Genomic DNA, 71,127 nt, shown 5'->3' on the forward strand with positions numbered 1-71,127 from the left:
TAGATCCACCAAACAGAGACCAACTGAACTTGACAGGGTCATGTCTCCACGCCGCGTGATGCTAACTTAGCCTCGCGCTAACTCACACAGCAAGCTAACTTCCATGGACCGGCAAAAGTCTAAACATATAAAAACATCACCTCTGCCACCAATGTAACCGAGCTTGCTGGGTTCATTCAACTTAACACTTTAAAATAAAAACATTAATGGAGACTGGATACAGAGTTTAACTTTCAGAACCTGCCGCCCCCGTTTTATTACTTCTACTCCCTCTCTGTACTTACTGCCTACAATACGACAACTCTAGCCAATGTGAGAGGACTCTTCACCAAAAAGCCAAGACAACGTTTCTGACAGTTGAATCGTACTGGAGTCTGCTGAAGTCCAACAATGGTAACTGGGATCAAGCACCAAAAATACAAGAGCGAGAGACGTTCATTGGAGCTCCAAACGTGTCTGATGGACGACTGTTTGGTGTCTAAGGTCCCAAAGATGCTTAAATTAGAAACTGAAGGCCAAACTACACACTGTTAGGTTTAAGCTTTAACATTCGTATCAGCCAATAAACCAGTCGGGTTGTGTGTTTTTATAAAAACTGTCATTTAAACTGTGATCTGTCACATTCAGAGCCTGGGTAGCTCAGTCGGTAGAGCATCAGACTTTTAATCTGAGGGTCCAGGGTTCCAGTCCCTGTTCAGGCGATACTGCCTTTGAATATGTCATGGTTACTATCATTGCATTATCTTATACTTCTATGAATGCAGAGAACAACTCTACACTGGTCACTTTAAAGCCAATAGGTGCATTTGGACAGAGAGTTCTAAGAACTGTACACCTCCAATTTAACTATAAGAACTGCCCTTCCCCAGTGGAACTGTTTCATTTTCGATTCGCACATGAGTCGGGAACCTTGATCGGGACTGATGTGACGCAGCCGTCAGCGACAGACGTGTTACTTTAGCGCCACACTCAACAACAAAACAAAACCCGCGAGGAGGCCACTGTGTTTATGGTCTGCATGACGGTGATATTAATCATAGACGATCACATCAGGCGTCTAAGATGGAGGCTGGAAGAGCGCACAGCGAGAGTCAGGAGATGAAGAATCCAGCAGCGGGCGATACTTCTTCATTTCATGAAGGAGAGAAGAGCGCCGCAGGCAAAGGAGACAACGTCTGAGTTTAATTTATTAAACAGGCGCCGGTTGTGTCCGTGTTGTATGAGTAAATATTTCAGACAAGGGGCGGAGCTACCAGCCACCAAACACCTACGTCATATGTGTTCCTGTTGAACCCAGAAAAGACCTCGGAGAAGGAGCTAAAATGGTTCTAGGAACTGAAGGCCGTGGTCCATAGTTCCTCTATGTCCGAATGCACGAAAAAACGGCCCTATTCCTGAACAGGTTCCAAGAACTGCAAAAGGTTCCTACAGTGGGAATGCTTCTTTGCTCCACTTCTGCTACTCTTAAAACATACGTTAAAGACAGCAAGGGTTATGATCTTCTTCGTTGTGTATGACGAGGTTTCTCAAAGACAATGAAAACACTTCCTCGTAGACATATTCACCGTTCTGAACAGCCAATGTGAGAGGACTCTTCACCAAAAAGCCAAGACAACGTTTCTGACAGTTGAATCGTACTGGAGTCCGCTGGAGTCCAACAATGGTAACTGGGATCAAGCACCAAAAATACAAGAGCGAGAGACGTTCATTGGAGCTCCAAACGTGTCTGATGGACGACTGTTTGGTGTCTAAGGTCCCAAAGATGCTTAAATTAGAAACTGAAGGCCAAACTACACACTGTTAGGTTTAAGCTTTAACATTCGTATCAGCCAATAAACCAGTCGGGTTGTGTGTTTTTATAAAAACTGTCATTTAAACTGTGATCTGTCACATTCAGAGCCTGGGTAGCTCAGTCGGTAGAGCATCAGACTTTTAATCTGAGGGTCCAGGGTTCCAGTCCCTGTTCAGGCGATGCTACCTCTGAATATGTCATAGTTACTATCATTGCATTATCCTACACTTCGGGATTGATGTGACACAACAGACATGTAACTTTAGCGCCACTCAACAACAAAGCCCTTGAAAAGTAAGGAGAGAAGAAAACAAAACAACACCACCAAGAAGCTAACATGGAGAGCGAGGAGGCCACCGTGTTTACGGTCTGCATGACGGTGATATTAATCATGGACGATCACATCAGGCGTCTAAGATGGAGGCTGGAAGAGCGCACAGCGAGAGTCAGGAGATGAAGAATCGAGCAGCAGGCGATACTTCTTCATTTCATGAAGACAAGAAGGAGAGCAGAGCGCTGCGGACAAAGGAGACGACGTTAATAAGTTTAACTTATTAAACAGGCGCCGGTTGTGTCCGTGTTGCATGAGTAAACATTTCAGACAAGGGGCGGAGCTACCAGCCATCAAACACCTACATCATGTTCCTGTGGAACCCAGAAAAGACCTCGGAGAAGGAGCTAAAATGGTTCTAGGAACTGAGTGCTGTGGTCCCTGGTTCCTGTATGTCCGAATGCACGAAAAAACGGCCCTATTTCTGAAAAGGTTATAGGAACTGCAAAAGGTTCCTACAGTGGGAATGCTTCTTTGCTCCACTTCTGCTACTCTTAAAACATACGTTAAAGACAGCAAGGGTTATGATCTTCTTCGTTGTGTATGACGAGGTTTCTCAAAGACAATGAAAACACTTCCTCGTAGACATATTCGCTGTTCTGAACAGCCAATCAGAGCGGACTCACCAATAGACAAGACAACGTTTCTGACAGATACTACCTCTGAATATGTCATGGTTACTATCATCTTACACTTCTATGAATGCACCGTCAGGTAGACTGATCACTATTAGTTTAGTACAAGTGCGTTTACTTCATTCATTTTTGTTTCCCCACGCTTCTCCTGAGCAACGACTGTTGCAGTGGGTGATTTGTGGATGCACCACACCCACCATCTGTATCTAACAAACATCCTAGAAAAGTCTTGATGTTCTGCTGCACAGTTTGTGAAGCAAGAACGTCCAGATTTTTTAAAATGAAAGAGGACGCGTTTTCTTTTTCACATGAATGCAATTCAATTACAGGAAGAACCAGAGGAAACCAAAGCAACTGGGTGTAGCAGAGCATGATGTCTTCAGAGAATGCTTAGTATGATTATTCCCCCGGCTTTAACACAGAGATTGTTTATCACCTGTCGTGGCTGTAGCTCAGGTGGAATCAGCAATCAGGAGGTCAGTGGTTCAACTCCAGCTTCCAGACACTGAATCCCCAATGTATCCATCAGTGTATGAATGGACTAACCCAGTGTTGGAATGCATGTAGTTATGTGTAGACTTAAGATGTGCTGTATGAGCGTGAGTGCATGTAGTGTTAGAAGCACTTTGAGTGGTCAGTTAGACAAGAAAAGCACTATACAAGTCCATTTACCCACATGAGCTGAAGCAACTCATGAAGTTAAGAAGGCATTTCACTTCAAAGACAGATCACAACATGAACTGGTGTACAGCGCAGAGCCATTATTTATCTTGCATCTTCTAAAAAGTCAGGCAAATCTCTTCCTCTGCAGATGTAACTCGACATTTAAACGTCTGAAGGCTGGTGCAAAAAAATATAAAATAAAATGTCAATCAAGTTTATCAAATCAATTCACAATTTTAATCATACAATTCAAAGCGCTCTGCTAATCAATACAAACAGTTTATCAATGCCTTTACAAGTTTGCAAGCGTTTTCATGACGATTATCTTCCAATCGAGGATATTTCCCTGAAAAAAATGGCAAATACATCACAACTATTTTCATTAACTGACTTAAAAACATCACGCCTCAGTTACAGTTTACATCAGTTCCATTTTTACACCCACCCCCCATATGTGAATGAATTACCATACAATCTATAATCAGAAGAAGTCGAAGTAAGTTCCTCATTATTGTCCCATTATTCAGAACAATATTATTCAGTCTTTAAAAAGACACATTAAAGTGATAAAATTCATTCTTACAAATTAGGACACAAACTGTCTAAAGAGCATTAGCAGATACATCAACATATGTTTGGATTTTCTTATTCAAAAGTGATGAAGCAAGTCTGCAGCTATGCATGCGACACAAAGAGGACAAAGTCGGACACAGTGTTCACTAATTTGACCTGATCAAAGCTTCCATCTCACAGATGAATTTGAGTTGAAATTTATGATCAGATGTGTCCCAGCTCTGTGTTGCGTTCCTTTTAGGGATAACCAGTGCATATGGACCTGATTGACCTATCTCCTGCTCCACCCAGTACCTTAAAATGTAAACATGAGCAATATTAATAGCATTCATAGTACAGCTAATGCACTTAATTAAATCAAACAAGTTCAGTGTTGCAAGAAACAAACAGCTGACATCAAATCCTGGTGAAACAATAGTTTATACTTTGAATTTGCATTAAAACTAAATCCTTTCTTTTTCTGTCTCAGCACCGGGCCGTAGTCATGGTCAATATTTATTTTTACTTACCCAAGAGTGTCGTTGCGTCCATCAATCCAGAACCAGGTGTTGTCAGTTTCTTTTAACCCAATCCAGTATCCATGGTTAGGGCTCTGGTAATACCGGATGTTTTTACTGACAAATTCCTGGAAGTCATGACATGGCGGATCATCGGAATCATTCACACTTTAGTAAAGGCATCAGTTATAATAATTTAAAAGAAAATGGAAATTTGGAAAATGCCATTTATGCTCTTTATAGCTCACCTGTTCTTGCAGATTATCAATAACAACCAGATCTGCAGCTTTGTCTTTGCAATAAGTTCGACTTTGTGGCCATGTCTTCCAACTTGGGGGTTCATCATAAAACAGGTAGCACTTTTCCTGGTAAAGAATCCAGCCGTCCCGACAGGGCTGACACTCACGAAATGGGCGGAGAAATTGATTAATTATTAAATCTAACATGTCAAAATCAAATGACAGCCTTTTTAAACTGACTGAAATTATACGGATTAGACCAACTTGGATTTTAATGAATGTGATTTAATTGGAATCTTATTACAATGAATTGGATTACAATTAGTTTAAAATAGACTGTAGTTGAAATGCCTCGAGATAACATTTGTTGCGATTTGATGGTATGTAAATAAAACTGAATGATAACAAATTATAAAACCTTGAAAGACTTATGACTGTTATCCTACATGAGGAACTATAAATCTATCTACTTCTAATATTTCCATTCTGGAGCATCTTTCTTGGAAGGACGTTTTCTTCCAGAATAAATCCAGCAGGTATAAACTCAAGATATTAAATGTTTTTTTTCAACTTTATTAGTTGCATTTCAGGTCTGAAAAATGTTTTTAAAAAGTTGTGATGTGGGTTAGTAATAAAGAAAATTAGACATCAGATGATAGTTATTATGATTTGGCACAAAAGATGTTCAGAGGAGCTAAAGTTTGTCCTCAAATGTGATTAAAAACAATGTTCCTCAGAGAAAGACTGGAAGGGATCTGCATATTTCTGCCTCTACAGAGCAGAATATCATTAAAGCATTCAAGGAATCTGGAGGAGTTTCAGTGTAAAGGACAAGGGAGCAAACCTAAGCTGGACACCCGTGACCTCTGACCCCTCAGACGGCGTTGCATCAAGAACCGTCATTCATCAACAGCTGATAGAAGCACATGGACAAGGGATTACTGTGGAAACTTTTGTCAAGCACTACAATACAGAGTTCCATTCACAAGCTTTACTGTGCAGAAAAGAAGCCTCAGAAAAGAGGCGGCGTCCACTTCTCTGGGCTCGGAGGCGTCTGGGATGGACCATCACACGGTGGAAACGTGTACTGTGGTCAGACCCATCAGTATTCCAGATCTTTGTTGGAAGAAATGGAGCAAAGAGCAAAAGCAGCATCCAGCCTGCTGTCAGCAACCAGTCCCTGCAGCCAGGCTCTGTGATGGTATGGGGTTGGATCAGGGCCCTCGGCAAAGCTCATTTCCACTTCTGTGATGGCAGCATTAATGCAGAAAAGCTCACTGAGATTTTACAGCAACATATGCTGCCTTCAAGGCCACATCTTTACCAGGGACGTCCAAGCATTGTTCAAGCAGACCATGGAAAACCACATTCTGACACATTCCAAAGGCCTGGCTGAGGAAGAAGAGGGTACGGGTGCTGGACTGGCTGCCGGAACTTTGAAATGACAAATATGGTTATGTGCCTGAACTGCTGCACAGTTTAAGATGATTTTACTGGAAGAAAAGCTCTTCATCACTTGATATTCTCAATGCCTGAATGTCTTTTCAGTGTCATGAGAAGGAAGATTACAAAGCTTTACAGGCATGCATTTTACAGGCCTGAAATGCATAAAGAGATATACACGACCAAGATGACGAAACAATGACGTCAAGGCTACTTTTTTTTGTTTTGGGACTCTCTAAAACAAGGCTTCTGAAAGCAGAGGGTTTTCTGATCAACATGAAACTGATGTTTTAATTCTCACTTTCTGAAGAAATCAGAAACATGACATCAAAATTGAAAATGTTGATGCAGGTCAGACGTTGCATCAGGGTTGAAAGGTAAGAATGTGTTCAAAACGGTTTAAATCTCTTTAAAGAAGGCAGAGAAGATTTTACTTTTGTAAAAACTAAAGTAACGCTTGTAGAATAAATAACTTATAGAAAACTGCATGCTTTTTATTCTAAATAAACTTTAAAAAGGGTATAAAGTACTGAATTTACCATCCTGCTAATAACATTTGGGTGTTTTTTTATGAAGTATAATGTTGTTAAATTACTTTATTATGTACTTACTTTTGTCAGGGCAGAATTAATTCACTGGAAATTTGTTGAATTTCAGGATGACTTCCAGCGTCCAGTTGAAGTCGTCTTTCTGTCTGTTCAGGTGCTTGGTCTGATTTTCTAAGATTTCAATCTCCACCATCATCAGATCGGTCCGATTCTTCAGGACTCTGTTGTCGGCAGTCAGCTGCTCGGTCCGATTTTTTAAGACTTTCATCAGCTGCTCATTTTCTGCTTCGAGGTTTGCTTCCTGTTTGTTCATTACAATGGTAACTGAACGAAAAGAGAGAGCACGTCAGTCAGTCAATATATATCATATTTGCAGTTGATATGTCCATAATGCTACTGTTATAATTGGCTTTGATCTTAGACATTATAAATTCATATTCTGTATTTTCCTAAATAACGTTCCTCGCTGGTACTTTTCCACTTTGCTCATACTGCACAACAGATGACCTTAAATGGTCCAAGACCTTAGAATGACATAAACAACTGGGTCAGACAAAACATCTCTATTAGGGCAGATAGGTCTGGTACATTAGATCCACGCCTAAAACAGCACACACACACACATTGTTTATCACATCCAAAGAACACAACAAGGACAGCAGCTGGCCTGAGCATGTCACCCAAAACTGGCCAATTATACTCTGACAAGTGTGAAAACAACTTCTGTGAGATAAAGCTGAATATAAATATGAAATGTTTCCGGATAACGGGGCTCGGCCTGACGGATTTCCTGCGGGAGCTCTGGCACTCCGAGTCCAGCGCTGCAATATACTTTATTTGTGACCACTAATAAATACTTTTTTAATAAACGATTTCTCCAGCTTGTTCTTGAGCTTCCAATGAAAAAACCGGGCTAACAAAGTACATCTGTGAACACGTTCACCAAAGATTCAGCTGCTCTTTTCTCCACTGTGGAAACCTCTCGACCAAACTCAGTAGTTATTGTGTTGAGAGATTTCAACTCGTGTAACCTCTCCCAGGAACTGACGAGCTCCAAACAGCTGGTGACATGCGCCACGCAGGACAGCAACACACTGGACCACTTCTACTCCATCATAAAACCCTCATACCGCTCCATCCCCCACGCTGCCCTTGGACACTCCGACCACTGCATCATACAGATGGTCCCCACATACAGGCAGCAACTGAGAAGGGCCAAACCATCCAGGACTACAGTAAGGAGGTGGACTCCAGAGGCAAGGGACATGCTTCAGGACTGCATGGAGTCTACTGACTGGGAGTCACTGAGGGGCCCTGAGGATGACAACGGCAGCTTTTCTGACACTGTATGTTGCTGCATCAGCTTCCGTGAGCAGGTCTGCCTCCCAACCAAAACCATCACAAGGCACAATAACCAAAAGCCCTGGTTCTCCAAGCAGCTCAGAGAGCTCAGGCGCTGGAAAGAGCAGGCATACAGAAAGGGTGACATGGACACATTCAGACTGGCCAGACAGGGCCTCAAGAAGGCCATCAAAAATGCTAAAGAGGACTATAGAGCCAGACTGGAGAGTGATTCAGGCACCAACGACCCTGCAGTTGTGTGGAGTCCCCTCAGAACCATCACAAACGTCCCCTCCCCCGGACTAGCTGACGATCTCAACACATTCTACACCAGGTTTGAGAGACCCCCTGCTGCTCCATTGTCTATATTATTGAATATATCCTCTTACCTATCCTTCTCTCCTCACTCTCCTCAATCTCAAAACTATCTCTCACTTAACTCCCCAAACTATCTCCAAACTATATTAATGCTTTCCAAACTCTAGTATCCAAACGATCCAAACTCAAAACCTGAACTGACTGTAACTCTCCATAAAAAAACACATTTTAAATGGAGACTGAGGGGTTTATATACCTGTCAATACTTAAGACAAAATCTGAACCGCGTCCTGAAGCAGTCACGTCGTACGGCCGCATAGCGAAGCATAGACATATACAGTAGCGAGCCTTCTGACGTCATCATTTCCGGCTCCTCCCCTAAATGCAGCAAACCGGTCCCTCCGTTACTCCAGACAAGCCTCAGTCGCAACATCTCTGAACATCACAACAGGAAGCTGCGTACAGGTAAGTCAAGAAAATAATACATGTAGCGGTCAAACATTTGCAGAAATGCCTTCAAATTGCTCTGTGTCATTGGTTTGATTCCTGCAGCTGGACACGGGCAGTCAGAACATGCACCAGAGAGTGAAAAAGTTTAAATAACCTGGCTGCTATTCACAGTTAGCATGTCCTGCTAATGCTAATGCTAATGCTCTGCAATACCAGACACACAGCCTCAGCTATAAATTTCCCTAAGCCGGCCAGATGGACAAATAACATGGAGCTTTATCCTTTTAGCTGTGTGTGAAACATACTTCTGGGCCCTTTTCTAACCGTTTTTAACAGTTTTTTTATAAACTTCTTTCTGTAGTTTTGCTGAAATCTTTTGTCATTTAAAAAGTTTGATGATCATTGTAAAATTTAGAATAGTTCTTTCCAGGCTTATCTGGGTATCGTTTGGCTTTTTGATAAAACTGGAGCACAAACATGAAGAGGAGTCATAGCATTATTATAAAAACTTGTCGGTGATCCAGGAAAGTATCACACGAGCAGAAGAAATACACAGTTATCCTCAGTATCAGTGTCCGATTTCTCAGATTTACACTCTGAGAAAGACACCATTAAAAGACAGTCTGACTGTCCTCTTCAGAAGTGTCTCATGAAAACTTCATTATTCAGTTTTCTTTATATATCCAATATTTTCTTTTATCCACGAATCAACAAGGATTGATGGCATTATAAAAAGGTTGTACATATATTTACTCATAAAGCCCACATCTGGAGTTAAAATGGAGCTAAAATGATCTTTATTAGGAGGATCTGTGCAACTTTTAGGAGCTGATACTCTGATCTGACCACAACACAAGATCACTTTTACTCTTCAACTGGACACATAAGTTTACCAGTTAAGATCATTTTGTAATTAAAATAAAGGAGATTGTAGGTTATTTGGGTTGAAAAACATTTCAGAGTTTTAAGGGTCTGAGAGTTTCCTTCATCTCAAATTTTAGGTTTCACTAAAGCAGCTTTCTGGAATGAATCACTGGACGGGCACTTCTGATGCCAGAAAAACACTCCTTTATATTTAAATGACGGCCTCAGAATGGTCCACTTCATGTTGTTCTTCAGACTGTCTCAGATCAGTCAGACAGCTCCTACTGACGTGCTGTTAGCCACACAGAACTAGATCATTCCCCACTGAAACATCACATCTTCTCAGTTTCAAGCCTCAGTCTAGACTGAAGCTCCCTGATAACTGAACTGTTCAAAAATGGGCTTCAGAGTGTAAATGTGACAAATCTGAGATTACTCTGTGTTGCTTTCCTGGATCCCTGACAGCTCTTGGAAATGAGAACAAATTTAGAAATAGAGAAAATCTGAACTTCAGGCTTTGGGATGATATTGGGACCCTTTCCTCAAACAATATCTTTGTCTTAATGTAGTAAAAAGATTTAAGTTGATCATTTTACACTGACACAGATGAGATTCATGGGATATTGCACACAGTGGGTGTCATTCTACAGAGTGTATTATTACATTTTTTCTGAATTTGATCAAAAAGCTCCAAATATTTTGAACTGTGACCTTAGTGGGTCTTTAAAGAACCAGTTTAAAGTTCACAGGAATTTGAATAAAAACCACAGTTAAAAGTTTAATGAAATGTGACTAGATGGTTAGAAACTGTTCAGAAAGCTTATCAAGAGAAGAAGAAAAGTGGGTGTGGTTTAACATTCTGCACGCCACAGCTGGATCTTATTGTATGTACTGACAGTTTCAGACAGAGTCCATCAGTCGGAGGACCAGGACCAGAATGGAGCAGCAGAACCAGGATCCGAACCCCTCCACCAGGAACAGAGCCGGCTCATCCTCTGGTTCCACCGGACTACAGGTCAGTGTGGAGGACGCTAAAGACATGTGGACGAGTTTTGAAGTTCCGTGTATCCTCCGCTTGTTCTGGTGTTTCCTGGTTTCATCTCCTCTCTCTCTGAACTGGAGATACAGATGTGCTGCAGGCTAAATGATCTGCTGGAAGAAAATCAGTGGGCAGATTGTTGTGGTGGGCTTCAGATTTGAGAGGTTCAGGAGCTAATCTTCATTATTTGTGTTTATAGTCTCTGGATTACATTAATTAAACCTGGTGGTGGTAATACTTTAATGGTTAAATGTTAAATGACAGGTTTGTAGAGCTCTCTACCTCAGTGTAAATAGTTGTTTTAGAGTAAAGCTAAGACTATTTCCCTGTTTGCTGTTGAGCTGAATGGCTGTAGACCACTGGGTTGTAAGCTGGAACAAAGGGTTAGTGTAAAGAATGCTATGTATTACCACAACTGTTACTTTTATTAATTTAAACCATTATTCATCAACCTTTTTCAGCCCAACCTTTAAATGGTGTTTAAGTGTACAACTTGGACAAGACTGTGCTTCCTTCTATCATTTAGAATTATTGTAGCACAAATTCCCTTTCAAAGTTTCATCTTGACAAAAAATAATTAGTAAAAGAGCAAAAAGCAAGAGTTTACTGCTTAAAACCCTGAATGTGTGCTGAACACATCAGAGCATAGTACTGATAGCTGAGGGTACTTATAAACACACCCTCAGCCTTCACGTTTGATCGGAAATATTGAGACCTGTGTGGATAGGTCCGTCCAGGTCCAGTTAGAATATGTTGGTTAGCAAAGGTTAGATTAGAGAAATCTTTTGTGTTAACTTCAAAAGGATCAAAGTCTTCTTCCTCTCTGTCATTGCAGAAACATATAGCCCAAGAGGGATCCAGATGGTGCCGTTATAAGCACTGTGGGGAAGTTTTCAAAAGATCATCACATCTGAGGTATCATCAGAAGCTTCATAAAGGAGAGAAACCTTACAGCTGTTGTCAGTGTCGGGCAGCTTTCACTAAGACTTCCCATCTTAAGACACACCAACGTATTCACACAGGAGAGAAACCTTACAGCTGTGGTCAGTGTGGAGCAGCTTTCACTACATCTTCCAATCTTAAGACACACAAACGTATTCACACAGGAGAAAAACCATACAGCTGTGGTCAGTGTGGGGCAGGTTTCACTCAATTAGCTAATCTACAGAGACACCAACGTATTCACACAGGAGAGAAACCATACAGCTGTGGTCAGTGTGGGGCAGCTTTCACCGCATTATCTGGTCTAAAGAAACACCAACGTATTCACACAGGTGAGAAACCATACAGCTGTGGTCAGTGTGGAGCAGCTTTCACTACATCTTCCAATCTTAAGACACACAAACGTATTCACACAGGAGAGAAACCTTACAGCTGTGGTCAGTGTGGAACAGCTTTCACTCACTTATCTAGTCTAAAGACACACCAACGTATTCACACAGGAGAGAAACCATACAGCTGTGGTCAGTGTGGGGCAGCTTTCACTCAATTATCTCACCTAAAGAAACACCAACGTATTCACACAGGAGAGAAACCATACAGCTGTGGTCAGTGTGGGGCAGCTTTCACTCAATCATCTAGTCTAAAGAAACACCAACGTATTCACACAGGAGAGAAACCATACAGCTGTGGTCAATGTGGGGCAGGTTTCACAGCATTATCTGGTGTAGAGAAACACCAACATATTCACACAGGAGAGAAACCATACAGCTGTGGTCAGTGTGGGGCAGCTTTCACTCAATCATCTAGTCTAAAGAAACACCAACGTATTCACACAGGAGAGAAACCATACAGCTGTGGTCAATATGGGGCAGGTTTCACAGCATTATCTGGTGTAGAGAAACACCAACATATTCACACAGGAGAGAAACCATACAGCTGTGGTCATTGTGAAGCAGCTTTCACTCAATTATCTAGTCTAAAGAGACACGAACATACTCACACTGCAGATAAATGACTGGTTTAAATCAACAAATTTTATAGCATATAAGACAACGTTAACTTGGGAGCAGGAACAGTAACTACCAATCAAAAGCCTTTCTTTTGTTCAGATTAAAACTATTTTGTGTGGATTACCACCTTCTCTTGTCAAGACTTTTGTTCTGAATTTTCTGTGGGTAGCACATGTTTGAAGAACTATTGAAAGTGCTTTATAAATTGTTGGGATTGTTTTAACTGTGGCCAGCTCTCCCACCATTCAAGACAAACATGGCATCGATTATGAGTGTATGGACAGAACTATATGCAATCTGTTTGAAACTAGAAACATATTTTATTCTGTTATACTGAACATTTATATTTTGTTTAAAGTTAAGATTCACGAAGTAGCTTTGCACAAGCTGTGGGTATTTATGTAAATATACAACATCTGTAGACACAATATATAATTTCATTTTAATGTGAAGTCTAGCTTTACACTAGTCTGTATTTCATTGTTCTGCATTTTATTAAAGGTCAGATGTCAACACTTCTCATGCTTTTCAGAGATATTTTTGAAGAAAATGTGTGTTTGGTTACGGGGGAAAGTTGGACTTATATTCCCCAAAGACCCAGAAATCTTTAACAGTCTGAAAAAGGTTTGGATTTGTTCCCTGTACTTTCCAGATAACTGTTTAATGACTGAAGTTGAAAGTTAAGGCTGTTCCAACACTAAAAGGGCACAAGGCTCAACTTCAAGCTGTGAAACTGTTTCAAATGTCTGTTGTGTTGGTGTCAAGAAAATTCTCTCAAAATGAGACTCAGAGACAATTAACACAAAACATTTATTTTCATAGCAAGGTGTCTGCATGACATATCAGGAAACTGACACAGAGTTGTCTGAGTTAAAAAGATTATACTATTGCTATTTATGCCACACAAGGTCATGAGACATTCAGTAAAACAAGGTTTAGATGGAAGCTGAAATAAGATAGATAGGCCTTCTCCAGCACCCTTGACCCTTGTACCTGTGACGGTCCTTAAACAATACGTGGAACAGGACAATGAGAGTTGAACAGTTCTCAGCCCCACCACAAAATCTCAAAATTTCTTCATCATATTCTCATTAATGATCAGAGCTGAGTAAGATTTCTTTGAAAAGACAGAATAAACAGGACTTGATGGCTTTCAGTTTTCTTCCAGAGCAGAAATCACAGGCCACATCTTCAGGTCCAGCATGGCAGTGATCAGCAGGAGCAGCTTGGAGTCCAGTCTTCTTCAGCTGCTTCATTAAATCAGCTAACATGGTGCTTTTCTCCAGGACAGGCCTCGGTGTGAAAGTTTTCCTGCAATGAGGGCATCTGTGAATTCCCTTCTTATTCTTTCCATTCCAGTAGCCTTTAATACAGTTCATGCAGTAGCTGTGCCCACAGGGAATAGTCACCGGATCCTTCAGTAGATCCAGACAGATCGAACAAGAGAAAGTTTCCAAGTCCAGTTTAACACTTTTCTGAGCCATTTCCTCCATTTGGCAGAGCAGTGTGTGACTCTCAGAGCAGAAACACCGTCTGTACTGTGATATAAAACTAATTCCACCTCCTTTTGTTGCAGCTGATCTTCACTTAAGAGCTCCTCTACTATCACACAATGGTTTCACACATCCTCCCACCTTCAGATCAGTTTAGGGAGGGAACAAGGAAGTTTCCGCTTGAAATTCTTAAATCATGATCTTCTTCTGAAATGTTAACCTAAATCTTCTCCCTGGTGCATTCAAGTGCGTGACATGAAACATGAGCTCTCATACGGCTGCTGGACTTCAGAATAGGTAAAAACCTGCAGAGTTGAGCTGCCTGAAAACTAAAGCTGACCCCTAACCTGCAAACTTTCTGTACTCCTGGCTGGCTGGACCAGAGTCCAGAGAAGAGTCCAATATTAGCTCTTAACTCACATGTAGATTTGACCTATTAAAGGTTTGTTAAGACTGCATTGTCATTTCAATTTTCACTTAAATAATATAGTCCAATTCAAGCCAATTGGAATTCAATTAATTAATTTCAAAATAATCAAATTAATTCATGTAGAGCCAATTAAAAAAAAATATCCTAGCTAAGGAAACCAACAGATTGCACTGAAACTTGTCTTCAGTCTAATCTCCCGTCCTGAGCGTGCCTGTGGCGACTGTGGAAAGGAACGACTCCCTTTTAACAGGAAGAAACCTCTGGCAGGACCAGACTCAGGAAGGGTGGCCATCCGCCTCGACCAGCTGGGGTTTGAGAAGACAGAAAAGAGGGGGGAAAAACATCATACCACCATTCAAAGGACACCTGTTGGAACAGGGAAACAGAAATTAATAACCACAATAATGTCACATGTACATAATAGCAATTGAGAAATTAAACAGGGGGAAAAAGAGAGCAAAGTGAGGAAAGGTGTGACAGATGAGGTCCCCCAGCAGTCTAAGCCTATAGCAGCTTAACTATGGGATGTTTCAGGATCACCTGAGCCATCCCTAACTATAAGCTTTATCGAAAAGAAAAGTTTTAAGTCTAATCTTAAAAGTGGAAAGGGTGTCTGCTTCCCGGACATTTACTGGCAGCTTATTCCACAAGAGAGGGGCCTGATAACTGAAGGCTCTACCTCCCATTCTACTTTTAGAAACTCTGGGAACAACAAGTAAACCTGCAGTTTGGGAGCGAAGTGCTCTGTTAGGAAAATATCTTACAATTAAATCTTTAAGATATGATGGAGCTCGGTCATTAAGAACTTTATATGTGAGAAGAAGAATCTTAAATTCTATTCTGAATTTAACAGGGAGCCAATGAAGAGAAGCTAAAACTGGAGAAACATGATCTCTCCAGTTAGTTCTCATCAGAACTCTGGCTGCAGCATTTTGGATCAGCTGGAGGCTTTTCAGAGAATATGTGGGACAGCCCAATAATAAAGAATTACAGTAGTCCAATCTTGAAGTAACAAATGCATGAACTAGTTTCTCTGCATCACCTTGAGACAGGATGTTCCTGATTTTGGCAATATTACGAAGGTGAAAGAAGGCAGTCCTAGAAACCAGTTTTATATGTGCGTCAAATGATAAATTCTGGTCAAAAATAACTCCAAGGTTCCTCACTGTAGAACTAGAAGCCAAGGAAATACCATCTAGAGTAACTATATAACTAGACAATTTCTCCCTGAAGTGCTCAGGTCCAAAGAGAACAACTTCAGTTTTGTCTGAATTTAAAAGCAGACCGTTCTGAGTCATCCAGGTCTTTATGTCTTTAAGACAGGCTTGTAGTCTGACCAACCTGTAGGTTTCATCTGGTTTCATAGATAAGTACAGCTGAGTATCATCAGCATAACAATGGAAATTTATGCCATGCTGTCTGATAATGTTACCTAATGGAAGCATGTATAAAGTAAAAAGAATCGGTCCAAGCACAGAACCCTGAGGAACTCCATGACTTACTCCAAAGTGTGAGGAAGATTCCTCATTTACAAGAACAAACTGGAATCTATCAGATAAATATGACTTAAACCAGCCTAATGCAGTTCCTTTAATCCCAATAACATGTTCAAGTCTCTGTAACAGAATGCTGTGATCGATCGTATCAAATGCAGCACTGAGATCCAACAGGACAAGCACAGAAACAAGTCCGCTATCAGAAGCTAACAGGAGATCATTGGTAACTTTCACCAGTGCCGTTTCTGTGCTATGATGCACTCTGAATCCTGACTGAAACTCTTCAAACAGATTATTTCTATGTAAATGATCACAAAGTTGAACTGCAACTATTTTTTCAAGAACTTTGGACAAAAAAGGGAGATTGGATATAGGTCGATAATTAGCCAACACTTCTGAATCAAGAGTAGGTTTTTTAAGTAAAGGTTTAATTACAGCAACCTTAAAAGTCTGAGGTACATATCCTATCAACAAAGACCGATTGATCAAATCCAATATGGAAGTGTCAATTAAGGGGAAAACCTCCTTGAACAGTCTGGTTGGGATTGGGTCTAACATACAAGTTGATGGTTTAGAAGAGACTATTGCTGTTGTTAGCTCAGAAAGATCAACTGGACAGAAGCTGTCTAAATACAATTCAGGTTCGAAAGATACTTCTAAAGCTCCTCTACTTGATGATACATCAGTGATAATAATGGGAAGGATTCCATTAATCTTCTCTCTGATAGAAACAATTTTATTGATGAAGAATCTCATGAAATCATCACTGCTGAGAGTTAAAGGAATACATGGCTCAACAGAGCTCGGACTCTTTGTCAGCCTGGCAACAGTGCTGAAAAGAAACCTGGGATTATTCTTATTCTCTTCTATCAATAATGAATAATAAGCAGTTCTAGCTTTACGAAGTGCTTTCTTATACGTTATTAAACTATCTTTCCAGACTAATTGAGACTCTTCTAAATTAGAGGAACGCCACTGTCTCTCCAGCTTTCTTGCAGTCTGCTTTAACGCACGCAGCTGTGAATTATACCAAGGAGCCAACCTCTTCTGACTGATTATCTTCCTTTTCAGAGGGGCAACATTGTCCAGTGTTGTACGCATTGAAGCTGTAGTGCTGTCAACAAGAGAGTCAAGTTCTACTGGAGTAAAATTTAGGTAGCCATCCTGTGTCATATCAGCACATGGCAGTGAAGAAAAGGATGATGAAATCAACTCTTTAAATCTGGTTACAGCATTCTCTGACAGACACCTTCTATATGTAGAATTCTTCTCAGAAACCATGTAGTCAAGTAATGTAAATTCAAAAGTTATTAAAAAATGGTCAGACAAGACAGGGTTATGAGGGAACACTGTTAACTGTTCACTCTCAATGCCATAAGTCAGCACAAGGTAAAGGGTATGATTAAGGCAGTGAGTAGGTCTGTGAACACCCTGAGAAAATCCAATAGAGTCTAATATAGAATTAAAGTTAATATTTAGGCTGTCATTTTCAACATCTACATGAATATTAAAGTCACCCACTACAATGACTTTATCTGTACTCAGCACTAACTGGGATAAAAACTCTGAGAATTCAGAGAGAAACTCAGAATAAGGGCCAGGTGGACGATACACAACAACAAACACAAGAGGTTTTTGTGATTTCCACTTTGGGTGGGAAAAACTGAGAATCAGAGATTCAAAAGAGCTAAAACTAATCTTGGGTCTAGGACTGATTAGTAACCCTGATCTGAAGATAGCTGCCACTCCTCCTCCTCTACCTGTGGTTCTAGGAACATGAACATTTAAATAGTCAGAGGGAGTTGATTCATTAATGCTAACATGATCCTCCTGCTGCAGCCAGGTTTCTGTAAGACAAAATATATCAATATGATGATCACAAATCAAATCATTCACTAACAGAGACTTCAAAGGGAGAGATCTAATATTCAGCAAACCACATTTAATAGTTTGATGTTTTTGTTCAGTTAAAGTTTTTGTTTTAAATTTTTTTTGCACAAGAGGATTTGCTCCTTTTGTGTTTTTTGATTGAGGGGGGGGGGCAGCATCAGGTGGGAAGCCGCAGAGAAGTGTGTAAGACTACAACTCTGCATCCTGGTCTCAACCCTGGGATGTCATGTTTTTGGATGATTAATAAATTCGTCCATATTTCTAGAAATGAGAGCCGCTCCTTCCAAAGTGGGATGGATGCCGTCTCTCCTCATCAGACCAGGTTTTCTCCAGAAAGATTGCCAATTATCTATGTAGCCCACGTTGTTTGCTGGACACCATCTAGACAGCCAGCGATTGAATGAAGACATGCGGCAAAACATGTCATCGCTGGTCAGATTTGGCAGGGGTCCAGAGAAAACTACGGAGTCCGACATTGTTTTGGCAAAATTACACACCGATGCAACATTAATTTTAGTGACCTCCGATTGGCGTAACCGGGTGTCATTACCGCCGACGTGAATAACTATTTTACCGTATTTACGCTTATCCTTAGCCAGCAGTTTTAAATAGGATTCTATGTCGCCCGCTCTGGCCCCTGGAATGCATTTGACTATGGTCGCTGGTGTCTCTAATGCCACGTTTCTGACTATAGAGCTGCCAATTACCAGGGTTTTGTCCTCAGCGGGTGTGTCGCTGAGTGGAGAAAATCTATTTGAAACGTGGACAGGTTGATGGTGAACCACGGGCTTGACTTTAGGACTATGACTCCTCTTCCTGACAGTCACCCAGCCACTCTTAAGTCCCGGCTGCTCGGGATCTGCTCGGGGACGACTAACAGAGCTAGCTACGCTAGGTGGCTCCGCACTGACTAAAGGGGCCTGGCTCGCTATCGGGTGGTTTTCAACAGTGCAGAGCCGAGCTTCCAATTCAGATAACCTTGCCTCCAAAACTACAAAAAGACTACATTTGTTACATGTACCATTACCACTAAAGGAGGCAGAGGAGTAACTAAACATCTGACACACGGAGCAGGTGAAAGCAGGAGATAGAGGAAGAGAACTGGTAGCCATGCTAAGCTAGAGAACCAGACACACCGCTAAAAAGTGAAAAATAAAAACTAAAGATCTGTAAGAGTGAGCGTTAGAATATAACAAGTATGGGATAGAGTTAACTATGCAAGATGTGTAAATTATAGGGAGAAATAAGGTGATTATTAGTAGTTCAAGAAGAGCGAGAACTGTCACAGTGCACACACAAAGCAACGGGAAGTGATGCAATACGTCTTACCGCAAAGCAAAGCCGTTGGGACCCCATTATTGAAAAAGCACATTTTCAGGTCATTTTACCTACAACAATCACAAGAAGTTGAGAATAGCGATAAAAATATTTTCATTCAACCCAATAAAAGATGTAGAATGTCCAGAAATATCATGTCCAGAAATCCAGTTACTTTCTCAAGCTGTTCCTGTGATTCTGAACTCTCTCAAACATGATGCATAATTATGGAATGATGTTTACGTTTTGTCAGGCATCAGCAAAGGAGAGCAAATATTTCCAGACATAATCATTTAGTTGTAAAAATAAAAATAATTTCTTCTCCCCGTCGGGGAATCGAACCCCGGTCTCCCGCGTGACAGGCGGGGATACTCACCACTATACTAACGAGGAGATGACGTCTTCACTGTGATGATGCTTTCACGGCCCGTCAGAAATTCGAAAATTAATCATTTTTGGGGGAGACCATTGCTTATATCTAGTGTACTGCCTCCGCAGGGAATCCCATCTGTTCTTCATCTCTTTCGCTGACAGACAAAGTCAAGCTGTGAGCAAAGTCACATTTATAAAGTGCAAACAGAGGTTATGTGTTATAAATTCAGCATATTATTAATTAAAAAATAATTAAATAAATTAAAAAGTACCAAACAAAGCTGTTATTCAGCCATGAACAGCTATGAGTTAACAGTATCATATCACTTGTATATCTTTGATTTTGTTGGACTTTTAAGCTTTGTGTCTTAAAGTATTCCATAGCTGAGTGCTTCTGTACAGCTCAGAGGAACATAGAGATCCATACCTGATATAAGTGTCTCCCCAACCTGCTGCCAGAGCTCTGCTTTTACAGCTTAGTTGGCGTTGTGTTTTTCAGTGATGTCATAAAGAGCTCGTCTCTCTGAATCATGGTTATCAGCAGGTCCTCAGTTTATTCACTCCAGATGGGCAAGTTTCTGTTAAACTCTTGCTTGTGTGGAGAGATGCGTGATGCAAGAAGTCAGACATTTTGCTTCAGGGAGACATAAATAGTGAGAGAGCAACACTACTGTCTTGATGTGTTATCAGTGGTGCAACGAATGCTGGATCATATCTCTGGTCTGCTACCTGCTCATGAGTTTTGCTTTTAAATTGATCTTTTATTTCTGTTTTTCACTTTCTTGTCCCTGGTGGTTCCTGCAGGAATCCTCACATGCCTCTGCAGTTATCTGCACCTTTAAAAGGTGGATAAGGCACGAATGTCAGGGAGGGTTGCTGCTCCTGCAGTTAGATTTTTACTGTCGTTTCCTTTGCCTCTTTTGTTTCTACTTGCAGTTGAGTTGCTAACAGGGCAGGAGGGTTGACAGTATCTGGGTTCATGGAAACACATGAGTCAGTTACAGAGTACCACAGCTTCTGAAGGTGCTGCTTAGGCCCGACACCTTTTTAGATTGAGGTGAAACAACTTTCAGAGAATTGGTTCAGCATTTCAGAGAGGAGATCTACTTCCTGATGACACAGCACTCACTGTTTTTTTTAAATAAAGCTGCCTCGTCTGTAACTGCTGTGCTTTTCTTGCACAAACTGGGCGTGCACTGGACTGGCCTGCCTGCAGTCCTTGCCCAACAGAGAAGGTTGGAGAACTTTGAAACAACCACCACCCCGTGCTGTTGCACACCTTAAGATGTGTTTGCAGGAAGAATGGAAGAATAGGACAAATGTGGGTCCACACCTGTCAGCTGTGGACAGGGCAGTAAAAGCTAAACTGGATAGATAAGAAATCTTTAACACTTGGACAATAGCAGTAAATAATAACAGCAGATTATGATGGCTTTGAGGGAATAAAAATGGTTTAATAACCACAATAAATCAAATGTACATTTGTGGTGGAAATAGAAATAAACATAGTAACATAAAGTGTGAATACTGATTATATTCATTCTGTATTTTATTTGTTCTTTAACCACAACAACAGTAGAAAGTGTATGGAAATAATATTTACAAACACACATGACTACACACATGCATGCATTTATACATTAATAATATAATACATGTTTCAAAGAGAGAAAAATAAACAAGATCAAATTAAATGAATAATAAGATGTAAAAAATGACAAAAAAGGAGATAGAAAGACAGGACTCTTCTTTGAGCTTCAAACGTATTTGATTTCCATCAACTGGTTTGATTCATATGTGATTAAAATAATTGTCAGAATTTGTTTCTGAGACGTCAGTTTCATTTGATGGAGACGTGAGTTTAGTTCTCAGACTTGGTTCTGGAGATCTTTACCTGTATATAAAAGCAGCACACTTCAACAGACCCAACGCTCTGACGGATATGCTTAAATAATACGTCATATTTGTGTTGTGTAGACAGTCAGATTGTCGCTTTTTGTCCCTTTGTTTCCTCTGCTGTCATCCAGAAACAGTCTGATGTCCTGTTCACGTTTTTCACCATGTCAAAACGCAGACTTGGGCTTGAGAAGCCTGTTTAACATTTATTCTGTTTTACCCTGAAAAGACAGAGGCCATGTAATACCACCTGGGGGTCTCTGAAAGGCGTATTTCTGCTCTCTTGGTGGAAATAAAACAAAAAAAGATGTGAGTTCACAACAGGTTTGTTACTGCAGCACATTTACAGCAGCTTAGAAGAATGAAATGGGCTCAGTTTGTCATTTTGCTCCAAGAAAGTATCAGAAAATATGAGCCAGCTCTGTTTCATTCATCATCATAAGTTCTGCTCATTAAGTAAATTCATCTTGGCTGATTGCAGCTCAGTGATTCCTCTCTGATATCACAGTTTGTCACATGTGCAGCAAACTAACTGCAGCTGACATCAACTGAATGGTCTCAGCTGAGCTGCAGGGAAACAAAATGTAAATGTATGTACAGACTGAGCTTTCTGTTCTACAGGGTATTTCTCAGACATTAAGAGAATCTTTGTTCTAAACTCAACACAGAATCAGGGAAGACAATCAGACGCAGACACAGGAGGAAGGGCAAGGTACCTGAAAGGAGAGGGACGTTAGTGATTTCAAAATAAAACAGGAAATGACGAGACAAGACAAGAATCAAAACTTGAATCGTGACAGATTTCTTTTTTAAGAAAATCAGAGGTTTAAAAATACTTTTGACAGTAAAATTGCACATTGGAAAACAACTTAGACCCCAAAAAGTGACCAAAGTCCGACTGTGTTTTAAGTACTTGAGGGAACTGAAAAAATGACATTAACAATTAACTATCATGGCACAAGAAGCTCTGACAATGAACACATTTTCTTAAAGTCCATGTGTGTGAAATGTTGGGATAATCTGTGTTTATATTTGAGTCACCTTCAAATGAAGAGAAGTTACAACATGAACAAGGGAACCCAGAGAAGGATGCAAGATTTGGATAGCAAGCATTTCCCAGCTGGTTGGCTATTGTCATGCTTCCTGAGCGATTTACACAAGTCAAACAAATTCCCAACATCTGACACTGAAACACATGTTTGGTCCTGCAGTAAACCTGGAGATTAAGAGGGGTTTATCCTTTCAAAATAAAGAATGAGCAGATTTCTCACTCATTTTGGTCACAGGCCCATTATACGTGACTTACAGTTTATCATAGAGGGAGAAGGACCAGGAGAGGAGCCGTTCATCCCTGCACTCTGTGGGGCTACAGACCGGTGCGCAGCCGCAGCTTCTCTGCAGACTCAGACTGAGTCAAATGAACACGGAGCAAACGACTCCCCTGCTCCATGGAAATTTAACTATGGCTGCAGCCCTGACGTTTAATGTACTCATAAACAACTGTTGCTTTCATTCGCGTGACATATTTTTCCTTCACCCACACTGTATTCAAAGTAAAAAAAAACTTCACCATTTCTCCAAGGAAAGACAGCGCCAGTGCATTATGAACTTCATTTATCCTCCTCTCTGCGTCAGACACATTAATGCTGCGTTCACTGAAAAAAACGTTATTTCCACGTTGCAAATTTGAAAGTCCGGCCAAAATGCCATCCTGTCAACTTGGTGAAAACGGAAAACTCGTGCTACAACATTTCAAATGTGGGACTTTCAAAGTAATTAGGCTTTGGAACTGTAAAAAGGTTTTAAGAAAATCACAGGACTATGGTGGGAAACCGCCCAAACTCGCTTTAACCATGGCCCGAACAGGCCAACGTTAGGCCTGTTTGAGTCACTGTAACAAATATATATTATATAGCTGCAGGAACCATATATTCCTTTTATTTTTTCACCTAATTGGCTTGAGAGGCTGATGCTGATCCTGCACATGTTCTTCTCTCTCGTGTTGGTTCTCTGCAGCTGAAAGTGAGACTCTCAGATAACTTTGTGTGTGTCGACCTCTTCTGTTCCCTGTGTGTAGTTTTGTGTTCAGCGTCACACAGAGAGACCGAGGCTGCTTAGTTAGATGAAATCATCACAAATTGCTCATTTTTAAACAGTTACATTATATTCTAGAAGTCAGAACACAGTAATAGATGTTGTTTCAGCATCTATAAAAAGCTGATTTGTGACTGATTCTCTCGCTTACGGCCATACCACCCTGAACACGCCCGATCTCGTCTGATCTCGGAAGCTAAGCAGGGTCGGGCCTGGTTAGTACTTGGATGGGAGACCGCCTGGGAATACCAGGTGCTGTAAGCTTTTTACACCTGCAGGAGGCGCTGCTGCTCACTCAACACGGACAGCTTCATGACATACTTCACATCAGGAAGGAAATCACTCAAATAAATTCACTTTTCAATCTTTGTCAAAGACTGGAAATGAGCGCACACACAAACCTCATTTAGGTCACTCTGTCATATCATCTTCCAGCACTGCTCAGCTCACAGTGACTTCATCTGTCTCAATTCTTCTGGATACCAAACACACACAAATATTATTGTCTCACATTAGTCTGCAGACTGTTAACAGATCTTCCTGCAGTCTGCAGATTCATCCCATTTCCTTCCTTCCTAAGAATCCCTGCTGATATCCAAGGTGCTGATCCCAGATCTGCTCAGATGTCCCAGGTTCTCCTCTGCTTTTATCCTCACACACTGAACTGTCTCCTCATCTATGTGTTAACAACCAGAACCCACTGATGTGGGCTCAGAAATAAAGTTTCCAATGTTTTCCAAACACAAATGAATAAATTACAGAGATTTGCTGAGGCCAGATAGAAAAAGTGCACGTGCAGCCACTTTAAACTGTCAAACAGGCAACTTTATATCTAACAGCAAACACTGAGAGCTGCTCTGCAGAATAAATACTTTTACTGGTGGAAGTGTTAGTAAATGTTGCTGATGACACTTTGATTCTTTTACCTGAGTGAGGTTTTAGATGCAGAACTTTTACTGGGAGTTGAATATTTCTCAGTGTGGCATCAGTGCTTGTAAAGGATCTACACCACTGTCACCTTTTATAAGTGAATTATAAGCGCAAGGCTTCCTGTTTGCCCCAGGTTAGGGCTAAGCTGATCCGGGTCAGGGGTTAAGTTGCACCGTCTGGGGGTGAACTGACCATCAAACTGAATCTAAATCAAAGCCATAAGAAATTTCAACCATAACTTACCTCTTTGAAAAACTGATTTAAAAGTCCATTATTGTTTTGTAAGTGGTCACATTAATTTTCTTCAGGATAACTTCACATTAAATCTGATAAAAAAAAATGTCATTAAAGTTGGAATCTTCCCTGAAACAGAAATGCTGAAGTGGAATGAATGAATAAATGTCCCCAAAACTTTCCATCCTTCCACTTTCTTTAAATCATGGTTTCAGGGGGACTGGAGCCTATCTGTCACAGACACTCCTCAACATTCCAGTCTAATAACAAGTCTGAAACTAAAGCAAAAACTGCAGCCCCAAATGAACATTGGCATGATATAGGCTGTGTCAAATGCAAAAGCAGTCCCTGTTTCCCTTTTTGGAACTCATCCTTTCTAAGGACAAAGTTAAATGTATGAGGATCAAACACAACAAGTACCTGGGACATGTCAACAGATCCAGGAAATCCAGGAACCAGCAAACTGAGAGCCAAAGAGAAACTGAGGCGTCTGCCAACAAATCAGCAGCAGCTGAAGCTGATCAACTTCCTGATGTGTCATGAGGTGATCACATGTTTCAACAAAAGACATCAAATAACAGCTGAAGCTGCATTAAAGACAATAAGAGATGTGGAAGCAGCATCAAAGCTGAAAAATGGGAACTTTAAACCTCGTTGGATGAGAAATTAAATGTGCTGAAGAGCAGGATTTCTACACACGTCAGTCATCATCATGATGTGAGTGTTCAGCTGCATAGAAACATAAGAAGAAGAAGCTCCACTTTAAGACTGTGTGATTCCAGAGATGATCCAGCATTGATCACTTCCAGTTTCTGGAGAATTTGTTTAAAAAAAGAAGCTTTCTGGTGAATTGATTTGATTGTGGATGTGAAGTGTGTCAGCGCCCCCTGCAGGTTGTAGAGAGAAGAGAAAAAGCTTACAGCACCTGGTATTCCCAGGCGGTCTCCCATCCAAATACTAACCAGGCCCCCTGCTTAGCTTTCGAGATCGGGCGTGTTCAGGGTGGTGTGGCCGTAAGCAAAAGTCACCGTAACAAATATCTATTATATAGCTGCTTGAACCATATGTTTCTTTTAGTTTTTCACCTAATTGGCTTGAGAGGCTGATGCTGATCCTGCACATGTTCTTCTCTCTCGTGTTGGTTCTCTGCAGCTGAAAGTGAGACTCTCAGATAACTTAGTGTCTGTCGACCTCTTCTGTTCCCTGTGTGTAGTTTTGTGTTCAGCGTCACACAGAGAGACCGAGGCTGCTTAGTTAGATGAAATCATCACAAATTGCTCATTTTTAAACAGTTACATTATATTTTAGAAGTCAGAACACAGTAATAGATGTTGTTTCAGCATCTATAAAAAGCTAATTTGTGACTGATTCTCTCGCTTACGGCCATACCACCCTGAACACGCCCGATCTCGTCCGATCTCGGAAGCTAAGCAGGGTCGGGCCTGGTTAGTACTTGGATGGGAGACCGCCTGGGAATACCAGGTGCTGTAAGCTTTTTACACCTGCAGGAGGCGCTGCTGCTCACTCAACACGGACAGCTTCATGACATACTTCACATCAGGAAGGAAATCGGTCAAATAAATTCACTTTTCAATCTTTGTCAAAGACTGGAAATGAGCGCACACATAAACCTCATTTAGGTCACTCTGTCATATCATCTTCCAGCACTGCTCAGCTCACAGTGACTTCATCTGTCTCAATTCTTCTGGATACCAAACACACACAAATATTATTGTCTCACGTTAGTCTGCAGACTGTTAACAGATCTTCCTGCAGTCTGCAGATTCATCCCATTTCCTTCCTTCCTAAGAATCCCTGCTGATATCCAAGGTGCTGATCCCAGATCTGCTCAGATGTCCCAGGTTCTCCTCTGCTTTTATCCTCACACACTGAACTGTCTCCTCATCTATGTGTTAACAACCAGAACCCACTGATGTGGGCTCAGAAATAAAGTTTCCAATGTTTTCCAAACACAAATGAATAAATTACAGAGATTTGCTGAGGCCAGATAGAAAAAGTGCACGTGCAGCCACTTTAAACTGTCAAACAGGCAACTTTATATCTAACAGCAAACACTGAGAGCTGCTCTGCAGAATAAATACTTTTACTGGTGGAAGTGTTAGTAAATGTTGCTGATGACACTTTGATTCTTTTACCTGAGTGAGGTTTTAGATGCAGAACTTTTACTGGGAGTTGAATATTTCTCAGTGTGGCATCAGTGCTTGTAAAGGATCTACACCACTGTCACCTTTTATAAGTGAATTATAAGCGCAAGGCTTCCTGTTTGCCCCAGGTTAGGGCTAAGCTGATCCGGGTCAGGGGTTAAGTTGCACCGTCTGGGGGTGAACTGACCATCAAACTGAATCTAAATCAAAGCCATAAGAAATTTCAACCATAACTTACCTCTTTGAAAAACTGATTTAAAAGTCCATTATTGTTTTGTAAGTGGTCATATTCATTTTCTTCAGGATAACTTCACATTAAATCTGATAAAAAAAAATGTCATTAAAGTTGGAATCTTCCCTGAAACAGAAATGCTGAAGTGGAATGAATGAATAAATGTCCCCAAAACTTTCCATCCTTCCACTTTCTTTAAATCATGGTTTCAGGGGGACTGGAGCCTATCTGTCACAGAAACTCCTCAACATTCCAGTCTAATAACAAGTCTGAAACTAAAGCAAAAACTGCAGCCCCAAATGAACATTGGCATGATATAGGCTGTGTCAAATGCAAAAGCAGTCCCTGTTTCCCTTTTTGGAACTCATCCTTTCTAAGGACAAAGTTAAATGTATGAGGATCAAACACAACAAGTACCTGGGACATGTCAACAGATCCAGGAAATCCAGGAACCAGCAAACTGAGAGCCAAAGAGAAACTGAGGCGTCTGCCAACAAATCAGCAGCAGCTGAAGCTGATCAACTTCCTGATGTGTCATGAGGTGATCACATGTTTCAACAAAAGACATCAAATAACAGCTGAAGCTGCATTAAAGACAATAAGAGATGTGGAAGCAGCATCAAAGCTGAAAAATGGGAACTTTAAACCTTGTTGGATGTGAAATTAAATGTGCTGAAGAGCAGGATTTCTACACACGTCAGTCATCATCATGATGTGAGTGTTCAGCTGCATAGAAACATAAGAAGAAGAAGCTCCACTTTAAGACTGTGTGATTCCAGTGATGATCCAGCATTGATCACTTCCAGTTTCTGGAGAATTTGTTTAAAAAAAGAAGCTTTCTGGTGAATTGATTTGATTGTGGATGTGAAGTGTGTCAGCGCCCCCTGCAGGTTGTAGAGAAAAAGCTTACAGCACCTGGTATTCCCAGGCGGTCTCCCATCCAAATACTAACCAGGCCCCCTGCTTAGCTTTCGAGATCGGGATGTTCAGGGTGGTGTGGCCGTAAGCAAAAGTCACCGTAACAAATTTCTATTATATAGCTGCTTGAACCATATGTTTCTTTTAGTTTTTCACCTAATTGGCTTGAGAGGCTGATGCTGATCCTACACATGTTCTAATCTCTCGTGTTGGTTCTCTGCAGCTGAAAGTGAGACTCTCAGATAACTTTGTGTCTGTCGACCTCTTCTGTTCCCTGTGTGTAGTTTTGTGTTCAGCGTCACACAGAGAGACCGAGGCTGCTTAGTTAGATGAAATCATCACAAATTGCTCATTTTTAAACAGTTACATTATATTCTAGAAGTCAGAACACAGTGATAGATGTTGTTTCCGCATCTATAAAAAGCTGATTTGTCACTAATTCTCTCGCTTACGGCCATACCACCCTGAACACGCCCGATCTCGTCCGATCTCGGAAGCTAAGCAGGGTCGGGCCTGGTTAGTACTTGGATGGGAGACCGCCTGGGAATACCAGGTGCTGTAAGCTTTTTACACCTGCAGGAGGCGCTGCTGCTCACTCAACACGGACAGCTTCATGACATACTTCACATCAGGAAGGAAATCGGTCAAATAAATTCACTTTTCAATCTTTGTCAAAGACTGGAAATGAGCGCACACATAAAACTCATTTAGGTCACTCTGTCATATCATCTTCCAGCACTGCTCAGCTCACAGTGACTTCATCTGTCTCAATTCTTCTGGATACCAAACACACACAGATATTATTGTCTCACGTTAGTCTGCAGACTGTTAACAGATCTTCCTGCAGTCTGCAGATTCATCCCATTTCCTTCCTTCCTAAGAATCCCTGCTGATATCCAAGGTGCTGATCCCAGATCTGCTCAGGTGTCCCAGGTTCTCCTCTGCTTTTATCCTCACACACTGAACTGTCTCCTCATCTATGTGTTAACAACCAGAACCCACTGATGTGGGCTCAGAAATAAAGTTTCTAATGTTTTCCAAACACAAATGAATAAATTACAGAGATTTACTGAGGCCAGATAGAAAAAGTGCACGTGCAGCCACTTTAAACTGTCAAACAGGCAACTTTATATCTAACAGCAAACACTGAGAGCTGCTCTGCAGAATAAATACTTTTACTGGTGGAAGTGTTAGTAAATGTTGCTGATGACACTTTGATTCTTTTGCCTGAGTGAGGTTTTAGATGCAGAACTTTTACTGGGAGTTGAATATTTCTCAGTGTGGCATCAGTGCTTGTAAAGGATCTACACCACTGTCACCTGACTCAAAATCAACACTAATCAAATTGAAAGAAGTTCATAATCAGCTTTTATAAGTGAATTATAAGCTAAAGGCTTCCTGTTTGCCCCAGGTTAGGGCTAAGCTGATCCGGGTCAGGGGGTAAGTTGCACTGTCTGGGGGTGAACTGACCGTCAAACTGAATCTAAATCAAACCCATAAGAAATTTCAACCATAACTTACCTCTTTGAAAAACTGATTTAAAAGTCCATTATTGTTTTGTAAGTGGTCATATTAATTTTCTTCAGGATAACTTCACATTAAATCTGATAAACAAAAAAAATGTCATTAAAGTTGGAATCTTCCCTGAAACAGAAATGCTGAAGTGGAATGAATGAATAAATGTCCCCAAAACTTTCCATCCTTCCACTTTCTTTAATTCATGGTTTCAGGGGGACTGGAGCCTATCTGTCACAGAAACTCCTCAACATTCCAGCCTAATAACAAGTCTGAAACTAAAGCAAAAACTGCAGCCCCAAATGAACATTGGCATGATATAGGCTGTGTCAAATGCAAAAGCAGTCCCTGTTTCCCTTTTTGGAACTCATCCTTTCTCAGGACAAAGTTAAATGTATGAGGATCAAACACAACAAGTACCTGGGACATGTCAACAGATCCAGGAAATCCAGGAACCAGCAAACTGAGCCAAAGAGAAACTGAGGCGTCTGCCAACAAATCAGCAGCAGCTGAAGCTGATCAACTTCCTGATGTGTCATGAGGTGATCACATGTTTCAACTAAAGACATCAGACAGACATAGCTTTAACAGCTTTAACCGATATCAATACTTTCACAGTTTGTTCAGAAAATAGATAGTTTTATTGAAAACAACAGCTTATTGAATGAGAGTCAATATGGGTTTGGTTCAAATAGGTCTACAGCTGCAGCAATAATGAAGGTGACAGAAGAAATCCCAACTGCAACAGACAGAAAGAAGTTTACCATATGAACCATTCATTGAGCTGAAGAAAGCTTTTCACACTATTGATCATTCAATATAACTTTCAGAGTTAAATAGCTTTGGTGTGAGAGGAGTTGCTTTAATGGGGAACTCTGGTATTTTTAAACCTGGACCTTATTTCTGGCATGAAATACGTTTCATCTACTCACAGAACAGTTTGGCGAAAGTCGGCGTCCTTCGGGAGCTATTTAGAAAACTCGCGATCAGCGTATATCCATATAATGGAGTTAATGGGACGATGCAGCCTCTAAATAAGACATTATCTGTCTTAATTTCACCAATACTTTAAGAAAAATTAATGAACGAACGTGTACTATAGCTCTATTAGTTCATAGGTGCTGTTATGTAGCTACTTGCGGCTATAGGAGAGCTAACGGAGGGATTTCTACACAGGCCCTCTACTGGGACAACCAATTTAACCAATTTAAAACAAATGTGTATCTCAGCTGCTGGAGTCAAACTTTGGAATTCTCAACATAATGATTTAAAAGGTTTTTCAGATGTTTCCCCGTTCAAAAAAATGTATGAGGAGAAAACAATTGGACATTAAACAAGACATTAGACAGTGGAATCAGCTGCACCCATCTGTCCCAGACAGCCCTGATGAGAGCAGGCTGGTCAGATCTTTCTCTGGTGTCTCTGTTGTTCTCTTGATATCATTTGAAAGGTCTGAAGTGACATTATTGCTCGAAAATATTTCTTCCTGTCGATGCGTCCCAGAGACGATCAGTGGCCTCATTGCAGGATCTGTGCACTCCAGCAAAAAGAAGAAGCATCCAGGTGTTCCTCATCAGTGTCTTTCCACATGTTGCCATGGACTTTTGTTCCTTCAAGGTTTGACTCTTTTTAATGGCATAAATGGCTCAAAACATGTGTTGATGTCACTGATTCTGGTCACAGCAAACCCTGTGATTCCAGGAGTCATTTTGAGGACATCTGCAGCAGCTGCCCTGCCATCATGTACATCATGAGGTACTGAGCTCCAACACATCTTACCATTTTTGGACTTGAGTCTTTCAGCAGGAGCAGCTTCAGCACCGGTGACCTCCTCATCAGATGAGTGTCTTCTGGATGATATTCCACTTTGTCTTCCTCCTCAGAAACCTGCTCATCCGTATCTCCATGCTGCTCTGTGTCCTCTCCCTCATTTTCACCAGAAATATGATGCAGAACTTCTCTCACTGAGAATCTTCTTTTCCTTTTGGCATGCTGCACATTGGAGATGTGCACTCTGCAGGTCACCAACTCCACACTGAACTCAGCTCACATGTGTGGACATGCCCGTCTTTGCTTGTTCTGTTTCTGTGCAGGTAAACTGGATAACAAGGCAAACTGAGAATCCCCTAAAGCTCACATGATGAGGAGAGGAGCTGGCTGTCAGTGTGTTGGCTGACAGTGCCCTGATGATGTCATCTGTGGCTCTAATTATTGCTTTCTAATCTTATTTTTGTAACTGGGACGAAACCGACCCGAACAACACAGAAGTCATAATTTCAGCCTGAGCTTTTTACAATTTAGTTTTATTTTGGTTCCTGACAATAGATAAATCAACTCCAGTTAACTGTAAATATGAAAAACTGTGGTATTCATGTCTCATCCCATCATCACCATTACAGCACCGCTGCTGGAGCTGATACAGACACACAGGAGACTTCTAACATTTTATCAGTATCAGTTTTACACAGACAGCTGGATCCAGGATGACTCTGATTGCTGTGCAGACCTGAGAGATGTCACCTTGATGTGTTCACAGTTTGTCACATGATGACAGATGTTTTTAGTCTCTGTGCACACATCTGTTGCATCTGTAGCAGCACTAAAACTACAGAGCTCCTGCACAGTACAAATCCCAGTTTAAACCGTGGTTTTGATATATTTTCTGGTGATTATCAGCGACTTATTCTTATCCATCACTGTGAGCCTTCCCAACATTAGGACTGCTTTCAGCCTACATGGATGGGACAGTAATGGGTGGTGTTTCCATCGGCCGGTGACAGACGTCACAACAAAATAACTAGACAGAGAAGAAGAGACTGAGCGTGGCGTCTGTGACAAGAAGAGTCAGAAACTAATGACATGGATGAAAGTGAACTCTGCTCACAGAGCAGATTCAGAGCAGGAAGTTAGTTCTCACCCATCACTGTGTTTAACTGTTTGAAGCTGTCGGCTGGAAGAAGGATTCTTGGCAAATGTGTTGACAGTGTAGATTATCTTCAGTAATTCCTTCTTCATCCAGTTTAAAATCACAGAGATATAAGATTCCTCAGATCAGATGATGATCTGGACTCTTGCATTAGCTCTCTGATCTCAGTGAGACTTCCTGGTTGAATAAAGGTTACTTTAAATATAATATTAGACTTTATCTTAGTAACTTCAGTAGAAGACATGTTGATCGATGTGTTTGAGGGAAGTTACTTAATATCACTAAAGTTTCCTGAACTTATCAAGAAAAGCTCAGTTTTCTTGGTATTATTTTGATAGAATTATTTTTATAAATTTATATAAAGCTTTAAGTAAACACTGGTTTTTAATTGCTCTTAAACTCTTTGTTGGATGTATATTTCAGAGTTTAGTTTTACTCAAGCTGAAAGTGAAACTAAACTTCCATCTTTTTGTGACGCAGGTTATTTTCTCTGTCTGAAGTTAATAGAAGCTATTTTTAATGTTTGACTATAATATCTGCTGTTGGCAGCTTAGTTCAAGCAGAAACAGCCACAATCTACAGTTCCTGAGACATTGTCTTTTGGAGAGTGCCTTTCTGCCATTGGAGCTGTTGGTCTCAGAGAAAAGCTCCATAAGTTCTCAGCAGTCAATGCACTTCTGATGTTTCAGTCACTTCTGTCTGTAACCGAAGGACTCCGCAACCTCCTTCAGAAAGAGACTGTAGACCTGGCAGAAGCTTTGATCTGCAAACAAGCAGTGTGTGACACACTTAAGGGCAAACGCACTGATGCATTTGCCACAGAGCGGCATGAGAGAACCAAAGCCCTGTACCACACCCACAGTATCTGTGGGTATCAGATTTTGTGCTGGAGGAAACTGCAGGTTTCACACACTGAAATAAAAACAACTCACGCATTGAAAAGAGAGTTACTTTTCCCTTGTGTGGATAGGATGGTTGGCAGGGCTACTGAAGGGCATTCAGGCATGTAGTCCTAGATGTGAATCACACACTTGAATGAACTTGCAAAACACAACAGCATTGACTTGAAAACAAAGTTCTGGTGGTCAGAAACTTTCTTGCCTGGAAAACAGAAGCTGGATGTTCACCCACAGATATATTGTCTGTAAACAACCTCCTTGATTCTCTTACCATCAGCTGATTTAAATGTTAATCTTTCTGTTGTTTCTCACCTCTACTGTCACGCCTTCTTCACGCAGTCTGACTGGATGTTGTGAAAATAAACACTGGTGTTGTCTGTGATAACTGAAAAGAATGACTCATAAAAGCACCTTCATCTGAACACATCCTTCTCACACCACATAACACACTGAAATGAGTAAAAACTAACAAGAAGATAGAAAAGTCATTTAAGTGCTCAATGTATAAAGTAAAGCAGTTGAAGTGTTAACAGTGAGTAAATTAGAGTTAAATCCTGCACATAAACACGGGGCTGAGCTCTGAAACAATATTTTTCACTAACTTTGCTGGAGACCAACCTCAGATTTGTTTTACTGTCACAATCACAACTTTTAGTGATTAACACGCATCTCCTGTGAGCGCTGATTCTCACGTGTCCCTGTCCTCTGACTGAAATGAACATTCCTGTAACATCTTCCTGGCCTGTGTGTGCCATACAGGTGATAAACTCTCAGAGCTGCTGTCAGATAACAGCTTGAGGAAAACTTTGAAGGATCCTGAAACATGTAGGCATTCATGTTTCTGAGGATCTGTTAAAGATCAAATTAAAACAGATACATATTAAACATTTTGGTACATAAAAAGTCAACATTGATGAAGACCAAAGGCAGCTTTTAAAAAGGAGCTGCATAACCTGAGCATTGTTTGGAGCTAATGATCCAAACATGACAGATGTGTAAATGTCCACTCCAGCCTTTATTCCCCTGAAGGGGGACAAAGAATTCATAATTAAAGATAAAATCATCTGTGATGAGTGTTGATGAGGTCGTGTGAACCATACTTTGGTCTCCCCTTGTTAGGGTTTAATCACAGAACTGGTTCCTGGTGTGCAGTGGTTGGCCTCCATCTCCAGTTACCTTCTGCTGGAGATCAGCCTCCAACATCAGCTTTTAGATCTTTTAGATCTTTTCTGTCTTTGTGAGAAACTCTGGACCCAACTGCTGCTGCCATTCACTCCTGTAACTTTGGCCAAGCAAAGTTTCAGGTCTGAACAACTTCTGTTCTTCTCTGGACTTTGACTTGTAAACCATCAGATATCAGTCAGATTCCAGTTCCTGCTTCCAGCCTCTGCTTTATTCCCATAAATCTTTACTCTAAACAACATTTAGTTTTGTTTAAAACTAAAAAGGCAGGTACAGTCTTCCTGCAGTACAATGCATCAAAGCTGATTGATGAGACTTCAGCTGCTTTATTGAACCAGCTGCAGACATTCAACACTTTTCTGACCATGAATTCGGGTCATTCTTTGACATTTTCAGCACAATCAAACAGTAAGATGTTTACGGGTTCTGTTAATCTCCTCAAACACAGTCATCATGAAATAAATAAGGCATGCTGTGTGAAACACAACAAGTTTCAGAGGTGTCAGAATACTTTTAAAGCTTCAAACTTAAGCAGGAACATGTTGTAGAGGGAGTGTTCAGCCAGGTCATCTGTTTCAGTCCTATTCGTGCTCAGATGGACAGAAAATGCTCTCTTTCTATCCAACATCAGTGATGTTAATGAGCATGTTCCCTCCTCCATCTGATTGTTGCTTCAGAGTCAACATGACCAGTCTGCCTGATACCAAAGCAGGATGCTTCCAAGTCCCAGGCTGGCTGTGAGATGGTCAGTTACCATTCTGACCTCCATCATGATCCCTACCTAATGTGAGAAAACTCCTCAGTGAGACATGATGGAGGAAATAAGCAGATGATGGCTGATAGGAGTCAGGAGTGAGAGTAAGACTGATGAAACTGTTCATTCATTTCAAAACAAATCAGAAATGTTACAACAAGGTTACAAGCTGCTGTTAAACTCAGAGATAAAGATGAAATCAGATCCTGTTGCTGCTCCTCCCTCCTACCGGTCCTGCCCCCATCAGGGGTGGAGCTCTGACTGATTCCAGCAGCAGCTCACCTGTGTCTCAGTCTGTGGAGCCTCGTCTTCTTCAACACTTGGTTTGAACAAACTGTGAGTCTGAACTTTGTCTTCAGTAACTTTCCTGTTTGTTTCTGCTCTGTAATGTTTGGGGAACATGTTCACTTCTTATTTCAGCTCCAGTTTGATCACTGTTGAGTTTGAAGATAAATCTGCATGATTATCATTTAAATTGTTATTGACTAGAAACATAATGTGATTTATTTGTTTTATTCACAAAATAAATCACATTAAGTTATAATTTGTGGGAATAACTGTGGTTTCATCCATTAAAGTCAGACACAGAAACTCATTGCTGTTTATCTTTGATTCCTTTAAAGACAAACAGTAACAACCTGGATGAAGGTGTGGTTTTGTTGCTGTGTAACAATTGTTGTTGCTTCGATGTTTGCGTCAAGGTGTATGAAAACGCAGCGTTGCAACTGACGTATACAGTCACATAATGACGTGACTCCCCTTAGCACCCTGAGCTATAGAAAATCAAACTGGTTCTCAGCTGGTTCGCATGTTGAACAAGTTGTTAAAAAATACCATCACCTGCAACAACGCGTCATTTATCTGGAGATTAGCTGAAAATTACTCCATTATTGTTTTTATTTGTCAATTTTTCAAATGAAAAACACGACTTTTTTCTAGTCTCTATTGTTTTCTTGTTTTTTTTTCACACTTTTGCAACTAAATATTTCAAACTGTCAAAAAAACCCACAATAAAAATATCACCTGATAAAACAGGTTTTAGTGGCGTCTATAATATAACTTTCTCTATATGAAAAGTTTCTTGTTTCATTTTTACCTTTTATTGCATGTATTAATTTAAAATATCTGTTTTATTTCATAGCATCACTTTGCTGAGACTCCAAAAATACAATTAATAACAATAATGATTCAACTGAGACTGATATGAAACAGAGAATCAGAGCCAATCAGAGGAGCAGCTGATCTTTTTACAACCCAAATGATGGAAATGAGGATTTGAGTTGATGTGCAGAAGAATGATTTGTGTTTCCTCTGCAGATGAAGGTAGAAAGTGTCTGTGAGCTGATGTGAATTCAGCAGCATGGAGCAGTGTGAGGACACTAAAACCACTCTGTGTGGGGAACATGAGAGCCAGAGCAAAGCTCAGAGGTGAGATGACCATCTCTAATTGTCCAGGACTCTTCTCCATGTCAGAGCTCAGCACTCACATCACCAAACCACCTTTATTCACAGGAACCAACCTGAACCTGAACCTGAACCTGATCCTGAACCCAGCTGTGTGTCCTTTAAGAGCGACCAGTCAAAGGAGTTCTTGATTCATTTTCAACATGATGTTCCATCAGCCCAACAGTGAGTATCTGTCAGTATTCAGTGGAGGCTGCATCAGGTTTCAGATGATAACCAGTTTTCAGCTGAATTACTTGAGACTTGGATCAGTTCTTGATGTCTCTGATGAGACTAATTAGCTGCATCATGTGTGTAATGTGATATTTTAGTTCAGTGCTGCAGCTCTTTATTAAAACAAAGGGAGAATATTGCTGAATATCTGTCCACTGATGTGACTTTTTCACAGGATGCTGATTATGTAGTGAACAGGGCGGCTGATGCAGAAATATTACGTTCTCACACGTTGTGTTTAATGACTTCAGTTTAAAACGACCTTCTGAAGAAACGAGAACAAAATGACCAAATCAACCCAGTAATGTTATTAACTGATCTGTTATCAATTATCTCCTAATAAACCTACTCATGTTATCTGGTGAAAAGATCAAATTGTTTTAATCTAAGACTTTATATTCCAGAAAAATGAAATATTCCAAAGTCAGTGTTTTCCAGTGTGGTGCAGCTGTAGTTTGTCTCTGAAAGAGCAGAATGAATCTGATCACACAAACAGTAAAGACTGAGTCAGATCAGGGTTACTAATCAGTCCTAGACCCAAGATTAGTTTTAGCTCTTTTGAATCTCTGATTCTCAGTTTTTCCCACCCAAAGTGGAAATCACAAAAACCTCTTGTGTTTGTTGTTGTGTATCGTCCGCCTGGCCCTTATTCTGAGTTTCTGTCTGAATTCTCAGAGTTTTTATCCCAGTTAGTGGTGAGTACAGATAAAGTCATTGTAGTGGGTGACTTTAATATTCATGTAGATGTTGAAAATGACAGCCTAAATATTAACTTTAATTCTATATTAGACTCTATTGGATTTTCTCAAAGTGTTCACAGACCTACTCACTGCCTTAATCATACCCTTGACCTTGTGCTGACTTATGGCATTGAGAGTGAACAGTTAACAGTGTTCCCTCATAACCCTGTCTTGTCTGACCATTTTTTAATAACTTTTGAATTTACATTACTTGACTACACGGTTTCTGAGAAGAATTTTACATATAGAAGGTGTCTGTCAGAGAATGCTGTAACCAGATTTAAAGAGTTGATTTCATCATCCTTTTCTTCACTGCCATGTGCAGATATGACAGAGGACGGCTACCTAAATTTTACTCCAGTAGAACTTGACTCTCTTGTTGACAGCACTACAGCTTCAATGCGTACAACACTGGACAATGTTGCCCCTCTGAAAAGGAAGGTAATCAGTCAGAAGAGGTTGGCTCCTTGGTATAATTCACAGCTGCGTGCGTTAAAGCAGACTGCAAGAAAGCTGGAGAGACAGTGGCGTTCCTCTAATTTAGAAGAGTCTCAATTAGTCTGGAAAGATAGTTTAATAACGTATAAGAAAGCACTTCGTAAAGCTAGAACTGCGTATTATTCATTATTGATAGAAGAGAATAAGAATAATCCCAGGTTTCTTTTCAGCACTGTTGCCAGGCTGACAAAGAGTCCGAGCTCTGTTGAGCCATGTATTCCTTTAACTCTCAGCAGTGACGATTTCATGAGATTCTTCATCAATAAAATTGTTTCTATCAGAGAGAAGATTAATGGAATCCTTCCCATTATTATCACTGATGTATCATCAAGTAGAGCAGCTTTAGAAGTATCTTTCGAACCTGAATTGTATTTAGACAGCTTCTGTCCAGTTGATCTTTCTGAGCTAACAACAGCAATAGTCTCTTCTAAACCATCAACTTGTATGTTAGACCCAATCCCAACCAGACTGTTCAAGGAGGTTTTCCCTTTAACCAACACTTTCATATTGGATTTGATCAATCGGTCTTTGTTGACAGGATATGTACCTCAGACTTTTAAGGTTGCTGTAATTAAACCTTTACTTAAAAAACCTACTCTTGATTCAGAAGTGTTGGCTAATTATCGACCTATATCCAATCTCCCTTTTTTGTCCAAAGTTCTTGAAAAAATAGTTGCAGCTCAACTTTGTGATCATTTACATAGAAATAATCTGTTTGAAGAGTTTCAGTCAGGATTCAGAGTGCATCATAGCACAGAAACAGCACTGGTGAAAGTTACCAATGATCTCCTGTTAGCCTCTGATAGCGGACTTGTTTCTGTGCTTGTCCTGTTGGATCTCAGTGCTGCATTTGATACGATCGATCACAGCATTCTGTTACAGAGACTTGAACATGTTATTGGGATTAAAGGAACTGCATTAGGCTGGTTTAAGTCATATTTATCTGATAGATTCCAGTTTGTTCTTGTAAATGAGGAATCTTCCTCACACGTTGGAGTAAGTCATGGAGTTCCTCAGGGTTCTGTGCTTGGACCGATTCTTTTTACTTTATACATGCTTCCATTAGGTAACATTATCAGACAGCATGGCATAAATTTCCATTGTTATGCTGATGATACTCAGCTGTACTTATCTATGAAACCAGATGAAACCTACAGGTTGGTCAGGCTACAAGCCTGTCTTAAAGACATAAAGACCTGGATGACTCAGAACTGTCTGCTTTTAAATTCAGACAAAACTGAAGTTGTTCTCTTTGGACCTGAGCGCTTCAGGGAGAAATTGTCTAGTTATATAGTTACTCTAGATGGTATTTCCTTGGCTTCTAGTTCTACAGTGAGGAACCTTGGAGTTATTTTTGACCAGAATTTATCATTTGACGCACATATAAAACTGGTTTCTAGGACTGCCTTCTTTCACCTTTGTAATATTGCTAAAATCAGGAACATCCTGTCTCAGGGTGATGCAGAGAAACTAGTTCATGCATTTGTTACTTCAAGATTGGACTACTGTAATTCCTTATTATTGGGCTGTCCCACATATTCTCTGAAAAGCCTCCAGCTGATCCAAAATGCTGCAGCCAGAGTTCTGATGAGAACTAACAGGAGAGATCATGTTTCTCCAGTTTTAGCTTCTCTTCATTGGCTCCCTGTTAAATTCAGAATAGAATTTAAGATTCTTCTTCTGACATATAAAGTTCTTAATGACCGAGCTCCATCATATCTTAAAGATTTAATTGTAAGATATTTTCCTAACAGAGCACTTCGCTCCCAAACTGCAGGTTTACTTGTTGTTCCCAGAGTTTCTAAAAGTAGAATGGGAGGTAGAGCCTTCAGTTATCAGGCCCCTCTCTTGTGGAATAAGCTGCCAGTAAATGTCCGGGAAGCAGACACCCTTTCCACTTTTAAGATTAGGCTTAAAACTTTTCTTTTCGATAAAGCTTACAGTTAGGGATGGCTCAGGTAATCCTGAAACATCCCATAGTTAAGCTGCTATAGGCTTAGACTGCTGGGGGACCTCATCTGTCACACCTTTCCTCACTTTGCTCTCTTTTTCCCCCTGTTTAATTTCACAATTGATTTTATGTACATGTGACATTATTGGGATTATTAACTTGTGTTTCCCTGTTCCAACAGATATCCTTTGAATGGCGTTATGGTGTTTTTCCCCCCTCTTTTCCCTCTTTTCTGTCTTCTCAAACCCCAGCTGGTCGAGGCGGATGGCCACCCTTCCTGAGTCTGGTTCTGCCAGAGGTTTCTTCCTGTTAAAAGGGAGTCGTTCCTTTCCACAGTTGCCACAGGCACGCTCAGGACGGGAGATTGGACTGAAGACACATTTCGGTGCAATCTGTTGGTTTCCTTAGCTAGGATATTAATTTTTTGAATTAGCTCTATATGAATTAATTTGATTATGATTACAATGAATTGAATTCCAATTGGCTTGAATTGGACTATATTACTTAAGTGCCTTGAGATGACAATTGTTGTAATCTGGCGCTATATAAATAAAATTGAATTGAATTGAATTGAATTGAGTCAGGGAACCATACTGAAAGCTCAGAGCTTCAGTCTTCCTGTTTTCTCTCAGGTAAAATTACATCCAGCTTCCAGTTTCACACACCTGCTGACGTCTGCCTGCAGAGTGGCAGAGCTGCCACAAGGGGGAGCTGTAACATTGTTCCACAGCAGCCACACTGACTCTGACAGGCCGTCTCACTGCAGACTCAAACACTATCACTGAATACTTTAGTCTGAAGAAAACAAGTGTTTTTTCTGTCAGGATCCATCAGAGACTCAAACCTGGACCTGAAACCAGCTATGTGTCCATGAAGAGCGACCGGTCAATGGATCCTCCTCTTGTCTTCAAATCAGACCAACATCCATCCTTTCAGAGGTGAGCTGAGTGCAAATGTTGTAACAGAGTAAAATGTAGCAGAGTCAGTTTGAACAGTTTTTATTCCAGCATGTGTTTAATGTGAGCTCAGCTCTGTTTCACATCCATTTCTATGTTCATATGTGAAGCGGTGTGTGTTGGATGTTTTCCACAAACACAGCAGTCAAAGAGGAAAGAATGGATGTTGGAGGAGGTGTTTCTGAGTGTCTGTAGGACACCAGCTGGTCCAGCAGGTGTCACCTTTGTGCTTTGGCTCTAACACAGTGTAGGAAGTGTGAAGCAGCTGAATTCCAGAGTAAAGTCAGGTCTGTTTTAGGTGGTTGAAATATAGACAAACAAACATGGTTTTGAATATCTTATAAGATTTTAAAATATCCTTTCAAATGTTTTGCCATTAAATGCCTTTTTGTCTTTTGTAAATTATTTTGTGTTCTTTAGGAGGAAGCTGGATAAAACAGGCTCACCTGAACCTAAATCCAGCTCTGAGTCCCAGAAGACTGACCGGTCTATAAAACATACTCCAAGGAAAAGGCACCACCCAGATGTTCAAAGGTACTGGAATAGTTTAGAGATGACAGACAGAAACTAAAGCATTTAATTTATTTTTTACATCTTCAGTACAACTTGACTGACACAGATAAAGTTCTCTCAGTGAAGACTCTGTTTTAAACATCTATCTGTCTAACACTGGGAACATACCAATACAACCAGTCTGATTCAAGCACACACTGGCTCTGGCTGCCTTGCTCCAGGGAACTTCAGCAGGGAGGGAAAGCTTTCTGAAGGGGTTGCTGAAAGCTGTTGGACCCAACCAAAGTGAGCTGAAAGCTCCAAGCAGCTGCAGACTGAGCTGTTGATTCTCAGTGGGATCAGCAGGACTAGTAAAGCTTTCCCACTACAGGGAGTCCTCTGATTCACTGTTCACATCCACACATCACTTCATGGAGCTTTACCTTGTGTTTGTCTCTGTGTGGACAGACAGAATGTGAGCTCATTCTTCATGATTCCTCCACAGAGTGGACCAGCAGAGCTCAGAGGTTCCCAGTCGTCAGTCTGCCCAGCAGCATCAAACACAGCTGGACTCCATATTTATGGTCTGTACATGTACAACGACTACTTTTCCATCTGTTCTGTTCACAGTCATTTCCATGCTGCACTTTGTAGACCAGTGGATTGTCAGTGTGTCCAACATGGATCTGATGTTTGGCTCCATGACTTCAGTCTGATTGGCTCATTCATATAGTATTCTGTTCCAGCTGCTGGAGGACAACATGGTCACTTTTGTGAAGGAGGAGCTGAAGAAGATGCAGAAGGTTCTGAGTCCAGATTACCCAGAATGCTTAGAGAGTCAGAGGGAGAATGAGGATGAAGAGCAGAGGTGGAGCAGAGAGGCATTAGTGAAGATCACAGTTCACTTCCTGAGGAGAATGAAGCAGGAGGAGCTGGCTGACCGTCTGCAGAGCAGTAAGAGGATTTCTCTAAAGATTTAACCTGCTGGATAAATGACACATTTACTGATGTCTCAACACACAGAACAACACATGTTCAAATACTCATTCTCAGAAAAATTAAAGGTTTGAAGATTTTCTGTGTATTGTATTGACTGATCTTATTTGTTGTGTTTATTTAGAACTTTCTGACCCAGTTTTCCGACATAAATCTGCTCTGAAGAAGAAGTTCCAGTGTGTGTTTGAGGGGATTTCTAAAGCAGGAAACCCAACCCTTCTGAATCAGATCTACACAGAGCTCTACATCACAGAGGGAGGGACTGGAGAGGTCAATGATGAACATGAGGTCAGACAGATTGAAACAGCATCCAGGAAAGCAGACAGAGCAGAAATAACCATCAGACAAGAAGACATCTTTAAACTCCCACCTGGAAGAGATGAACCAATCAGAACAGTGATGACAAAGGGAGTGGCTGGCATTGGGAAAACAGTCTTAACACAGAAGTTCACTCTGGACTGGGCCGAAGGCAAAGCCAACCAGGACATCCAGTTCATGTTTCCATTCACTTTCAGAGAGCTGAATGTGCTGAAAGAGAAAAAGTTCAGCTTGGTGGAACTTGTTCATCACTTCTTTACTGAAACCAAAGAAGCAGGAATCTGCAGCTTTGAAGAGTTCCAGGTTGTGTTCATCTTTGACGGTCTGGATGAGTGTCGACTTCCTCTGGACTTCCACAACAAGGAGCCCCTGACTGATGTTACAGAGTCCACCTCAGTGGATGTGCTGCTGACAAACCTCATCAGGGGGAAACTGCTTCCCTCTGCTCGCCTCTGGATAACCACACGACCTGCAGCAGCCAATCAGATCCCTCCTGACTGTGTTGGCACTGTGACAGAGGTCAGAGGGTTCACTGACCCACAGAAGGAGGAGTACTTCAGGAAGAGATTCAGAGATAAGAAGCAGGCCAGCAGGATCATCTCCCACATCCAGACATCACGAAGCCTCCACATCATGTGCCACATCCCAGGCTTCTGCTGGATCACTGCTACAGTTCTGGAGGATGTGTTGAAAACCAGAGAGGGAGGAGAGCTGCCCAAGACCCTGACTGAGATGTACATCCACTTCCTGGTGGTTCAGGCCAAAGTGAAGAAGGTCAAGTATGATGGAGGAGCTGAGACAGATCCACACTGGAGTCCAGAGAGCAGGAAGATGATTGAGTCACTGGGAAAACTGGCTTTTGAGCAGCTGCAGAAAGGAAACCTGACCTTCTATGAATCAGACCTAACAGAGTGTGGCATCGATATCTCAGCAGCCTCAGTGTACTCAGGAGTGTTCACACAGATCTTTAAAGAGGAGAGAGGGCTGTACCAGGAGAAGGTATTCTGCTTCATCCATCTGAGTGTTCAGGAGTTTCTGGCTGCTCTTCATGTCCATCTGACCTTCATCAACTCTGAAGTCAACCTGATGGAAGAACAATCAAAGTCTGAAACAAGAGTACAGATTCTCTTCTACCAGAGTGCTGTGAACAAGGCCTTACAGAGTCCAAATGGACACCTGGACCTGTTCCTCCGCTTCCTCCTGGGTCTTTCACTGCAGACCAATCAGAGTCTCCTACGAGGCCTGCTGACACAGACAGGAAGTAGCTCACAGACCAATCAGGAAACAGTTGATTACATCAAGAAGAAGTTCAGTGAGAATCTGTCTGCAGAGAGAAGCATCAATATGTTCCACTGTCTGAATGAACTGAATGATCGTTCTCTAGTGGAAGAGATCCAACGTTACCTGAGTTCAGGAAGTCTCTCCACAGATAAACTGTCTCCTGCTCAGTGGTCAGCTCTGGTCTTCATCTTACTGTCATCAGAAAAAGATCTGGATGTGTTTGACCTGAAGAAATACTCTGCTTCAGAGGAGGCTCTTCTGAGGCTGTTGCCAGTGGTCAAAGCCTCCAACAAAGCTGTGTAAGTACAGATATAGAGGGATATGTATGAATATACTGAAGTTGTTTTTATAGGAGAGAAAGTCACAGATTACTGCTTATCTCATTATTCCCTCTTCAGATTGAGTAGCTGTAACCTCTCAGATGAAGGATGTGCAGCTGTGTCCTCAGCTCTCAGCTCCCAGTCCTCCAGTCTGACAGAACTGGACCTGAGTAACAACAACCTGCAGGATTCAGGGGTGAAACAGGTGTCTGCTGGACTGAAGAACCCAAACTGCACACTGGAAACACTCAGGTCAGGATTAATCAAACTGTTTTTATGAACAGCTAACAGAACAGCTGTGGATGGTCTTTGTATGATTGTTACAGCAGCTTTAGGCCTCTGACAGCTTAAAGAGTTCAGAGGACTAAACAGCAGATATTTGTGGAGGAGGTCTCCAAGGAGAACATCTGCAGGAACAACAGTGAGAAGTGTCTGTTGGTCCTCTGACCCTGGATCGGATCCAGAGATGGGTCCAGGACATGTTAGCCTAGCTTAGCACAAAGACACAAAGTCAGTAATGTGAGACAGTTCCAGTTTCTCTGAACATTTGATGACATTCAGCTTCAGTTTCAGAGCAGTTCTCTCAGAGTTTCTGTGTTGTTTTGTGTGTCTGCAGCCTGTCAGGCTGTCTGATCACAGAGGAAGGCTGTGCTTCTCTGGCTGAAGCTGTGACCTCCAACCCCTCCCATCTGACAGAGCTGGACCTGAGCTACAACCATCCAGGAGACTCAGGAGTGAAGCTGCTGACGGCTGCACTGAAGGATCCACACAAACTCGGGTATGGAGAGTCCTGCTGCAGCCACACACAATGTCTGATAGAGGAGGAAGAGCTGGAAACATGTTCTCTGTCCTGCACTCAGCCCTGTGTTTTTGCTTCCTGCTGAGTGTTACATGAACAATCACACATGTAGGAGCCTTTTTCCTTTGCTCACAGCAGAAACACTGGCTGAACAGAAACAGCAGATATTTGTGGAGGAGGTCTGCAAGGAGAACATCTGCAGGAACAACAGTGAGAAGTGTCTGTTGGTCCTCTGACCCTGGATCAGATACAGAGATGGGTCCAGGACAAAGCTTTGGACAAAGTTATTTATAAAACCATGTTCACCGCACATCTGGAAATGTGTACATGTGGATTAGACCTGTGTCCCTCCCTCCATACGCCTACATGGTGGATCTTCAGCTGGACCGGCTCTCTGACAGCTCCAACACATTCAAAGAACAGTGTGTGGAACTGGATGTGTTTCAGCTCAGAGATAAAGCCACCAGAGCAAACTTCAACAATCCTCTGAGCTCCACATGACTTGATATCAGACTTACTGAGAGCCACACAGTACCAGGTCCAAAGAGTTCTGCCCTTCTGTGGTTCTGACCGTCCTTCCAGATGAGAACCAAGTAGACCAAAGTTGAACAGGAGCTGTGTTTGGTTGTTCTTCATCCCATCTCTGGCTGGGATGAAGAAGAAGAAAAAAAGGTGGGGGACAATCCAATAAACACTATCCAAGGAATTCCAGAGAAACAGGAAGAGAGGGACACTGGGGGAAGGAAAGGAAGAGGCTGGAGGCTTTTCAGTCTGTTTCAGATTCCTGAAAAGTGATCAGGCTGAAATAAATGAGTGATTATGATCAATAAAATCACAACACCTAGTAGCTAATTTACTTCCAACGACTATAGAATCTCCTCTGATCTTATTCTGAGCCTTTAATGTTCAATGTGGAGGGTGGAATGAGGGGAGTGTTTCTAGTCTAACTTTTCTAGATGAATGTCTTCCCCTGGCTGGCTGTGCAGCATTCAGATGGACCAATGGGTCTGAGAAAGGATCTGGATGTTTGGCTGCCCTGAAACATACTGAGAGGAGGAGTCAGCAGAAACAATGTGACCATCAGGAGAGACCATGATGTCAGAAACTGATGTGATTTCATTAGAATTCTTAAAGCTCATATTTGGATTCAGAAATGAGTGAAAAATCAAAGTGAAAATTCTTCCAAACTTGAAGAATTGAATTCAGAGACAGAAACTTCATCTCCATAATCTGACTGCAGAAAACATTTGGTGCTTTTAAACTTCATAATGAGCTCAGAGAGATTTCCTTCCATCCATCGTTCTTCTCTTTCTTCACTTTCTTTTCTTTCCTCCTTTTTCTGAGATAAATCAAATAATGAAAGCATCTCTGCATGAGTCCATAATCTGCTCTGCGGAGATGATTGAAAGGAGTTTTGTACGTTTCAGTGTTGATCAAACAGCTTTCATTCTAGTTTTCAGATGCTTCATTCCAGTGGATGTATCCAGATGTTTTCGTGTTCCTTTCTCAGTGTAGAACAATGTGTGTGTGTGAGCCATGTAATGTCCATGTTTGCATGCTGAAAGAGACTGTGCTGCTCTGACCCCCCTCCTCCTTTCAGGGTGGAGCCTGCTGGAGAACGATGGTTGACACCAGGTCTGAGGAAGTGTAAGTGTGTTCTTCATCTGATTCATGACATCCAACCATCTTCACACTGTCACATCACTCATTGATCAAAGTGAACAGATGATAGATCAATAACTGCAGCTGGATTGTGTTTGTTCTCTCCATCAGATTCCTGTCAACTCACAATCGACACAAACACAGTGAACAAAAGCCTGAAACTGTCTGACAACAGCAGGAAGGTGACATGGGTGGAGGAGGAGGTTCAGTCATATCCTGATCATCCAGACAGATTTGATGACTGGTGTCAGCTGCTGTGTAGAAATGTTCTGACTGGTCGCTGTTACTGGGAGGTCGAGTGGAGAGGAAGAGTTGAAATATCAGTGACTTACAGAGGAATCAGAAGGAGAGGAGGCAGTGACTGTGTGTTTGGACAGAATGATCAGTCCTGGAGTCTGAGGTGCTCTGATGGAGGTTACTCTGTCTGTCACAATAAGAGAGAAACACACATCTCCTCCTCCTCCTCCTCCTCCTCCTCCTCCTCCTCCTCCTCCTCCTCTGTCTCTAACAGAGCAGCAGTGTATGTGGACCGTCCTGCTGGCACTCTGTCCTTCTACAGAATCTCCTCTGACACACTGAGCCACCTCCACACCTTCAACACCACATTCACTGAAGAACCTTTGCATCCTGGATTTGGGTTCTGGATCAGTTCACCTGGTTCCTCAGTGTCTCTGTGTTGAGTATAAAGAGTTTCCTCCTGTCAGAGAATCACTGTTGAACAGATAGTTCAGTCTGTACATGTCTGTCTCTTTCACTCAGAAACACCTTTTCAGATTCATGGATTCAGTCAGTTTCTGTTTGAAACTCTTCTGAATGATTCCTTGGAAACTTCTTCCTCTTCCAGTCCTTTAAAGATGGAAGCTGCCATTCTTCCAGGATGTTGTTTTTCTGTGTGTTTCCAGTCAAAGCTTCACACTGAATATCAGTACGTTGTGTTTCTCTGCAGCTCACTTCAACTGAGACCATTCAGTTCATGTCAGCTGCAGTTAGTTTGCTGCACATGTGACAAACTGTGATATCAGAGAGGAATCACTGAGCTGCAATCAGCCAAGATGAATTTCCAACCTGCTGACAGATCTTCACTGATTCTGCTCCAATGAGCAGAAGTTTGGTGAGCAGCCAGGGTTCATCCTGATGTTTCTCCACATTCACTTCCTGTTTGATGATGAAAGGACAACTGGACTGGAACTAGTTTCTGATGGCAGAAAGTTGCTAAATGTTGTTGATAAATGCTCACAAAGAGGACTGAAATGATCCTTTATACACAATATTTGGACTTTAACCGCTGAAAATATTTAAGATAAAATAAATTAGATAAAAAATTGTAACATTTTATCACCACAATAATAATTGATGTAAAATTAAGTCAAACATGTTGATATTCGAGGTAAAAACCTTCAGAATTTTATGCTTTATTTTTTTGCTCTTTTGGTATTATTGTTTTTATTCCTTTATCTTGTACTGGAGAATCATCTAAATAATGGACTGAAACTTTTGAAAGATGATGCACATGTGTGGAGGGACCCAACTCTCAGTGAATCAAATATTTTGATCGTCAGAACAAGAATTATGTATCAAAAGCAAAATAAATGGATCAAAAACTGCCTTTAACTGGTACATGTACATGTATGTTCCTCATTGAGAAGTTGGTGTGATCTTTGTCTTTTTAGGGGCTGTATTTTCAATATTCTGCACCCACTTCTCTCAGGACAAGTTTGATTTACACAAGAAATGTGTGTTTTAGTGTGTTGTGCAATTATTATTTTCAGCTTGATGGGAAGGTCAGAAAATGTCCAAAAATTCAACAAATCCCATTCTGCGCTCAGATCTGTGCAGTTTGAGAGCAGAAGCTTGTTAATGAGGCAGTTCCTGCAGAACAAATCACATCTTGTTTTAATCTCAACACTCACACCTGATATATTTGTGAATATATTAATATTTCCATCACGTTGTGAAGCAGCTTCAACAACATTTGTTCAGTTTTTCTACGTGTTCTAATCCACATTTCTTACTGACAACATCTGGATTCAGACATCAAAGTTCAGGATCAGGTACGACATCCTTTTCTGGTTGGGTGAGGTCCCCATCTTCTAAGTTCTTCACCCTCTGGTCCTGAATGTCCGTTTCTGTAGAGTCATCATATTTTTATCTGACACATACAGATGTGCAGTTTGGAGGCTCAGCAGTTCACCTCCATCTTAAGGTGAAGGGACACTCTTTTGAGGACAGTAACGTCCACACCCTGGACAAAGAAAACAGATGGTTTGGACTGAGGTGTGTCAGTGTGACCGTACAGACCTGCCAAGTGTGAATAGTCTTTAAGCTGCTGATAAGCCGACAGTCACCAACTAGTTAAAGCTGAAGACATCTTTCAGATGAGAAGTGAAATATTCAGAAAGTCCAGTTGCTCATTATTACAATGATAAGAAATCTACCAAATTATTCAGTCTTTTAAAAACACTCCCAAACTGACATGATGCTATTTATCTTTTCACCGCCAGAGGGCGACATATTCCCATCAATAAAGACTCCACTTCCTTCACAGTTAAAGGAGATTTTATTGACATTAAAGACTGAACATGTTTCAACAATCAATAATTACCAAAGGTCGGGTCGCCTAGGCAACAGGTCCAGGAGTGAAGACTCCAAAGACTCTCCTTTGAATTTCTCATGTCTGTGCATTATTAACTGCTCACTGATATAGAATATCAAACATGAAGCAATTTTAAAAGATACAGCACAGTCCACAGCAGTACAAACATACAACAGATTGCTGTATGTGTGTATTGAACATCGTGTGATTACAATGAAACCCCTCACTCTTCCCTTCTCACCATCCTCCACAATACAGAGAATTGAGAAGGTGAGAGAATAACATTTTCCAGAAGAATTCAGACAGATGAAGTCTGTGAGCTGAGCACTGCTGGAAACTGTTAGAACAGACTGACTTAAATGAGGTGCCACGAATACAGCAGCTGGTATTCACAGGCGGTCTCTACGGTGGTCCTGAAGTGTCAAAGAATACAAAAGCAACACAACAAGCCACAACTCAATTGGGCAGTTTTCAGGTTTTAATGGATAAAGAGAGGGAAATTAGGAAAAGTTTGAGAAGGAAGTGAGACACTGATGCTGGATAATGTTTATTAACTGTGCTGTTATCACTGTTTTATCAGTGAGATGAGTATTAGTTTCTCAACTTTACACAGCAAATTACCATCATGTGTAAGCTAAGAGTCCTTTACCCTTTGTATTTTACCAGATGATGTTTTGTCCATTTTGTGGAATAAATCTTCAGCCTGTCCTGTCACACTGTGGCTCATGCTGCAGAAATCTTCAACAGGAAGGTATATTTTGATCATCTTCTTAAAGATTATGGATTTCTTCATTGTACTGTAAATTATTACTGAGATTACCACCCAGGTATGGCTGAAACTCAAAACGTGCAGCTTATGTTAAGTGCAGCAAATGCAGAATAATACATTCAGAAACAGAGAGGCACCCTCAAAATAAAATGTCAAATTCCACTACTTAGGGTGGCATTTTTCAAGGTTTCCAACTCTACTGCGTTTTAGTCACTGGGATGAACACTAAATGTATGAGAATCTAAGTGAATCATTAACAATATTCAGTTTCTTACTTTGTTAATCAATAATTGTTTAAAACCTGACACGAAAGAGTGTAAATGCAGTGGATCTACTTTTTTCTCATGTGGTGTTTTCATATATTCATCCATCAGGTCCTGAAGCAGCCGTGGTGGATGAACTTATCCACAAGTATTTCACAGAGGACCCTGCCTCTGAAATCATGCTGGACTTACTGGCAGCCAAGCACAACATTTCAGTGAGTGTCAGCACTTTCAAAAGAAGACTACAAAATGCAGACCTGACCGAGAGGACGAACTACGCTCCAGTTGCTGCTGTGCAGGCAGCTTTTTCTGAGGAACCTCAGGGATCAGGCAGCTTTTAGGTTACAGAGCGATGTGGCAGCCTCTGAAACAAAAGTACTCTTTTACAGTCAGAAGATGTGATGTGATGAACACAATAAGAGAACCTGACACATCTGGAATAGAGTATTGTTCAGTGTGGCATGTTGGTGGGAACGACAAACTGAAACCTTTTGGGATTGCCTGAAGTGGCCGTATCGATGGCTTCTCAACAAAAATGATGTGGCTCAAATGTGGAAAGTCCAACAATGATCCTGGTGTCGGTGCTCAAAATGACATTGAGTGTGTCGCTGAGCTTTGAGTTTTTCCAATGCGCCGCCGCACAGACTGTGGCAGAAAATGGACTGATGGCAGCACTTCATCGTTCCTTAAGATCAGCGCATAGAGATGCATTTGCAGGAGCCAGAAGTCACATGTGTGGCACTTCAGCATCTGAGCAGTGAACTGAAGGCTGGAGGTCCTGCTTTGGCAAACAAAGGTTTTTATCTCGTATTCATTCTTCACTGATTATCTACTTCACATCACACTTTTGGATTTACTGTAGATGACTGTGCTGATGAAGGCAATGCTCGCTTTTATTTGGTGTTTTTTTTATGTTGAATCAATTCAGTTCCTGCTTAAGATTTTAAATGTCTTCTACATAATAAACTACTTAAAACACAACAGAAAGCAATTCAGCTGTATTTTACAGGAGGAAGGTGATATATTTCCTTAGAATAAAATGTGTGTTTGCATACTCACACACAGTTTTGGATGGATCTGTTTGGTGACTTGAGGGAGAAGCATCTGTTCAAAAGCAGCTACGAACACACAAGGCTGCTGCGGTACAGCCGTCTGGGAGCGCGACAGAAAGAACTGGACGAACACAAGCACCACTGGAACGCTCACGTTATCTGTGCTGTTCGGCAGTCTAACTGAACATCTGGATGAGCAGAGGTGATGTATCATTTGTCTCACAGGTGAACACTGCAAACCATGTTAAAGCAAAAACAACAGGACGACCTTTTATTTCATCTACATGAAGCATTCACAGGAAAATCATGGTTACATGAGTTTAACCTGAGGTTGAACCGAGGCTGTAAAAGCTCAGAAAACAGTATATGTACCAGAGAGCTTTTTTTAAATTATATATAAAAAAAAGAAAATAGATTCTTCCTTGAAGCTGTCACTTTAAAATCAATCATTATGTCTGAGAATTTCCACTCATGCTTCAGTCAGCATCACTTTAGTTCTAATATTTATTTGATGGTGTATTTGAGCTTTTATCATGTCGTCTTGTGGTGTCTCTGCATACGAGTCTTGTTGACTAAATCTGGCCAATCACTGGCAGGGAACGCCAACAACATTTAAACTTTGAGAGAAAACAAAGTAAATCTGGTTGTTTTTCTGTATTTTCTTCCCAGATTCAATGGGATGAACTGTGGATTCTCAGCATCTTCACAGACCCTGAGCAGCACCACCAGTTACTGTTGGGGACGATGACCTGCATCCCTTTGAAGAACCACAGAGACAAAGTGGTCTGACACCATCTCTTCAGTGGCAGTCTGCTGTAGAGAACTACATCACTCTGAACAACATGGCTGAACTTTATCTTCATGTCACATTTAGACAAATAAACTGGGATGGCAAAACATTTTATTCTTATGCATTACCCTCCGGCACAGAGGAACACCGGCACCTTGTAGATTTTAAAAAGAGAAGACAGAACAGAGGTTTAAACAGGAGTTTAAAGCTGAGTGTTTAACATCTCCAACCTGAACAAAACCTTTTTCTTTTGGGACATTTCAGGTGTTCATAGTTCAGTGTGTTTAAAAGCATCCAAAGCGGGAATTCTTCATTCCAAAGTTCATGTTGGCTTTAAAGCTGTTGCAGTTATCAGAGACAGGCGGCTTTAATGTGTTGGCACATGTATTTGCCATGGGGTAGTTTGAACTGGTGAGGAGCTGAAGGGACGCTCCAGGATCCGTGCCAGCAGGAGGTTTGCCTGCTACACCTGTGGCAAGCATGAAGATCTCCTCCAGGGTCACTGAAGTGTCTCCTTCTAAAAGTAGAAAGCATTTGGACTAATTTACTGAAAATGTCAATCTAAAACAAGACTTGGGATGATATTTTATGTTGATAAAGATTAAACTGACTAACCTTCGCAGTCAGAAGGCAGTCTGCCCACAAACTTCTTGTTTTCCTCTTGTTACTTCAGGCAGGACTAAGCTGGGGTTGGAATAAGTTTTCCGTGTCTGTGGCAGATAACTTTTCACTTGAGTGACAGAACAGGGGTCAGGACTGTAGGATACTGCTGCAGTGCTGTGACAAACTGCAAGCTGCCAAGTCCATCTTTGAAGCTATAATGCAATAATACAGAGGATTTTAACTAACAGTCAATCACATGTTTAACTCTGTCTGGGCAAGAGCAATAAAATAAACTACCTTTCAAATGCTGTGTGGTTCCTATCAATTAAATACCACTGAAGGTAATCATTGATAACTGAATGCTTTTCCTCCATTGACCCAACACGTTTAAAACACCCTGCAGTCTGCAGCATGGTGCTGCTGTGTACGATCAGGTCCTGCAGGCTCTCCAATGACGAAGCATTCTCAATCTAAAAATGGGACCTCTGCAATTCTAAATAGACATGGTATCAGAAAGCTGGCAAGACACTGAACCCCACGTTGCCTCCCAGTGTATCACTGGGGTATGAATGTGTGTATGTATGGTTAGAAAAGCACGTAGTTAAGTTTCTTAAGACGTGCTGTATGAGTGTGTGTGAGTGGGGTGAATGTGGCATGTAGTGAAGCGTTTTGAGTGGTCAGTTAGACTAGAAAAGCGCTATACAAGTATAAGTCCATTTACCATTTACCATGACACAAAGTTTGAAGTGGACCAAATTGCTGGCTTTCCCAACCTTTCACCTTTGCCAAAGTGGAACATTTTCAGTGGTGTTTTATTCTTTTGGAAGTGTGATTGCCTCTGCTTCTCTTTTAAACTCCCGGAGTTGTGTAATGACTCCACTGCACATCTTACTGTGCTTCCTGATTCACAGTGTAATCAGATTTCATTAAGAGAGTCAGTGGATCAATGATAATCTTGTTGTTCAGAGATCATGTATTCAGATGAATGTGTAGTTATACTGTGAAGTCCAATTTAAAATGTCTTTTAAACACTGCCTTCAGTTGTCTTATCAGGACTCAATAATCTGATGTCCTTGCCACATGAACTGATTCAAGGCTGAATCCACAAGAAGGGCAAAACATTATCCTATGTAATAAAACAAATAAAGTATTATTAAGCAGTTGGCCAGAACAGTTAGCCTTTAAAAGAGATGTGTATTTAATGGGCTAAAGCTGTTAAACATGATCTAACATCAGTGTTTCACTTACTTCTCACATTTCTCCCAATTCTATATGTGCTGGAACCACATGTTTCCTCTATTTTACCACAGAATTGCCTTGAAAGGCTGATGTTGATCCATGTTTCCATGGAGCATGGAGGTGCTGGGGTGACGCATGCATGTCCAACCTCACCTGCACACGTGACCAATCATGTCACTGATTGACCCCTATTTTGGGGATATTCGTTTGACGTTTGCAGATTTCCCTTTATGGAAGGTTCTGTGAGTTCTTTTTTTCCATATATGGAAATAACCGGGGCAACAGTGACGATGTCTACTGGTCATGTGATCATATTTCGAACGCAGAAATCATATAAATAGGGCCAGTAGGACTACTGAAAGTTTAATCCTACACGTTCCCTCGAGGAGCCGTGAAGGGTCGCCTCTCTATCAGACTCCTTCCAGGGTCTCTGCAGTGGGCTTTGCCCCTCCTGCAGTGATACAGGTGGTAGTTATGGAGTCTGATAGACTGTCCTGGCCTGGAGCGTGCTGGGTGGGACATCGGCCGGCTCTTCGGTCCAGGACCGACGCCGAAGCCTCCCTGGGCGGCTTCCGTCGGTCCTGGATCGAGGCGGCTGGCCGGTGTCTCGCTCCTCTCCTCTGGGTGAAGTGGCCGGTAGGATGCCCTGACAGATGGGGTAGACATTAAGCCACCACCTGGAGTCCAGAGCTTACAGCTTTGGGACTCCATTTTTTTAATCTTACAACAGCCCCGAGGCTCGGGGTGCATTAACTTTGAGCAGGTGTTCCTCCTGGGCTCCACAAAAATCTCTACAGTACAGCAACTTACATCACTGATGTGATGTCCAATGTTCATACAAGCAGACACACCTGTGCTTTTGTGGGCATCTGTAGCGCCCCTTTGAATGCCTTTGAACTCATCTGTTAACCAACTGACTTTGTGTCAAGTGAGACCGACACTGCTTCAAAATTCTTTAAGAACATATCAACACTTTCCTTTAACACATTTTTATCAATTCATACTTGGATTTAGGCAATAACATCACCTGGTCAGAGTCACAAAACAAAGGTAGTATAGCCTAAAACGCATGTTCAAATAACGCTACTCTCCCCCGCACGGACGCCATTTTGTTGGTTGCCATGGTTACACGTAAACAAACAAGTTCACTTCAAACATTGTCCCATTCCGGTTGGTTTTAGAAAATAACTTCACTTGGTTAAATGATTAGTTATACGAAAAAACTATTATTAGAAAACGAGCGTGGTTAAGAATTTTAAAAAAAGAACATAAACATAAAAAATAATAAATAGTTATGTCATGGCCAGCATTTTTCTTTTCACGTGCAGTTATTCTAACAACCACTAGATGTCGCACATTTTTAACCTCAGTATGGGCTGCATCTGTGTCTCTGCCTGTCATGAACACCCCATGGACACGTTATGTGAAGAGGCAAAGTATCTTCAAAGCGACGCTTGTGTTTCTGAATGAAAGAGGCAGGTATGTGCAGAGTGAACTTTCTGCTCAACACTGAGTGTTTCTCAGACAGAAAGACACTTTCTATAAAGATACAGAGGAATGAACTGAGCAGAGTGCAGGATGCAGAGGTTCTTCAGTGAATGTGGTGCTGAAGGTGTGGAGGTGGATCAGTGTGTCAGAGGAGTTTATCTTCATGGGATCAGGCAGGAGGAGAAGACCTTGTCATCAGTGAGTTAAACTGCAGTTTAACTCTGCTGTGAACAGCCTGAACAACACTGCTGCAGCTGTAGTTTGTTCAGTGAGTTAAGGGCTCGTAGCTGTGAACCAGTTGATGATTTTAGCTCAGAAAGGCAGTTCATACAGGTCAGTGGATCCACTGCTGGGAAACACTGCCAGACCTGTTAGGCCCAAGTGCATTGTGGGAATGTTTGGCAGCGATGTCTGTCCATGAGATCTACATGAAATCACGTCTGTCTTAGTGTGGAATTCTAACCTGAGCGACCTTAAGACTCCCCGGGTGGAGTTCCTGGGGTTTAGGGCGGACATGTTGTTCTGACTGAGTGACGCAGAGCTGGATGCCGTCTTTGCAGAAATCCAACTAAGTCCCCCAAACACAGGACACAGAATGATGAAATCATTCCTTCATGCCAGGGGACTGCTGCTGCAAAGTGAGTCTGATATGAAGTGGATCCTTATGTGAAAGTCCTCTGTAAGCTGCATCAGTGCAGTCTCTCTGCTTTGTGTCAAAGAAGCTGTGAATGAACCTTCTTCAGATTTAGATCTGATGCATTATATCTTCTTTTTCTTTGTCCTTCACGCTGGAATAGATGCTTCAGCCGTTTAACTGTTCATCTGTCTGCTGCAACAAACAATGGAGCATCTCCAGTGCTGGAGAGCTTCCTTGGTGCCATCAACACGTCTGGTTTGCCATCACCTGTGCGCTCTGACAGGCTGCTGAGAATACTGAGGTCGCCCATTTCATGGTGGAACAGCGAGGAGAGAACCCAGACTCACACGTTACAGGAAGGAGTTTCCATAACCAACGGTGAGGTTTCCATAGCGATGTATTATGAGAAAAGCTCTGCAGCAGAGCACATAACGAGTGTTATTATTCCCCAACGTTCATCCTGCTGTTCCTCTGCAGGACTCTCACTGGCCTCATTCACAAACTCTGCTTTGTCCTCCATTACTGACAGAAAACACTGAACAAAGCATGAATGACATCTGTCATCTGCTTCAGAGCCTGTTGTTTTTTCACATTTCCTAAATGTAAAGTATATTTGAGGGGGAAAGACCTTCAGACATGTTTTCCTTCTTCTTATTTCTTGTGTTGGAACTGTTTGTATTTGCAGCAGCATCAAACACTTTCAGACTTAGTTTTTCAGGCGAGTTCTCCACCAAGACCAGATTAGGCTGGACACACATTTCTAAAGCCATCACTGAACTTATGAGCATCAGTTTCCTCATTGTAGAGTCATAACATCCAGCAGCTAGAAGTTCTAATTCAGAGCAGAAACATCTTCTATTCCTGCTTGGAATGTTTCTCTGAATCATGTCTCTTGTTCTTCCAGGATAGAACGCTGATGGACAGATGTTTCCATTCCAGTCCTTGACCCATTCCATACTCTGTTTCTCAGCCTGGAGAGAGAAGGGCTTTTGACCCCTGATGATGAGTCATCTCTTTGCTCTCCACTGGGCTTTTCTGCCTCAGCTGCAGAGGCAACTTGCCTTCTTCATGGATGCTTGGAAGCATCACGGCCTGAGAGCAGCAGGCAGCCAGTCTCCCCACCAGCTTTGGACATCATTCAGACACCTTCAGGATCCTGATCAGGTGTGTTAAAACAGCTGAGTGCATCATATCAGAAGCCATTATTTAAATGATACATTTAAAAGGCCTAAAATGATTTGGCGAGATTACAGAACTTAATATTTATACTGAGGAGAACTGATTTCATAGCTTCAGTTTAAAACTGCAACTGAAAATGTTTCAGTGAAACATCTGAAGATGCCAAAGCTTTTGTTTAAGTCTCCAGAAAGCCTACAAACTATTGAATAAGCTTAAAGCTGTGATGGTGTTTTATTTGTGTTCAGGTGGAGGCAGACTGTGGGACTGACTGGGATGGAGCACACGGCTCTGATGACCTCGGAGGTGAAACGGACCGAGTTGAAGGAGCCCAAGTGCAGCTTGAAGGACACCTGAGCGAGAACATGGCCAGGTCACCTGACCCCGATGTTCCCTTCATGGATGCACTCCACATCTATGCAGCCGCACCACAGCAGCTGATGCAGCCACAGCAGAACTGGACGAGTTCACCAACGTTCACACACTGCTGGATGGAAAAGTGCACCAAACACTTCATGTTCAATCGTCTTTATTCACCAAACTTTAACATTTATAACATAAATAAAACTTCAGATTGAAATGTTTGTTCTCAGTTCTCCTGAACTGTTACCAACCTCACACACTTCCAGTTAATGAGGTAAAGCCTTAACATGGCTCACTGCTCCACAGCCTTCAATGAGCAGCATGAAACAGAGGAACAGACTAACTGCTACAACTTTGAAATGTTCAACTTAAAGACGCTCAGTTTCTCACATTATTCACATCAGATCATTCCAAAGCCAAAGTCTGTACTTCTAACAGACGCTTGGAGCGTTTCTCTGAATGTCTGCTAGCTTTGGCTCTTCAGAGGCAGTTTCAGCAGGTCCTGCAGGCTGAGGCTACAGGCGTGGTCATTTCAGGAGGAACTCCTGCATACAGGTGCTGGGGAGGTATACTCCAACCTGTCCACAGCTTCAGGAGTTGGTGCAGTTCCTGAGAGGAGCCCACAGAGACACAGTCAGAAGTATTTAAAGCTGCCAATAAGATGCTGAACAGCAGAACTTTCTCAAGTTTACCCAAAGATCAAAGAATCTCTGCTTCACCTGTAAAAAGAAACTGGTCTTTCTGCGGTAAAATAAAACAATGTTTCCATCATGTTACCGGGTAGATTTTCCACCACCAGGTTTCATAAATATGGAGTCAGTGTGAAGAATCAGCAGCAGCTTTAGGAGATGAACATTGTTCAGGTCTGTTTCTCTGAGAGAACATTTACAATCTGAGCATTTTCAGTGTGGTCTCTCAGAAAGCCTGAGCTGCACGTCTCCTCCAGGCTGCTGTGCTCATCCTCACTATCTGGCATCGGCCTCATGATCCTTTTCAGGATGATCTGAGAAGTAAAAACAGCCTCAGAGGCTGTAAACTGAAAGGGTTTATTAACAGAACAGAGCAGCACATTTATAAAAGCAGAGGCAGAAAAAGCAGGGGGAGAGAGGAGGAGACAAGCAGCAAAGTGCTGCTTTAAGTTAAATTAAGCTGGCGATAAAGCAGCATTCAAAAGCTACAGCACAAAAATGTCTGTGACAGTCTGTAGGAAACACGTGTCGCTGCATTATCTGACAGAGCAGCAAACAAGTTACTGACTGGAGAAACAATCCACAGCTGTGACAGAGAGCAGCAACAGAAGCTCTACAGGGGTTGTAGGCTGTACTTCTATCACATCGGATGTACTGTAGATTTCTTGGGACGATCCATCTGAGTTCAGCTGAGGCGAGTTGGACCCACGAGGGATGTTCCTGACCAACAATTTGCTCGTCGATTAGTCTAAAACTTAAATTTAGACAAAACAAAAATATGTCTCAAGATTTAGTCGAGGCCTCAGGACACAGATGCAGGGTCGAGTTCAAAGTCAAGACTGTTTATTTATATAAACAACAGGTTGATGATCTGCTCACAGAGCAAAGAAAGGGGCTGTGAAACTCCTGAGCACTCTCCTCAATAACTATGGAGGAGGAGAGTGCAGCTGTGAAAATGATCAAACCCAAAGCCTCTCCACTCCAGGAGGAAAACAAAGAGCTATTAAAGATAAGAAACTCGCAGCTCTCCTAACGAGGCGGACTTAAACAAAAGAAGCTCTCTCAGAAACAGAGGCACTATGAAACCTTAACAGTTATCTATCAGCACACCTATAACGGCGGCGCAAAGATCCTCCAAGAGCAAAACACAAAATCACTCCACTAACGGAGGGCTATGAAACTAAAACAATTAACCAACGCAAAAGCTCCGCTAACGGAGATGATTAAAAGATTACAACAAAGATCACTCCAAAAAGAACAGAGGAACAAAACCAGGCTATGAAACTGAGCGTAATAAAACTAAAGCTGTGGATAAAGAATAAATTACAACAAAGGATACGCTCGACTGCAGGCTGAAGGAAGCTGTGGCTGTGGAACAAAGAGGCGAGGGTGAGGCTCATGGTGGAAACAACACACTGGCACAAGACAAGGGAGACACAGACTATTAGAGCACAAGAGGAGCCAAGGAGAACAGCTGGAAACACTTTGGAATCAGGGAAGACAATCAGACGCAGACACAGGAGGAAGGGCAAGGTACCTGAAAGGAGAGGGACGTTAGTGATTTCAAAATAAAACAGGAAATGACGAGACAAGACATGAATCAAAACTTAAATCATGACAGATTTCTTTAAAAAAAATCAGAGGTTTAAAAATACTTTTGACAGTAAAATTGCACATTGGAAAACAACTTAGACCCAAAAAGTGACCAAAGTCCGACTGTGTTTGAAGTACTTGAGGGAACTGAAAAAATGACATTAACAATTAACTATCATGGCACAAGAAGCTCTGACAATGAACACATTTTCTTAAAGTCCATGTGTGTGAAATGTTGGGATAATCTGTGTTTATATTTGAGTCACCTTCAAATGAAGATAAGTTACAACATGAACAAGGGAACCCAGAGAAGGATGCAAGATTTGGATAGCAAGCATTTCCCAGCTGGTTGGCTGTTGTCATGCTTCCTGAGCGATTTACACAAGTCAAACAAATTCCCAACATCTGACACTGAAACACATGTTTGGTCCTACAGTAAACCTGGAGATTCAGAGGGGTTTCCCCTTTTTTATCCTTTCAAAATAAAGAATGAGCAGATTTCTCACTCATTTTGGTCACAGGCCCATTATACGTGACTTACAGTTTATCATAGAGGGAGAAGGACCAGGAGAGGAGCCGTTCATCCCTGCACTCTGTGGGGCTACAGACCGGTGCGCAGCCGCAGCTTCTCTGCAGACTCAGACTGAGTCAAATGAACACGGAGCAAACGACTCCCCTGCTCCATGGAAATTTAACTATGGCTGCAGCCCTGACGTTTAATGTACTCATAAACAACTGTTGCTTTCATTCGCGTGACATATTTTTCCTTCACCCACACTGTATTCAAAGTAAAAAAAAAAAACTTCACCATTTCTCCAAGGAAAGACAGCGCCAGTGCATTATGAAGCTCATTTATCCTCCTCTCTGCGTCAGACACATTCATGCTGCGTTCACTGAAAAAACGTTATTTCCACGTTGCAAATTTGAAATTCCGGCCAAAATGCCATCCTGTCAACTTGGTGAAAACGGAAAACTCGTGCTACAACATTTCAAATGTGGGACTTTCAAAGTAATTAGGCTTTGGAACTGTAAAAAGGTTTTAAGAAAATCACAGGACTATGGTGGGAAACCGCCCAAACTCGCTTTAACCATGGCCCGAACAGGCTTTTATTTTTTCACGTAATTGGCTTGAGAGGCTGATGCTGATCCTGCACATGTTCTTCTCTCTCGTGTTGGTTCTCTGCAGCTGAAAGTGAGACTCTCAGATAACTTAGTGTCTGTCGACCTCTTCTGTTCCCTGTGTGTAGTTTTGTGTTCAGCGTCACACAGAGAGACCAAGGCTGCTTAGTTAGATGAAATCATCACAAATTGCTCATTTTTAAACAGTTACATTATATTCTAGAAGTCAGAACACAGTAATAGATGTTGTTTCAGCATCTATAAAAAGCTGATTTGTGACTGATTCTCTCGCTTACGGCCATACCACCCTGAACACGCCCGATCTCGTCCGATCTCGGAAGCTAAGCAGGGTCGGGCCTGGTTAGTACTTGGATGGGAGACCGCCTGGGAATACCAGGTGCTGTAAGCTTTTTACACCTGCAGGAGGCGCTGCTGCTCACTCAACACGGACAGCTTCATGACATACTTCACATCAGGAAGGAAATCGGTCAAATAAATTCACTTTTCAATCTTTGTCAAAGACTGGAAATGAGCGCACACACAAACCTCATTTAGGTCACTCTGTCATATCATCTTCCAGCACTGCTCAGCTCACAGTGACTTCATCTGTCTCAATTCTTCTGGATACCAAACACACACAAATATTATTGTCTCACATTAGTCTGCAGACTGTTAACAGATCTTCCTGCAGTCTGCAGATTCATCCCATTTCCTTCCTTCCTAAGAATCCCTGCTGATATCCAAGGTGCTGATCCCAGATCTGCTCAGATGTCCCAGGTTCTCCTCTGCTTTTATCCTCACACACTGAACTGTCTCCTCATCTATGTGTTAACAACCAGAACCCACTGATGTGGGCTCAGAAATAAAGTTTCCATTGTTTTCCAAACACAAATGAATAAATTACAGAGATTTACTGAGGCCAGATTGAAAAAGTGCACGTGCAGCCACTTTAAACTGTCAAACAGGCAACTTTATATCTAACAGCAAACACTGAGAGCTGCTCTGTAGAATAAATACTTTTACTGGTGGAAGTGTTAGTAAATGTTGCTGATGACACTTTGATTCTTTTGCCTGAGTGAGGTTTTAGATGCAGAACTTTTACTGGGAGTTGAATATTTCTCAGTGTGGCATCAGTGCTTGTAAAGGATCTACACCACTGTCACCTTTTATAAGTGAATTATAAGCTAAAGGCTTCCTGTTTGCCCCAGGTTAGGGCTAAGCTGATCCGGGTCAGGGGTTAAGTTGCACCGTCTGGGGGTGAACTGACCATCAAATTGAATCTAAATCAAAGCCATAAGAAATTTCAACCATAACTTACCTCTTTGAAAAACTGATTTAAAAGTCCATTATTGTTTTGTAAGTGGTCATATTAATTTTCTTCAGGATAACTTCACATTAAATCTGATTTAAAAAAAAAAAGTCATTAAAGTTGGAATCTTCCCTGAAACAGAAATGCTGAAGTGGAATGAATGAATAAATGTCCCCAAAACTTTCCATCCTTCCACTTTCTTTAATTCATGGTTTCAGGGGCACTGGAGCCTATCTGTCACAGAAACTCCTCAACATTCCAGTCTAATAACAAGTCTGAAACTAAAGCAAAAACTGCAGCCCCAAATGAACATTGGCATGATATAGGCTGTGTCAAATGCAAAAGCAGTCCCTGTTTCCCTTTTTGGAACTCATCCTTTCTAAGGACAAAGTTAAATGTATGAGGATCAAACACAACAAGTACCTGGGACATGTCAACAGATCCAGGAAATCCAGGAACCAGCAAACTGAGAGCCAAAGAGAAACTGAGGCGTCTGCCAACAAATCAGCAGCAGCTGAAGCTGATCAACTTCCTGATGTGTCATGAGGTGATCAGATGTTTCAACAAAAGACATCAAATAACAGCTGAAGCTGCATTAAAGACAATAAGAGATGTGGAAGCAGCATCAAAGCTGAAAAATGGGAACTTTAAACCTTGTTGGATGTGAAATTAAATGTGCTGAAGAGCAGGATTTCTACACACGTCAGTCATCATCATGATGTGAGTGTTCAGCTGCATAGAAACATAAGAAGAAGAAGCTCCACTTTAAGACTGTGTGATTCCAGTGATGATCCAGCATTGATCACTTCCAGTTTCTGGAGAATTTGTTTAAAAAAAGAAGCTTTCTGGTGAATTGATTTGATTGTGGATGTGAAGTGTGTCAGCGCCCCCTGCAGGTTGTAGAGAGAAGAGAAAAAGCTTACAGCACCTGGTATTCCCAGGCGGTCTCCCATCCAAATACTAACCAGGCCCCCTGCTTAGCTTTCGAGATCGGGCGTGTTCAGGGTGGTGTGGCCGTAAGCAAAAGTCACCGTAACAAATATCTATTATATAGCTGCTTGAACCATATGTTTCTTTTATTTTTTTCACCTAATTGGCTTGAGGGGCTGATGCTGATCCTGCACATGTTCTTCTCTCTCGTGTTGGTTCTCTGCAGCTGAAAGTGAGACTCTCAGATAACTTAGTGTCTGTCGACCTCTTCTGTTCCCTGTGTGTAGTTTTGTGTTCAGCGTCACACAGAGAGACCGAGGCTGCTTAGTTAGATGAAATCATCACAAATTGCTCATTTTTAAACAGTTACATTATATTCTAGAAGTCAGAACACAGTAATAGATGTTGTTTCAGCATCTATAAAAAGCTGATTTGTGACTGATTCTCTCGCTTACGGCCATACCACCCTGAACACGCCCGATCTCGTCCGATCTCGGAAGCTAAGCAGGGTCGGGCCTGGTTAGTACTTGGATGGGAGACCGCCTGGGAATACCAGGTGCTGTAAGCTTTTTACACCTGCAGGAGGCGCTGCTGCTCACTCAACACGGACAGCTTCATGACATACTTCACATCAGGAAGGAAATCGGTCAAATAAATTCACTTTTCAATCTTTGTCAAAGACTGGAAATGAGCGCACACACAAACCTCATTTAGGTCACTCTGTCATATCATCTTCCAGCACTGCTCAGCTCACAGTGACTTCATCTGTCTCAATTCTTCTGGATACCAAACACACACAAATATTATTGTCTCACATTAGTCTGCAGACTGTTAACAGATCTTCCTGCAGTCTGCAGATTCATCCCATTTCCTTCCTTCCTAAGAATCCCTGCTGATATCCAAGGTGCTGATCCCAGATCTGCTCAGATGTCCCAGGTTCTCCTCTGCTTTTATCCTCACACACTGAACTGTCTCCTCATCTATGTGTTAACAACCAGAACCCACTGATGTGGGCTCAGAAATAAAGTTTCCATTGTTTTCCAAACACAAATGAATAAATTACAGAGATTTACTGAGGCCAGATTGAAAAAGTGCACGTGCAGCCACTTTAAACTGTCAAACAGGCAACTTTATATCTAACAGCAAACACTGAGAGCTGCTCTGTAGAATAAATACTTTTACTGGTGGAAGTGTTAGTAAATGTTGCTGATGACACTTTGATTCTTTTGCCTGAGTGAGGTTTTAGATGCAGAACTTTTACTGGGAGTTGAATATTTCTCAGTGTGGCATCAGTGCTTGTAAAGGATCTACACCACTGTCACCTTTTATAAGTGAATTATAAGCTAAAGGCTTCCTGTTTGCCCCAGGTTAGGGCTAAGCTGATCCGGGTCAGGGGTTAAGTTGCACCGTCTGGGGGTGAACTGACCATCAAATTGAATCTAAATCAAAGCCATAAGAAATTTCAACCATAACTTACCTCTTTGAAAAACTGATTTAAAAGTCCATTATTGTTTTGTAAGTGGTCATATTAATTTTCTTCAGGATAACTTCACATTAAATCTGATTTAAAAAAAAAAAGTCATTAAAGTTGGAATCTTCCCTGAAACAGAAATGCTGAAGTGGAATGAATGAATAAATGTCCCCAAAACTTTCCATCCTTCCACTTTCTTTAATTCATGGTTTCAGGGGCACTGGAGCCTATCTGTCACAGAAACTCCTCAACATTCCAGTCTAATAACAAGTCTGAAACTAAAGCAAAAACTGCAGCCCCAAATGAACATTGGCATGATATAGGCTGTGTCAAATGCAAAAGCAGTCCCTGTTTCCCTTTTTGGAACTCATCCTTTCTAAGGACAAAGTTAAATGTATGAGGATCAAACACAACAAGTACCTGGGACATGTCAACAGATCCAGGAAATCCAGGAACCAGCAAACTGAGAGCCAAAGAGAAACTGAGGCGTCTGCCAACAAATCAGCAGCAGCTGAAGCTGATCAACTTCCTGATGTGTCATGAGGTGATCAGATGTTTCAACAAAAGACATCAAATAACAGCTGAAGCTGCATTAAAGACAATAAGAGATGTGGAAGCAGCATCAAAGCTGAAAAATGGGAACTTTAAACCTTGTTGGATGTGAAATTAAATGTGCTGAAGAGCAGGATTTCTACACACGTCAGTCATCATCATGATGTGAGTGTTCAGCTGCATAGAAACATAAGAAGAAGAAGCTCCACTTTAAGACTGTGTGATTCCAGTGATGATCCAGCATTGATCACTTCCAGTTTCTGGAGAATTTGTTTAAAAAAAGAAGCTTTCTGGTGAATTGATTTGATTGTGGATGTGAAGTGTGTCAGCGCCCCCTGCAGGTTGTAGAGAGAAGAGAAAAAGCTTACAGCACCTGGTATTCCCAGGCGGTCTCCCATCCAAATACTAACCAGGCCCCCTGCTTAGCTTTCGAGATCGGGCGTGTTCAGGGTGGTGTGGCCGTAAGCAAAAGTCACCGTAACAAATATCTATTATATAGCTGCTTGAACCATATGTTTCTTTTATTTTTTTCACCTAATTGGCTTGAGGGGCTGATGCTGATCCTGCACATGTTCTTCTCTCTCGTGTTGGTTCTCTGCAGCTGAAAGTGAGACTCTCAGATAACTTAGTGTCTGTCGACCTCTTCTGTTCCCTGTGTGTAGTTTTGTGTTCAGCGTCACACAGAGAGACCGAGGCTGCTTAGTTAGATGAAATCATCACAAATTGCTCATTTTTAAACAGTTACATTATATTCTAGAAGTCAGAACACAGTAATAGATGTTGTTTCAGCATCTATAAAAAGCTGATTTGTGACTGATTCTCTCGCTTACGGCCATACCACCCTGAACACGCCCGATCTCGTCCGATCTCGGAAGCTAAGCAGGGTCGGGCCTGGTTAGTACTTGGATGGGAGACCGCCTGGGAATACCAGGTGCTGTAAGCTTTTTACACCTGCAGGAGGCGCTGCTGCTCACTCAACACGGACAGCTTCATGACATACTTCACATCAGGAAGGAAATCGGTCAAATAAATTCACTTTTCAATCTTTGTCAAAGACTGGAAATGAGCGCACACACAAACCTCATTTAGGTCACTCTGTCATATCATCTTCCAGCACTGCTCAGCTCACAGTGACTTCATCTGTCTCAATTCTTCTGGATACCAAACACACACAAATATTATTGTCTCACATTAGTCTGCAGACTGTTAACAGATCTTCCTGCAGTCTGCAGATTCATCCCATTTCCTTCCTTCCTAAGAATCCCTGCTGATATCCAAGGTGCTGATCCCAGATCTGCTCAGATGTCCCAGGTTCTCCTCTGCTTTTATCCTCACACACTGAACTGTCTCCTCATCTATGTGTTAACAACCAGAACCCACTGATGTGGGCTCAGAAATAAAGTTTCCATTGTTTTCCAAACACAAATGAATAAATTACAGAGATTTACTGAGGCCAGATTGAAAAAGTGCACGTGCAGCCACTTTAAACTGTCAAACAGGCAACTTTATATCTAACAGCAAACACTGAGAGCTGCTCTGTAGAATAAATACTTTTACTGGTGGAAGTGTTAGTAAATGTTGCTGATGACACTTTGATTCTTTTGCCTGAGTGAGGTTTTAGATGCAGAACTTTTACTGGGAGTTGAATATTTCTCAGTGTGGCATCAGTGCTTGTAAAGGATCTACACCACTGTCACCTTTTATAAGTGAATTATAAGCTAAAGGCTTCCTGTTTGCCCCAGGTTAGGGCTAAGCTGATCCGGGTCAGGGGTTAAGTTGCACCGTCTGGGGGTGAACTGACCATCAAATTGAATCTAAATCAAAGCCATAAGAAATTTCAACCATAACTTACCTCTTTGAAAAACTGATTTAAAAGTCCATTATTGTTTTGTAAGTGGTCATATTAATTTTCTTCAGGATAACTTCACATTAAATCTGATTTAAAAAAAAAAAGTCATTAAAGTTGGAATCTTCCCTGAAACAGAAATGCTGAAGTGGAATGAATGAATAAATGTCCCCAAAACTTTCCATCCTTCCACTTTCTTTAATTCATGGTTTCAGGGGCACTGGAGCCTATCTGTCACAGAAACTCCTCAACATTCCAGTCTAATAACAAGTCTGAAACTAAAGCAAAAACTGCAGCCCCAAATGAACATTGGCATGATATAGGCTGTGTCAAATGCAAAAGCAGTCCCTGTTTCCCTTTTTGGAACTCATCCTTTCTAAGGACAAAGTTAAATGTATGAGGATCAAACACAACAAGTACCTGGGACATGTCAACAGATCCAGGAAATCCAGGAACCAGCAAACTGAGAGCCAAAGAGAAACTGAGGCGTCTGCCAACAAATCAGCAGCAGCTGAAGCTGATCAACTTCCTGATGTGTCATGAGGTGATCACATGTTTCAACAAAAGACATCAAATAACAGCTGAAGCTGCATTAAAGACAATAAGAGATGTGGAAGCAGCATCAAAGCTGAAAAATGGGAACTTTAAACCTTGTTGGATGTGAAATTAAATGTGCTGAAGAGCAGGATTTCTACACACGTCAGTCATCATCATGATGTGAGTGTTCAGCTGCATAGAAACATAAGAAGAAGAAGCTCCACTTTAAGACTGTGTGATTCCAGAGATGATCCAGCATTGATCACTTCCAGTTTCTGGAGAATTTGTTTAAAAAAAGAAGCTTTCTGGTGAATTGATTTGATTGTGGATGTGAAGTGTGTCAGCGCCCCCTGCAGGTTGTAGAGAGAAGAGAAAAAGCTTACAGCACCTGGTATTCCCAGGCGGTCTCCCATCCAAATACTAACCAGGCCCCCTGCTTAGCTTTCGAGATCGGGCGTGTTCAGGGTGGTGTGGCCGTAAGCAAAAGTCACCGTAACAAATATCTATTATATAGCTGCTTGAACCATATGTTTCTTTTATTTTTTTCACCTAATTGGCTTGAGGGGCTGATGCTGATCCTGCACATGTTCTTCTCTCTCGTGTTGGTTCTCTGCAGCTGAAAGTGAGACTCTCAGATAACTTAGTGTCTGTCGACCTCTTCTGTTCCCTGTGTGTAGTTTTGTGTTCAGCGTCACACAGAGAGACCGAGGCTGCTTAGTTAGATGAAATCATCACAAATTGCTCATTTTTAAACAGTTACATTATATTCTAGAAGTCAGAACACAGTAATAGATGTTGTTTCAGCATCTATAAAAAGCTGATGTGTGACTGATTCTCTCGCTTACGGCCATACCACCCTGAACACGCCCGATCTCGGAAGCTAAGCAGGGTCGGGCCTGGTTAGTACTTGGATGGGAGACCGCCTGGGAATACCAGGTGCTGTAAGCTTTTTACACCTGCAGGAGGCGCTGCTGCTCACTCAACACGGACAGCTTCATGACATACTTCACATCAGGAAGGAAATCGGTCAAATAAATTCACTTTTCAATCTTTGTCAAAGACTGGAAATGAGCGCACACATAAAACTCATTTAGGTCACTCTGTCATATCATCTTCCAGCACTGCTCAGCTCACAGTGACTTCATCTTTCTCAATTCTTCTGGATACCAAACACACACAAATATTATTGTCTCACATTAGTCTGCAGACTGTTAACAGATCTTCCTGCAGTCTGCAGATTCATCCCATTTCCTTCCTTCCTAAGAATCCCTGCTGATATCCAAGGTGCTGATCCCAGATCTGCTCAGATGTCCCAGGTTCTCCTCTGCTTTTATCCTCACACACTGAACTGTCTCCTCATCTATGTGTTAACAACCAGAACCCACTGATGTGGGCTCAGAAATAAAGTTTCCAATGTTTTCCAAACACAAATGAATAAATTACAGAGATTTGCTGAGGCCAGATAGAAAAAGTGCACGTGCAGCCACTTTAAACTGTCAAACAGGCAACTTTATATCTAACAGCAAACACTGAGAGCTGCTCTGCAGAATAAATACTTTTACTGGTGGAAGTGTTAGTAAATGTTGCTGATGACACTTTGATTCTTTTACCTGAGTGAGGTTTTAGATGCAGAACTTTTACTGGGAGTTGAATATTTCTCAGTGTGGCATCAGTGCTTGTAAAGGATCTACACCACTGTCACCTTTTATAAGTGAATTATAAGCGCAAGGCTTCCTGTTTGCCCCAGGTTAGGGCTAAGCTGATCCGGGTCAGGGGTTGAGTTGCACCGTCTGGGGGTGAACTGACCATCAAACTGAATCTAAATCAAAGCCATAAGAAATTTCAACCATAACTTACCTCTTTGAAAAACTGATTTAAAAGTCCATTATTGTTTTGTAAGTGGTCATATTAATTTTCTTCAGGATAACTTCACATTAAATCTGATAAAAAAAAATGTCATTAAAGTTGGAATCTTCCCTGAAACAGAAATGCTGAAGTGGAATGAATGAATAAATGTCCCCAAAACTTTCCATCCTTCCACTTTCTTTAAATCATGGTTTCAGGGGGACTGGAGCCTATCTGTCACAGAAACTCCTCAACATTCCAGTCTAATAACAAGTCTGAAACTAAAGCAAAAACTGCAGCCCCAAATGAACATTGGCATGATATAGGCTGTGTCAAATGCAAAAGCAGTCCCTGTTTCCCTTTTTGGAACTCATCCTTTCTAAGGACAAAGTTAAATGTATGAGGATCAAACACAACAAGTACCTGGGACATGTCAACAGATCCAGGAAATCCAGGAACCAGCAAACTGAGAGCCAAAGAGAAACTGAGGCGTCTGCCAACAAATCAGCAGCAGCTGAAGCTGATCAACTTCCTGATGTGTCATGAGGTGATCACATGTTTCAACAAAAGACATCAAATAACAGCTGAAGCTGCATTAAAGACAATAAGAGATGTGGAAGCAGCATCAAAGCTGAAAAATGGGAACTTTAAACCTTGTTGGATGTGAAATTAAATGTGCTGAAGAGCAGGATTTCTACACACGTCAGTCATCATCATGATGTGAGTGTTCAGCTGCATAGAAACATAAGAAGAAGAAGCTCCACTTTAAGACTGTGTGATTCCAGAGATGATCCAGCATTGATCACTTCCAGTTTCTGGAGAATTTGTTTAAAAAAAGAAGCTTTCTGGTGAATTGATTTGATTGTGGATGTGAAGTGTGTCAGCGCCCCCTGCAGGTTGTAGAGAGAAGAGAAAAAGCTTACAGCACCTGGTATTCCCAGGCGGTCTCCCATCCAAATACTAACCAGGCCCCCTGCTTAGCTTTCGAGATCGGGCGTGTTCAGGGTGGTGTGGCCGTAAGCAAAAGTCACCGTAACAAATATCTATTATATAGCTGCTTGAACCATATGTTTCTTTTATTTTTTTCACCTAATTGGCTTGAGGGGCTGATGCTGATCCTGCACATGTTCTTCTCTCTCGTGTTG

At 41.5% G+C, this 71,127-nt stretch overlaps 2 protein-coding genes, 9 non-coding genes and 6 pseudogenes across 11 annotated transcripts; 10 read left to right on the forward strand and 7 right to left on the reverse strand.

The window, feature by feature from the left end:
* Positions 1-628: 628 nt before the first annotated feature.
* On the forward strand, positions 629-701 carry trnak-uuu (transfer RNA lysine (anticodon UUU)). Its single transcript has one exon. It is a non-coding gene; the product is annotated as a tRNA-Lys (tRNA).
* Positions 702-1,898: 1,197 nt separating this feature from the next.
* trnak-uuu (transfer RNA lysine (anticodon UUU)) lies at positions 1,899-1,971 on the forward strand. The gene has a single exon. It is a non-coding gene; the product is annotated as a tRNA-Lys (tRNA).
* A 16,247-nt stretch (positions 1,972-18,218) lies between these two features.
* Positions 18,219-19,106, reverse strand: LOC140296589 (uncharacterized). The gene has a single exon (XM_072379731.1). It carries the CDS (start codon positions 19,104-19,106, stop codon positions 18,219-18,221), a length of 888 nt encoding a protein of 295 aa, XP_072235832.1.
* Positions 19,107-19,632: 526 nt separating this feature from the next.
* trnad-guc (transfer RNA aspartic acid (anticodon GUC)) lies at positions 19,633-19,704 on the reverse strand. The gene has a single exon. It is a non-coding gene; the product is annotated as a tRNA-Asp (tRNA).
* Positions 19,705-23,818: 4,114 nt separating this feature from the next.
* Positions 23,819-23,937, forward strand: LOC140311557 (5S ribosomal RNA). Its single transcript, XR_011916909.1, has one exon. It is a non-coding gene; the product is annotated as a 5S ribosomal RNA (ribosomal RNA).
* Positions 23,938-25,750: 1,813 nt separating this feature from the next.
* LOC140296454 (5S ribosomal RNA) lies at positions 25,751-25,856 on the reverse strand (annotated as a pseudogene).
* A 356-nt stretch (positions 25,857-26,212) lies between these two features.
* LOC140300770 (5S ribosomal RNA) lies at positions 26,213-26,331 on the forward strand. Its single transcript, XR_011914864.1, has one exon. It is a non-coding gene; the product is annotated as a 5S ribosomal RNA (ribosomal RNA).
* A 2,267-nt stretch (positions 26,332-28,598) lies between these two features.
* Positions 28,599-28,717, forward strand: LOC140300892 (5S ribosomal RNA). Its single transcript, XR_011914876.1, has one exon. It is a non-coding gene; the product is annotated as a 5S ribosomal RNA (ribosomal RNA).
* Positions 28,718-37,035: 8,318 nt separating this feature from the next.
* LOC140296605 (NLR family CARD domain-containing protein 3-like) lies at positions 37,036-44,946 on the forward strand. The gene is made up of 3 exons (XM_072379733.1): positions 37,036-37,057; positions 42,863-44,636; positions 44,736-44,946. The coding sequence occupies exons 1-3, from the start codon at positions 37,036-37,038 to the stop codon at positions 44,935-44,937; spliced, it is 1,998 nt and encodes a 665-aa protein (XP_072235834.1). The 3' UTR covers positions 44,938-44,946.
* A 16,836-nt stretch (positions 44,947-61,782) lies between these two features.
* Positions 61,783-61,901, forward strand: LOC140301014 (5S ribosomal RNA). Its single transcript, XR_011914889.1, has one exon. It is a non-coding gene; the product is annotated as a 5S ribosomal RNA (ribosomal RNA).
* A 1,816-nt stretch (positions 61,902-63,717) lies between these two features.
* LOC140296455 (5S ribosomal RNA) lies at positions 63,718-63,823 on the reverse strand (annotated as a pseudogene).
* A 357-nt stretch (positions 63,824-64,180) lies between these two features.
* Positions 64,181-64,299, forward strand: LOC140301136 (5S ribosomal RNA). The gene has a single exon (XR_011914901.1). It is a non-coding gene; the product is annotated as a 5S ribosomal RNA (ribosomal RNA).
* A 1,816-nt stretch (positions 64,300-66,115) lies between these two features.
* LOC140296456 (5S ribosomal RNA) lies at positions 66,116-66,221 on the reverse strand (annotated as a pseudogene).
* Positions 66,222-66,578: 357 nt separating this feature from the next.
* LOC140297273 (5S ribosomal RNA) lies at positions 66,579-66,697 on the forward strand. The gene has a single exon (XR_011913047.1). It is a non-coding gene; the product is annotated as a 5S ribosomal RNA (ribosomal RNA).
* Positions 66,698-68,513: 1,816 nt separating this feature from the next.
* On the reverse strand, positions 68,514-68,619 carry LOC140296458 (5S ribosomal RNA; annotated as a pseudogene).
* A 357-nt stretch (positions 68,620-68,976) lies between these two features.
* On the forward strand, positions 68,977-69,085 carry LOC140294779 (5S ribosomal RNA; annotated as a pseudogene).
* Positions 69,086-70,898: 1,813 nt separating this feature from the next.
* LOC140296459 (5S ribosomal RNA) lies at positions 70,899-71,004 on the reverse strand (annotated as a pseudogene).
* Positions 71,005-71,127: the final 123 nt, after the last annotated feature.

Source organism: Leuresthes tenuis, unplaced genomic scaffold (assembly GCF_036924035.1).
Source record: "Leuresthes tenuis unplaced genomic scaffold, fLeuTen1.0.hap1 SCAF_1, whole genome shotgun sequence".
In the NCBI taxonomy this organism is placed as follows: domain Eukaryota; kingdom Metazoa; phylum Chordata; class Actinopteri; order Atheriniformes; family Atherinopsidae; genus Leuresthes; species Leuresthes tenuis.

Coding starts and splice junctions, on each gene's coding strand:
- LOC140296589 (XM_072379731.1), bottom strand. CDS start 19,106: ATGGCTACCAGTTCTCTTCCTCTATCTCCTGCTTTCACCTGCTCCGTG.
- LOC140296605 (XM_072379733.1), top strand. CDS start 37,036: ATGATGTTCCATCAGCCCAACA. Junction 37,058..42,862: donor GATGTTCCATCAGCCCAACA/GTGAGTATCTGT, acceptor GTGTTTATTTAG/AACTTTCTGACCCAGTTTTC. Junction 44,637..44,735: donor AAAGCCTCCAACAAAGCTGT/GTAAGTACAGAT, acceptor TTCCCTCTTCAG/ATTGAGTAGCTGTAACCTCT.